At 33.8% G+C, this 60,814-nt stretch overlaps 8 protein-coding genes and 2 pseudogenes across 11 annotated transcripts; 2 read left to right on the top strand and 8 right to left on the bottom strand.

Moving 5' to 3' along the window:
• Positions 1 to 4,144: 4,144 nt before the first annotated feature.
• Positions 4,145 to 5,847, bottom strand: LOC21408662 (protein SLOW GREEN 1, chloroplastic). The gene is made up of 2 exons (XM_024167051.1): positions 5,839 to 5,847; positions 4,145 to 4,567 (listed from the first exon to the last, which is right to left on the bottom strand). The coding sequence occupies exons 1-2, from the start codon at positions 5,845 to 5,847 to the stop codon at positions 4,145 to 4,147; spliced, it is 432 nt and encodes a 143-aa protein (XP_024022819.1).
• On the top strand, positions 5,539 to 14,945 carry LOC21408661 (small RNA 2'-O-methyltransferase). Of its 2 annotated transcripts, XM_024167023.1 has the most exons (11): positions 5,539 to 5,662; positions 7,181 to 7,270; positions 7,486 to 7,782; positions 7,952 to 8,041; positions 8,848 to 9,302; positions 9,419 to 9,658; positions 10,194 to 11,128; positions 11,889 to 12,040; positions 12,133 to 12,249; positions 12,565 to 12,702; positions 14,206 to 14,945. In XM_024167023.1, exons 3-11 carry the CDS (start codon positions 7,510 to 7,512, stop codon positions 14,656 to 14,658), a joined length of 2,853 nt encoding a protein of 950 aa, XP_024022791.1. In that variant the 5' UTR covers positions 5,539 to 5,662; positions 7,181 to 7,270; positions 7,486 to 7,509; the 3' UTR covers positions 14,659 to 14,945. The 2 variants fall into 2 exon arrangements, with proteins under 2 accessions (XP_024022791.1, XP_010098546.1); XM_010100244.2 differs by lacking the exon at positions 7,181 to 7,270.
• Positions 14,946 to 17,708: 2,763 nt separating this feature from the next.
• On the top strand, positions 17,709 to 20,432 carry LOC21408660 (protein POLLENLESS 3). Its single transcript, XM_024167050.1, has 5 exons — positions 17,709 to 17,933; positions 18,081 to 18,293; positions 18,632 to 18,780; positions 18,917 to 18,985; positions 19,075 to 20,432. Exons 1-5 carry the CDS (start codon positions 17,709 to 17,711, stop codon positions 20,372 to 20,374), a joined length of 1,956 nt encoding a protein of 651 aa, XP_024022818.1. The 3' UTR covers positions 20,375 to 20,432.
• Positions 20,433 to 31,844: 11,412 nt separating this feature from the next.
• LOC21408659 (probable protein phosphatase 2C 28) lies at positions 31,845 to 35,229 on the bottom strand. Its single transcript, XM_010100242.2, has 7 exons — positions 35,155 to 35,229; positions 34,702 to 34,746; positions 33,490 to 33,546; positions 32,898 to 33,053; positions 32,516 to 32,789; positions 32,259 to 32,413; positions 31,845 to 31,982 (listed from the first exon to the last, which is right to left on the bottom strand). The coding sequence occupies exons 1-7, from the start codon at positions 35,227 to 35,229 to the stop codon at positions 31,845 to 31,847; spliced, it is 900 nt and encodes a 299-aa protein (XP_010098544.2).
• Positions 35,230 to 37,427: 2,198 nt separating this feature from the next.
• Positions 37,428 to 38,919, bottom strand: LOC21408658 (annotated as a pseudogene).
• A 629-nt stretch (positions 38,920 to 39,548) lies between these two features.
• Positions 39,549 to 41,138, bottom strand: LOC21411524 (putative germin-like protein 2-1). Its single transcript, XM_024167070.1, has 2 exons — positions 40,934 to 41,138; positions 39,549 to 40,321 (listed from the first exon to the last, which is right to left on the bottom strand). The coding sequence occupies exons 1-2, from the start codon at positions 41,052 to 41,054 to the stop codon at positions 39,786 to 39,788; spliced, it is 657 nt and encodes a 218-aa protein (XP_024022838.1). The 5' UTR covers positions 41,055 to 41,138; the 3' UTR covers positions 39,549 to 39,785.
• A 4,393-nt stretch (positions 41,139 to 45,531) lies between these two features.
• On the bottom strand, positions 45,532 to 46,720 carry LOC112092005 (putative germin-like protein 2-1). 2 transcript variants are annotated; one of them, XM_024167058.1, is made up of 2 exons: positions 46,599 to 46,720; positions 45,532 to 46,003 (listed from the first exon to the last, which is right to left on the bottom strand). In XM_024167058.1, exons 1-2 carry the CDS (start codon positions 46,718 to 46,720, stop codon positions 45,532 to 45,534), a joined length of 594 nt encoding a protein of 197 aa, XP_024022826.1. The 2 variants fall into 2 exon arrangements, with proteins under 2 accessions (XP_024022826.1, XP_024022825.1); XM_024167057.1 differs by having other exon boundaries at positions 45,532 to 46,067; positions 46,603 to 46,720.
• Positions 46,721 to 49,011: 2,291 nt separating this feature from the next.
• Positions 49,012 to 50,200, bottom strand: LOC112091997 (putative germin-like protein 2-1). Of its 2 annotated transcripts, none has more exons than XM_024167019.1 (2): positions 50,083 to 50,200; positions 49,012 to 49,547 (listed from the first exon to the last, which is right to left on the bottom strand). In XM_024167019.1, the coding sequence occupies exons 1-2, from the start codon at positions 50,198 to 50,200 to the stop codon at positions 49,012 to 49,014; spliced, it is 654 nt and encodes a 217-aa protein (XP_024022787.1). The 2 variants fall into 2 exon arrangements, with proteins under 2 accessions (XP_024022787.1, XP_024022788.1); XM_024167020.1 differs by having other exon boundaries at positions 49,012 to 49,503; positions 50,102 to 50,200.
• Positions 50,201 to 51,781: 1,581 nt separating this feature from the next.
• Positions 51,782 to 52,282, bottom strand: LOC112092003 (annotated as a pseudogene).
• A 1,102-nt stretch (positions 52,283 to 53,384) lies between these two features.
• LOC21411523 (putative germin-like protein 2-1) lies at positions 53,385 to 54,945 on the bottom strand. The gene is made up of 2 exons (XM_024167007.1): positions 54,831 to 54,945; positions 53,385 to 53,987 (listed from the first exon to the last, which is right to left on the bottom strand). The coding sequence occupies exons 1-2, from the start codon at positions 54,943 to 54,945 to the stop codon at positions 53,452 to 53,454; spliced, it is 651 nt and encodes a 216-aa protein (XP_024022775.1). The 3' UTR covers positions 53,385 to 53,451.
• Positions 54,946 to 60,814: the final 5,869 nt, after the last annotated feature.

The raw sequence follows: 60,814 nt of genomic DNA, 5'->3' as shown, positions 1-60,814 counted from the left end.
TGAAAATGGATGGGTTTTCTTCGTCTCGCTGCACTGAGTCCATAGGGACTGAAATCATCTCAATCGGAGGTCGGATGGCGGAGATATCACGACGGGAAGAAATGGGAATTTCGGAACTTCCGCCGGTGATTGCGGCTGATTCCGGCGGAGTTGGAGGGCGTGCCGCATGTCGTTGAACTCAGCTCGTCGAGATCTTTCTATTGACACCGGTGGTGTCAAAAATGGAGGTCGGAATCTTAACTTGAGTATTTGGCCATTGATGGTTTGTGTGAGAGAGAACGTGAGAGGAGAGAGAGAATGAGCGAGAATAAGAGAAAGAAAGTGCAAGAACCCTAAAAATTTCACTATATAAAGTATCTGATTAAGGCAAGATTACGTGCCTGATCTTATCCTCAATTATTTCCTCTAAACAGATTAAATTTATACTGATTAGAGGTAATTAGTTTAGCTCACGTAAGTTAATCTACTACTTACAGTCCAATATTAATTTCTGAATAATTCAATATTGTTTTATATTCTTACTCGCGTAATATTTCAAACTGTTTCAAGTCTTAAAATTAATTTTAGACTGAACAAATTCTAAATTTTAATTTTCTGTATTCTATCCCGAGAATGACGTTTCTGACAGTGTCAACTCCCGAGCTCATATTGTACTCATCTACTATAGGTATTTATCTTGCGACTTTAACCTAACTGTCTAGCAATTAAGGATTTTTTTCTTCTTTTAAAATGCCAGTGCGTTTTTTTTTTATACGCCGCTAACATCGTGCCGTGCTTAGAGATTCTTGAAATTAAGATTCTCAAACTATACTTGTACTGAAAATTATTCCGCCTTAAAATACGGCGAGAATTTATCGATCGAATTTACTTGATCGAAACATGAACTTAACATGAAATTTGCTATAGAATTTAGGAATACATATATTAATTCCATAAATCCTCCATTCACAATATAACATAATATTTTCTAAGAAAATCCTTGGCTTAAAAATACATGAATTGTATTATTTAAGGTCTGGAATTTTCTCAGTCATTACATTAAGAGCCAATTTTTCACAAGTTGCTGCATTAGCAGAAGATGTTGATGAGAAACATAATTTCAATCTCATAATGGACAATGAGAATTAATCTCTTGGTGCTAGATGATAAAGTATTGATAAGCCGTTCTTCGTTACTATGCCACCATCACCAATAATAAAAACACCTATACTTAATATAGGATTGTGAGAATAAAAGGACCGAACCCCTTAACATTTTCCAACAGTCCCTACTTGGAGTGACAACAGAATGGAGATATAAAGTATATGTTTGGTTGAGTGGAAATATGAGTAGAAAGAAATTAGAGGAGAGATTCAAGAGGAGAAAAGAATTTTGGGTTGTTTGGTAGAAATGAAGTTGAGAAGGAATATAGTTGTACATTAATAGGCTCCTCCGTTTTGTAATTCTTACAACTTCAGAAAGAAAATATGAGAGAAGGATTTGACGCAACAAAAGGTAAAAAATGATTATTTTTACCTTAATCACTTCTCATCTTTGTATTTAGGATTGATTTCAATTTTTCCCTCAAGAATTCTCGTTGTCTCATTTTACCCTTTTAAACTTTTGAATGTCACACTAATGACTCCCGAGTTTTACAAATGCGGTAATTTGGTGACAAAATCGTTAAAAAATAGACGAAAGAAGCATGTGAGATGCATGCGATTCTTTAATGAGGTAATTTGGTAAAATTAGTTCAGAATTATTTCAATTTTGACCCTCCAGTTATACTCTATGTCTCTTTTTGTTCCTAAACTTTTAAATGTTACACTAATAACCCCCGAGCTTTATAAATGTTACACTTTTGATCCTATATTTGAATGTTTAAAGGAAAGAAGTTGTATATCTATAAGATCCACCATTTTTTAATTCTTAAAACTTCGATAAGAAAAGAGTAAATAAAAATTTGACACAAGTGGTAAGTAAAATGACTGTTTTGACCTCAATCACTCTCGTCTTTTTATTTATACTAGTTAGTTAAGCGCAAATACACGTGTGTGACCTCAATTTAATGCTATTTAAATTGCAAGTTAGATTGCGTTGGAAAATTTTCTACTTTATGTTGAATTTTTGTTTCAACTGTTTTTTTCTTAACTTTTTTAGGGATTTGAGTTATATAGAAGCTGGGCAAAAGATGCTTGATGAGGTTTGTTTGTTATTCTAAATTCTGAAATTAGGTGGAATATAAAAGCTTTGTTTTGAATTGAAAATTGATGGGATTTGTTGGTTTTATTATCAGGCTATCAAGAATGTTCGAGAAAGGGACAAGACGTCTCTACTTCGCGCTGTAAGCATCCATTTTCTCCATTTGGTGTTTACTTTCTTCCACACTTTCTTCTAAACCAAAAGTTGAGAGAAAATTAACAAGAGAACGAATTTGATTGTTGTGAAATTATTTTTCTCTTCATTTGTTTTGTTTTAGAAGTTTCCATTAATGAATTATATGTATAATGTCAGCGTATTTTTTATAAAGTTTTAGTGCTAATCTCTTCACTTCATTTTCCTCTTCTTCCAAGTTAGCTTTTTTATGTGGCCAGTTATGAATTTTTAAACACAAATCCCTTCGCTTTCAGGTTCTACTTCACTCTCACAATCTCTCACACATTGACTCCGAGATTACTGCAGCTTCTTCATGCCCTGTTCATTTCACTGATTTGAGTTTAGAATTCGTGTTTTGTTACAGTAAAAAGCTCTAAAAAACAGTCACATCTAACTTTTTTACTACATTAAAAAACTATTATATAAAGTTACATATCAACTCGAATTAAAAACTCGAATAAGCGAACTAAATGAGCTTCAATTAAGTATTTCTATATATATATACATGTAAGTATTTTCTGTAACGACGCGTGAAACTTTTGACTAAAAGGACTCAGAAACATAATTGGAAAAGCAAAAAAAAAAAAAACAAGAATAAACATAGAAACGGAAACGAAACCCACAAAGAAAGCGTGTTAATGCTTTTATGTATAGGAATAAAGGCATACTTGTAGAGTACATTGTACGAGTATTAACAAAAAAAAAAATACATTATATGAGATATTTTCTTTTTTCCTTCTCTTCTACAAGACAAAATGTGAAAAAAACCCTTTCTATCATTTTATTTTCTTTACTTTCAGTATTTTGCTTTTCTCTTTTTTAGCATTGTGATCATGATAATATTAGGGCCTGTTTAGTAACGTCTTTAAAAGACTTTTATTTTCAATATAAAATTAAAAATGATATTATTTTAAAAATTATTCTGTGATTAATTTTAATTTTATTTTGAATATAATAAAATTGCGTTTGGTTAATATATTATAACATTGTTGATAAGTATTATAAAATGAAAATAAAAAAAGAAAAATAATTTTTAATCGTTTTCTAATTCGTTCACAAAAATCGTTATGACTATTTTCTATTTTCGTTTTTATTTTCAAACAATTTACTAAACAAACACAATTTACAAATTGTTTTTATTTTCGTGTCTCAAAAGAAGTGCATAAACATTTTTAAAAACATTCAAAAATCCATTCCAAACGTACTCTTAAGGGGTGCTTAGTATGTAGTAATCAATAGAAATTAAATACCTGAAAAAACGATGGTGGGTAATATGATTTCCTGAAAACTTACATTATCATGTTTGGTTATGCATAGAAATCTTTTGTCAGATTCCTAAAAATATTATTTTACGGTGTTTGGTTGTACACAGTAATGTAATGTAATTTTTCTTATAAAATTAAACATTTTAAATAATTTTAAACTATTTACGGTGATTATAATTTTGACAAATTAGATTTAAAAAATATAACAAACTAAAAAAAAAAAAAGAAAAACTATCTCTCTTTCCCCTTTCAATCTTCTATTCGAATTGTTGATAGATACTTGATACCAAAATGCCAAATTCAACAAAGGGATACTGATAATATCCACCTTACAAACTAAACACTAGAAAGAACTCTTATCTTCCTTATAATATAATCTCCTACGTACGACAATGTAAGTAAACAAAAGCACCACATAAACGAAAAACAAAGAAAGTTAAGAATTAAGGAAACAAAAAAGAAGCTCAACCTCAATGAAGAACCAGAAAATTCAAACGCCTCCTCGACTCTCCTCACCATGCCATTCATCGCCTCCCCTCGACTCTCCTCACCATGCCATTCAGTTTCTCTCCCGATTGCGAGGCCGCCATTACCAGGCCGTGGTAAGCTTCGACGCGGAGAGGATCTTTCTCAAGAATCGCCTCGAATTCGCTTTTTGTGAGCTCTAGTTCTCCGTTGTGGCTATGGATGTTGGCTTTCAGCAGCGGCCATTCGAGGTCCTCCGGTTCGAGCTCGATCAGCCGGTCCAGGACCTGGACCACCTCGTCAAGCTTGTTCGCCTTGATCTTCGCCTCCATGAGCGACCGGAGCGCTTCGGCGTCGTCGGGATCGCGGCTCACTTGCTCCTCGGAAGCTCTCTCCTGCTCGTCGTTCTCGGACGATTCCTCAATGCGCTCCTCCGTGGGCGGTGGCGGAGCGACTGGGGCGGCGATGGAGGTGCTCGGCAGCTACGACAGGGTGGTAAGCTGCGCACTGTCGAGTGATATTCAAATTACTTTGGCATCGTTCACTTTGCGGATTCGAATTTTCAATTTGAGTTGAGATGTGATATTTTTTGAGAGTTTTTCACTGTAACAGAAAAAGTTAAATGTGACATTTTCTGAAAATTTTTTACTGTAAAAACTTTAAAACTGAAAACTCGAATCGGTAAAATAAACGAGACTTTTAAAATAAAAAAAAATAAATTCCATAATAATCACTTTTTTAAGAATTTAAAAAATATAATTATTATACAAAATATGATAATATTACAAATTTTTATTTTTATCCGTAATATTACAACATACTAAACTTCTTCTTAAATTTTATTTATTTTACTTTTACGTGTTTACTTCAGTAATTTTAATTAATGAGTGAAAAGTTTATAAGATAAGAAATTTTTAAATTTAAATTATTTGTTAAATAAAAAATAATATAACAAAATCAAAATTAAAATATAAAAATCAAACGGGTCCTACACGCAGATTTTCTAACACCGAAGTCATCCTCTTGTTTTGTCTTTTTTATTTGTTATTTGTTATTTGTTATTTTTCTGTCCGTTTATTTTGTCGATTCGAGTTTATAATTTGAATTTTGTTGCAGTAAAAAGTTCTCAGAAACAGTCACATCTAACTTTTTTATTACAGTAAAAAATTCTCACATAAAATTATATCTCAACTTGAATTACAAACTCGAATCAGGAAAGTGAACCAGCTTTTTATCTTTTATAATGCCCGAGTGCTTCGCAAGCAAGTTTTTTTTTTTTTAGTAGCAAACAAATTGGTGGGGACTCTGACAAGAATAAAGACTTGGCAAAGGCCAAAACCATACAAAGGATGTGGAAATTTGCCTTTTTTTCTCTCTTATTTCTTTGTGCATGAAATTCCATAAGCCTTTTCCTTTCCCTCCTTTATTCCTTTCCCTTTAAATACTACCGCTTCCTCTGAAACTCCCCAAAACCCAAAATTCCCAAACCAAAAACACGCTTCATCAACCAAGAACCCCCATACCCACTTTCTCTCTCCTCCATTTCTCATTCAATCTGTTAATGTAGAGAGAGAGAGGTATGTTTCTCTTTTCTTCTTCTGATCATCTTTTTGCGCTTCTCTTCTTTCTGAAATTTTGGTTTTTGTTTGTTTTCCCTAAATCTTTGAATTTTTAGTTCTTCTTGTTTCGGAAAGCTTGGTTCATTTGTTGTTGTGATAAATTTCTTCTTTTAGTTTTAGAGCATTTTAATTACTTCGCCCATTGTTGAATTCTCATCTTCGTTTCGCTAAAAAGCTCGTAGTTTGCTCCTTGAAAGCCTTTTCCGTTGGGAATTTAGTGATAAAGCTTGTGACTTGGTATCGTCTGTTTGGTTGCAAAGAAACTTGAAAAGATTTGGAAAGAAGTCAAGAATGTATGAATTTCAATTTCTCAATCATTGAAAGACAATTATGCTAACTTTTTTTTTTTTTTGAGAATTTATATTTAAAGCTGAAAATTAGAGCCAATTACTGAATTTATTTTTAGATTTTCTGGACATTCCTTGTGTGCCGTGATATACTACTCCTTCACATCTAAGTTTTTTTTTTCAGTTAAAGAAGTTAAAAATTGCATTTATAACGTCTTGGTATACAATTTGAGATGAAATTAAGTCACGAAATTTTAATGGCTGTTTCTAGTGGGAAAATGCTATACAACCTAGTTGATAATGAGTTTTTGATATCTGTACTGTTGAGGAAAAGATCAGTATGTCATGGCATTATGAACTTAAAGTTGCGTATACCAAAATGATATAGCGAATCGGAGAAAACACTGTCATCTCTCTATGTCTAGCTAGCATCTAAATCAACAGATTTGGAAGGTGAAATTTGAAATCATGCTTAGTTTTTGGTTTCTCATCATTTCATTGGCGACGGAAGAAAAACCGATAAGCCAAGGAGACTTAGCTTCAGACTTGCTTTTTCATTCCTTGAATCAGTAAAAGAATAGCTATTTGACTTCACACGGAGTAAGCATCTTTGATCTCAATGGTGTAGGAATCGACAAAAGGTTGATGAAATTCCCCTATTACTTACAGGTTGCTGAAAGTCTGGTTCTGAAGTAGCATTTTGTTTTTTTTAATAGGAATGTCCGCTTAAGAATGAGGTTTCCTTCTCGAGTCTTTTTATCAAGATCATAGGTGCGTTCTTGGGCAATGGGCGTTTCTCTGCTATGTTTCTAACCTTGACAATTGATTTGGCCTCTGCTCTTCAAAGATAATCTTTGGGAGCATGACTATGGCTAATATGACTATTTATGATTAATGTACAATTGTTAAAAGAGTCATCTTGTTGAAACACGCTTTTCCTATTTTGGGAAATCCGTGTGCTGTAATTAGGGGATTTGGTAGTTTCCTGATTCTAGGGTGATTAATTTTGCGAGATTTCCTGTTTTATTTCTTTCCTAGTTAGTCTCTATGATTGTAAATAAGTACATGTAAACAGCCCTATTGTAATATAATTTCAGATCGACATTTTTTTCTAAGACATCTCAATTTATTTACTCTGCACTTGTGAAATTCAACCCTTTGTAGTTCTTCCTTGTTGGCATGTTTACAGATTTCAGCAAGGAATGCACTTTTTGTTGAGGTTGAACTACTAGAGCCTAAACAATAGTGCCTAAACTATAGAGCCTAGAAGAAGACTCGGGTGGTTGTTCAACTTGAGCTTTCAATACTTTTTCATGTTCACGAAAGCATCCATCTTGCTTTTATAAAGATTAGGTTCTACATTTTAATTTGTACTCACCAGTCGGTGAATTATCCCTCTGATGGACATTAGTTGAAATACTCGTTATTCCTAGGAAATTAAATGAGTGGTTTGCTGATTTATTTTGTTCAAATGATTTGTGATTCTGAAAACAGTCATCAGACATCTAGAGGTTACTGATGGAAACTGGAGGATCACCAGCTGTTGCAGTGCGAAATACTGTCCTCACACCAAAATCTATTGTATATCAAAAATTTGGTTCCAAGGCCAGCTATGAAATTGAGGAAATACAGGAATCTGCTCAAAATGAATGCCCGGGATTGGCTATCACACAAAAAGGTCCTTGCCTGTATCGCTGCTCTTTGCAGCTACCAGAAATTTATGTTGTCTCGGGAATCTTTAAAAAGAAGAAGGAAGCTGAGCAAAATGCTGCTGAATTGGCCTTGGAAAAGGTTTCTCTTATTCTACAACTCAGTACCCTGAATTTTAGTCCATTTTTGATTTTTAATTGTCCATGCGCTGTATTTGAAAATGAAGAGGACTTAAATTTACAATGTAAAGAAGATTTGGATTGTGATTTTCATTGTTGGATTAATTTGTTACGTAATCCTTTTGCTGCAGCTTGGCATCAATCCTACATCAAGTAACCCCACTCAGCAAGATCCATGGGATGCTTTAGTCGGTCGTGTCAAGTTTTTGTTCTCAGATGAGGTTGGTTCTAACTAAATAGGTTTTTGTAGGACAAACTATTTAAGAGCATCTACATTGTTTTTATACTAATTATTTTCATTGAAATGATTGGATAAGATGATAGGCATTACATGGCATTAACCTAATTTTTCTCTTATTCGTTGTTTTTGGCATTAAACTAATTTTCTTTTATCAGTTGTTTTTGTGTACTTGAACTTTCAATTGGAAGTGATTAGTATTGTTCTGTTTGTTTGGCTTTGTCTGCCTTTCAGTTTCATTTTGGTAAATTATATACTGTATATCTATTTGTCTTCCTTGTATGCCTTTATGCAATTAATTTTGCGCTTTCTGTATGCATATATTTCACATTTACCTTATTTATTTGAAATGACTTCGCTTGACTAATGTTATATGCTAGAAATTTTCTCTAAATTTCCAAATGTATCTATTTATGTCAATGTTGGACGTTAGTCTTAGCATCCGAAAACTTATTTTGTATTTTCTTATTTTGATATAAAGCTTGATGGACTTTTTAAAACTCGCATCAGTGCTTGGTGGCTGGGCATTGTTGGGAGCATTCATCGACTTTTATCTTCTATTTACGTTTCAATAAATAAGCTCTAGGCTTCCTGTTGGATAGAATGATCTTATGATTGCTTTTTATGTTGTTTTTCAAAAAAAATAAAAAATAAAAATCAAGTTCTATTTCCTTAATTTTGTTGTTTTCTATAAACAAGCTACTATCAAATCTTTTTGATATTAAAATCAAGTTGCCACACTACCTTATTTTTTATTTGTTTATTCTTACTTATTTGTTACTGTTACAGTTCCTTAGTTCTCTTCATCCACTAAGTGGTCACTTGAGAGCAGCCTTGCAGAGAGAAGGCGATCTCTATGGTTCAATCCCTGCTTCAGTCATTGCTGTACTTGATGCTAAAGTTTCCAGTCTAAGTAAAGTAATCGATTCTAAGGTGGAGTTAAATCCATACCTGGTTATACCTTATGTCATGAAGGCTGCGGCCCAATTATCAGGGATTGTCATTACTTCTGCGGAGCAACATTGGATTAGGAGGCAAAATCCTTACCCTCCTGAAATTATAGATTCAGCTATTGAAGAATCTGGTTCCCCAAGAAGCTTTTTGATAAAGGCCATATATATACCATGTTCAAATGAGAAGACCGTTGATGTCGTAAACCTTAATGTTTCTTCAACAGGGTATTATCTGGATGTTGTTGCAAACCAACTGGGTTTGGTGGAGGCTTCTAAGGTTCTGATTACGAGGTGGGTGGAAGAAATAATATGGATAATCTAAGAGGACAGTTGATTGATAGTGTACTGTGTGCTTTTATAAGTATGTATGCTTTATGCCTATCACTAATCATGGTTGTTGTCTACAGGCCCATTGGTAAAGCTTCTTCTGAAGGAAGGTTATACTTTCCTGCTTTGCAGGCATCTTTGTTGGAACCGTCTTCAGATATTGGCAAAAACCCTTGTCATTCGGAGGGATCTTGTAATGCAAGGGCAAGTTACTTGTCTGGTGAGCATATATATGGTGATGCAATTTTTGCATCCATTGGATATACGTGGAAGTCTAAAGATCTTTGGCATGAAGATTTAAGCATGCAATCATATTACAGGTCTCTTATGACTGATTACTAAATGAATATTCTTTCTTTCTCAGCCACTCCATTTTAGCCTTCTTCACAAGTGCTGAATTTTATTTTTTCATATATTTTTTTAAGTAAATTTTCCTTTTAAAATTTTTCCACTAATTCTTTGCGTCTGATTTTTCCACATGATATTCGTATACTTTTTTCCCCTTCTATTATGGTGTGCAACACTTAGCATGTAATCATAATAATAAGCTGACAACAAAAAATGCTTTTAGTAGGCAAGTCACTTCTTAGACTTTCCCTGTGCTGGTCCTCTACGTCCTTTCGGCTCAAACTTCAAAGTCTTGCAGATGAGTATTGTGTGAATCCTCTCGAGAGGTTAAATGTGTTTGCTGAAACCTGTTGGACGCGCTCTTAATTTTTATTTAATTATTAATTGCTCTTCTTGGGCTTTGAAGACAGTATGGTGCATTTTTGTTTGGAATCTGCAATTATTTTGATCATATTGATGTTTTATTTGCTTAGAAACTGCATTATATACTTAAGTCTGCAACTGCAGGATGCTTCTGGGCAAGGTACCTAGTGGAGTGTACAAGTTATCCAGGGGGGCAATACTTACGGCTGACTTACCTTTAGCATTTACTACTAGGGCAAACTGGAGGGGTTCCTTTCCAAGAGATATCCTCTGTGCATTCTGCCGTCAGCACCATCTTTCTGAACCTGTTTTGTCTCCTCTAAGTATCTCGGAAGCACTGTGTGAGCCATCAGGATCACACAAAAAGTTGAAGGTGATAGACTCGGCTGTCGAAGGGACACACTGTGTGAATGGATGTGCAGTTGCTGATGGTGCTAAGGAAGCAGCAGAATCAGGAGGCATGTTTAGGTGTGAAGTAAAGATAAACTCAAAGTCTCAGGATTTGATTATAGAATGTTCTCCAAAAGAATCTTATAAGAAGCAGAGTGATTCAATCCAGAATGCGTCTTTGAAAGTTCTTTTGTGGTTAGATGCATATTTCAAGAATCTAGATATGCCTGTAGAGAGATTAGAGAGCTATGCCCATGAACTTGACATTAAATTTTATCGTCAAAGTTTTTTCAAAGCATTTGTGCTTTGTCAATCTATTCGAATGTTCCAGCACAGTGATAGTAAAGAAGGCAGGTCACATGACTCAAATTCTATGCCAGGGCACGGGATAATTTCTCTAGACATAGTTGGCCCAGATTCTGGTGTCTCCCCGTCTAATGGGTCCTTATCATGTATAAGCTATTCGGCGACATTGGTGATCGAAAGTGAAAAGAAGAGAGAACTTCTGGAAAGCAGTGATGAGTTTGAGTTTGAGATTGGATCACGATCAGTGATTTCTCAAGTTGAAGCAGCTGTGACGCAAATGACTGTGGGACAGTCAGCTTTTTTATGTATGAACTTGCCCCCTCAAGACTTTGTTTTAGCTGCTGCTGATGATTCTGGAAATATGCTTCCATTGTTATCATCAAGTGAGTTGTTCTCTTCTCCATGCAACCTTATAAAGATAAGGGAGATTGTGGCCACAGCATGAAATTGTTCCTGGTTGTGTACTGGGTGCGATTCCTTGGAAAAAATGGGTTATAATTTATCATTTTTGTGCAATGAGTAAAGGGTGTTCTTTAGGGAAACGGGTGCGGGTGGAGGTTTGGCTGTTAATTTCCCTTCATAACTATGATTATGCGGAATGCAGAGATTTCGTTTGAATATTAAGGCTCCATTCATTTCACCGATTCGAGTTTAGAATTTGAGTTTTGTTACAATAAAAAACTCTCAGAAACAGTTACATCTAACTTTTTTACTGCAGTAAAAAGCTCTCACATAAAGTCACATCTCAACTCGAATTAAAAACTCGAATCAGCGAGCTAAACATGCCCTAAATACTTACAGTTTATAAGAGTTATATTTTTGTGACTAATCTAGTTATAACAGTTCCAATAATCATAATTCGGTAACAACAAGATCTACTATACGTTATCATAATTAGCAATGAAAAGATACAAGATCTTTTTCTCTTCTTGTTTGATTTGGATGCTAACGGTTTATGGACAGGTTTATCTGACATTGTAGGTGAAATTCCTTTGGTTATTTATCGTCATTCTAGGACTAAAGTTACTGGTTTTTTTTTGTTTTTTTTTTAGAAAAAAATTACCGCTATTGGCCTGCTTACTTCCTCTCCTAAGTAATCGGGTTTGATATCAGTGCGATAATTTATTTGTTTCTGTTATGCAGAAGACTGCAGGTTGCAGTACACAATAACTTTGATTCGAGTGACAGAACCTCTGGAAGACAGAATGGAGCAGGCTCTTTTCAGTCCTCCGCTTTCAAAACAGCGGGTTGAATATGCATTACAACACATTAAGCAATCTTGTGCTGCTAATTTGGTAATATAAAAAATTGGCCATATCATATGTTTTTGCTTTTTATTTTTCAATGCTTAATTGAACACAAATTTGACCCTCTCCTTACTGTGCAGGTTGATTTTGGATGTGGCTCTGGAAGTTTGTTGGATTCTTTGCTGAATTATCAGACTTCTCTAGAAAAAATTGTTGGTGTTGATATCTCACACAAGAGTCTAATACGTGCAGCAAAAGTATGTAATTTTATGCTTTTAGATTAGTTATTTCACATCTATAATCCGGGGTAGTTTCTGTTTTTATCAGATTTTTTATTTTTTATTTTTGAAAGGAAATATTTCCAGTTCAATGGTGTAACATCTTGCCATACTGGTGATCTTTTAAACGATCCTTTCAATTAATGTCTTGCATGTGTCCCTTATGCTCCTGATGAAAGGAGCATTTTTTGCCTTTTTTGTTTTAAGCGAGGTGCACCACTCTAACGTCTCATTTTCTTGCAATTAGCTACTTGACTTGGCCATATATCTCCAATTTTTCTGTTAATTCTGCAGACACTCCATTCAAAATTAAACACAAACTCAGATGCTGATGTCCCATCGAAGGGCATAACATCTGCAATTCTCTATGATGGTTCCATCACAGGTTTTGATTCTCGGCTGTGTGGATTTGACATTGGCACTTGTTTAGAGGTAATGCCTTCCCTTGTGAATTTTAAATTTCTTCTTGCATGACCTTTTTATCCTCAACCTACGGTTTATATTTCAATTTCGGTTAATTTATCGAAGTGATTATTTCTCTGACACGTTTTTAATATGCCCCTGATCTCAGAACTTGGATTTGATCATGCAATCTTGTATTTGTGTTTCTTTTAACTGAGATTCTTACAATGTTAGGATATGTTTTTTTTTTTCTTTTTCCAATGGTAAATGAACTAATTAAAGAGGAGGAAACTAATAATGAGAATATCTTATAGCTTGTGAGAAACAGTCAAGTGGTAGATTATTTTTATTTTTATTTTTATTTCCGTTGGGTGCAAATCAAATTCTATCCATGGTTAGATTCATTGATGTGATTAATTGCCTACTCTTTCATTCATTATGGGTTACGGTTATTAAGAGTAAACATGGGATGCATACAAATGGTTGGGACACGAATAAGATTTCTAGAGGGTCGTTTGGAAATCCATGGAGGTCTGACAGATTTTCTTCAAAACACTAAATGGGATGAGGGTTCACTTCAAGGAGTAGAATTCGTTCTTGGAAGGATGTGTGGTGTGGAAGCCAAGCTTTTGAGCTGGTGTTCCCTCGTTTGCTTCGGATTTTAGATAGTCAATATGTCCATATTGTGGATATGTATACTTTGTCCAGTAGCAATTCTGCGAATTGGAATTTCAAATTTCCAACACAATCTTCAGGTCCTGGAGTCTTACTCCAAGGTCTTTGGTTCTGGACAAAATAATTTGGTTGTGTGATTCCTTAGGCTTTTCCTGTAATTCGTTTTACCTTGACATCATTGACAAAAGAGTTGCTGATCCTTTTTGATTCTTTTAATTTCATTTGGCAATCTAGTGTTCCTCAGAGGGTTAAGGTTTTTATTTGGCTGGTTTTTAATGAAAATTAAATACTTGTGATATGGTTCAAAGAAGGAACCCCCATAGGTCTCTTTCTCCCAGGTGCTGTGTTCTATGTAAAAAATGCAGGGGAATATTAGATCATATTCTCTTGCACTGCTATGTGGCTAGGAAGCTTTGGCAAAGATTATTTCAGGTGGCAGGTTTTCTTTGGGGTTTTTCCGGCTCATTTTAAGTCTCTGATTGATGAAGAAATGTTTGATTTTGGTTCAAAGAAAAAGGCTAAAGTCCTTTGGATGTACATGTTGATCTCTATAATGAGGACCTTATGGTTGGACAGAAATGCTTGAGTTTTTAGAGATAAAGAGTTGGGGTGGAAGACTTTTTTGAGAAGGCTAAATTTTTAGTTTCGCTGTGGGCCACTGCAGATAAAGAATTCAAAGGCTTTCCTTTTACTTTAATTAAGTTGTTTTTGTTCCCATCTTTTTTGTTTTTGCTTCCTATCTTTAGTTTTTGTCCCTTTGAGGACCCCTTGTCCTCTTTCTTTGTATTTTCTTCATCAATATTAAGTTTTTCTTATTAAGGAAAAATATAAACTGCCTACTCTTTTTGGATATTACAGGTGATTGAGCATATGGAGGAAGATCAAGCATGGTTGTTTGGCCATGTTGTGTTGAGCTACTTTTGCCCAAAGGTTCTCATAGTTTCTACTCCGAACTACGAATACAATGTCATACTTCAGAGATCTAATCTGTCGAGCCAAGAAGAGGATCCAGATGACAAAACTCAGTCACAATCTAGTAAATTTCGAAACCACGACCATAAGTTTGAGTGGACTAGAGAGCAGTTCAATCACTGGGCAACAGACTTGGCCACGGAGCACAATTATAGCGTCGAATTCAGTGGAGTTGGTGGATCTGGTGACATCGAGCCGGGTTTTGCTTCCCAGATTGCCGTCTTCAGGAGGGAAACATCTCCTCTCGTAGACGATTCCCCAAAGGTTGCGGATTTGGAGCATCAATACAATGTTGTATGGGAATGGGATAGTAATAATAGATCGTGTTCTGCTTTCTGACAACCTAACCACACTGATGTTGCAGTTTTTGCGTGCATCAACCAGGAAATTTTGATGGATTTATTGACATGGTTTTACGCTTTAAGGTTGGTTGGTTGGTTTTGTTTTTTGGTTTTTTTTTTTTGGGTCGAAACAATTACATATGTTATCATTAGATGCAATTGTATGACGCTTAGGTGGATAGCTATGTCCATACACAAGTATATTGACTGTTAATAAACAAAATTTTCGGGTACATTTTCTACGTAGAAAAGTGTAACGCTCTTTTGTTTCCGATTAAGTATTAACTGAACTACTTTTGCCGAGTAATGAAAACTATTCACATAATAATTATTTTGCTTGCTAATACATTCATATCCTTAGTTGCGTGATTACTTCCCAATCATTTCTTTTGAAATTCAACTTTAAGCTACATTTGGTAAGGAGAAAAAAAAAAAGAAATGTTTAATAAGAATGAAAGAATGGGCAGGAAAAAAAAAAGGCATATTACCTTAGGAGAGGGATGTTTATTTTATTTTATTTAGTATGGATTCTTTCTTAAATGTTTGGTTCATGGATTAGAATCATGTGATTAGAACTATTTTTGATTTACGTGTATTTTTTGTGAGAGAAAATACCGTAGTAAATCATGAACTATAATTCAAATCATGGTTTTAATCTTCTAACCAAACGTTAATGTCATTATAAAATAATTATGTAGTACACGGAGTTTTTAAAAGGGGTTATTGCAACCCCTCAACTATGTGAAAGTGTCCAAAACATAATCTCTGTCAAAATTTGTTTAAATACTAATGAAAATGTTGACGTGAAGCGTTCATATTGGGTTACTGAAGGGTGATCAGATACAATTCTAAATTTACACCGAGTAGTTTTAACTTTTAAGTTCCTCTTTTAAAATCTAACTAGAGCTATAAAGATGAGAGTATTATTAGGTAAAATTCTCCATTTTCTTTTGAAAATCCTCCTTTAATTTACCTTTTTCGGTTTTCCTTTCTCTCTTTTAAGTTTTATCTTGATTCTACGTCTATTGGTGACAGTACTTTTTATATTAATTTAAAACATGAATCCAGTACTTGTATGTGAACAGAAATAGAATAATGCCTCTAATTAATAGAAAGTAAACCCTATAAGCTATAACATTCTTTTGATGAGACACATATTTTGTGGTGTTTATCATCAATAGTTTCACAAGTTTTTTTTTTTTAATAGATATACTATTTAAACTTATGAAAATAAATGACAAAAATTGTATCCATACCAAATTCTACAATTATATGAAAGATTTCCTCTGTAAATAACTTAAAATTAATTCCAAATTATACAATATCTTCGAAGCAGAAAATCAACAGACGTATGGAAATGAAATCAATAACAACAGCAAAACTTAACATGCTAATTAAGCAATTAATTAAGCCAACAAACGCAAGGCCTTTCTTGATCAACAACTTTAAGTGAGATGAGATAAACCTCCGCCACCGTCCCAAACTCCTCCAATCCCATGGCCTCCACCACCTCCTCCAAGTAGCCCTCTACGTCCCCCACGAGGTGTGAGACGAAGTGTGGTAGAATGTGTAAGTTAGGGCTCGTTTAGTTTGCTAATTCAAGTTGACATGTGACTTTATGTGAGAGTTTTTTACTGTAATAAAAAAAATTAAATATAATTATTTCTGAGAGTTTTCATTGTAGCAAAACTCGAATTTTAAACTCAAATCGGTGCAATGAACGTGACCATTATATTTAAAATTAAAGATAATTATGTGATGTGAATCATTGGCTTATTTGGTTGAAGTAAAAAATTGCAACTCATTCTCCCTTCTGTATAGGTTATAGATTATAGATTATAGATTATAGATTACAGATAGATAATAGTTTTGTTAAGAAAAATGGATATCTCTTATCTATTTAGAAGAAAGTGCAAAATTGCTTAATGCTTCTACACGGGTTTATCCCAAAACAATACGGTTTTAGATAAATAAATGGAGCCTAATTAACTTAAATGAGCGGCTCACTTCATTCAATTCAAGATTAATAACTTTAAAGAGTGCCCCCTCTTGCGAGTGTGTTTAAATAGGAAAAAGAAACCCGAATTTTATATTATTTAAAAACAACAATAAACACTAATTATAAAGACACTGGACAATAGACACTCTTAATAAGTTGACTTTTAAAATAAAAGTTTAAATTCTTAGAAAGTCTAAATTCCATCATTTGGCACTCTTCAAAAACTAACCAAAACCAATTAAAGTAAAAATTCATTTATGAAAAAAACCAAAACTCAGCTTTAAAAAAAAAAAAAAAAACTGGTTTCCTGTAGGTGGATTTCTTTTTATTATTATTATTGTTTTATTTTGAGAATTCAAGCGAGTAATTCTTAAATCTCTCTATTTTTTTTTTTTTGTTGAGAATAAGTAATGTTTTGTATAAGAGAATAACTATTTATTTTTTCTTTTTGGAAGTGGAGAATTAAGTAATATATTATTTCTTTTTAGGAAAAGGGTTGTGTGATTCTAATCTTGAATGGAATTAAAGAATAGATTCCATTCAAAAAAGAAAAAAGAAAAAAAGAAAAAGAAAAATAGATTCGTCACCTGAGTTTGAGTTCACTTTCTTTTGAGGCGGTCACAGTGTCACACGGATGAAAAACACGTGTGACAATCTCCTCAACCCCAACGGCTAGTAATTATATATAAACGGCTAGCTCTCTCTCTCTCCCTGCTTCCTTTCACCTTTCTCCGTTTTCTCCCTTTACTCTCTCTCATTATACACACTGTCGATCATCATCACGCTTTCTCACACTTTCCCAGAAAAAAACCCATTTTCGGGAAAACGAATTTTCTCTCAAGAGAGGAAGAAAAAGTGGTAATCTTTACCACTATATACAGCAACAAACCGATTCGCGTTCCTTCAAGAAACGCGTCGTATCCCGTCCAAAGCAAATTGAATTTGTTCAAGAGGGAAGTTCTCCAACTGCTTTCTTGGAGATTTAAGAAAAGGGTAACCGAGATTTTCCCGGGAAAGTGACGGGAATCGATCAGAGGAGAGAAAAAAAAATGTGGAACAACAACGATCACGAGATCACCGTCTTTCCACCTAATTGTAGGGGGTTCTTGACGCCTCCTCCGGCGTCGTCGAACAGTTTAAAGCCTTCGTATTCTTCAGTTACGTCAATGACGGAATGTAAGAGACGGTCTCCGGCGAAAAATGGCGATCGTTTTCACGCGGTTCACAAAATTCCTGCCGGTAATTCTCCCTATGTCAGAGCCAAACAAGTTCAGGTGAGAAAACTCTAACTTGTTCTTGTTGCCACTTCTTGAATTCTTTCTACTTCTATTCTTTTCTTTTCTTTTGTATAGAAATTTCTTCAGATTTTCACATTTTCGAGAGAACCCCATTATTGAAACTTGATTTTTCTCCTTATGTAGCTGATAGAGAAGAATCCAGGCAAGGCAATATCTCTGTTTTGGTCTGCAATAAATGCAGGGGATAGAGTTGACAGTGCGTTGAAGGACATGGCGATTGTGATGAAGCAATTGGATCGGTCCGACGAGGCGATCGAGGCGATTAAATCTTTTCGTCATCTCTGTCCCCTTGATTCTCAGGAATCTATTGACAATGTGCTTGTTGAATTGTACAAGGTACACGTTTCTCTTGCTCTTCTATAATAAGCAGCCTTTTGTTTTCGGTTTCGATTTTGAATTCGAGTTTAATTTTAATGCAAATAGAAGTTAGAAGATGAAATTGAAGTATGGAATTCTTTTGCCTTGCTTGGTGTAATGGTTTTGTAAAAACCAAAAGTTATTCTTTGAGAGCGAACTTCGTTATTTTTTGATTGATCTGAATATGAAAAAGAATGAAGATTGTTTTTGTTATGTTTTGACTGATTCTGAATATGAAAAAGAGTGAAAATTGGTAACAAAAACCATCAATTCTTCAGTTTTAAGTTTAATTTTTCTCTTTTATTCTTTCTGTGCAGAGGGCAGGAAGAAATAAAGAGGAGATTGAGATGCTCGAAAACAAACTGAAATGCATTGAGGAAGGCACAGCTTTTGGTGGAAGAAGGATAAAGACAGCAAGATCTCAGGGGAAGAAGGTTCATATAACTATTGAACAAGAAAAAGCAAGGTATATATATACATACACACATATATATAGATATATGTATATAATATTAATACATTACATTTGTCCTAGTCCTTAGTTCTTGTTTAAAATATATATTCCTTGAATATGCATAAACCTTTTTCTTGTATCAATGCAGGATATTGGGAAACTTAGCCTGGGCTTACTTGCAGCAAAATAATTATATAACTGCAGAAGAATATTACAGGTAGCTTTTGATTCTTATATAACGTTGCATTCATTTTCTTTTTGAGAAAACACAGAATTTGTTCTTAAATTTTGTAACATTTTCTTTAGGAAATCTCTACTGCTGGAGTCGGACAAGAATAAACAATGCAATTTAGCAATCTGCTTGATGCACATGAACAGAATACCAGAGGCAAAGTCTTTGCTTCAGGCTGTAAGAGCTTCGTCGGTTAAGAATGTGATGGATGAGACGTATGCCAAGTCATTGGAACGTGCTCATGAAATGCTCACTAAACTCGAGACAGGATCAGTTGGAGGCTGTGAAAATAGCTGCAAAGAAATGTCAACACTTTTATTCTCTCCCACAATACCAAGATGGTCGCAAGACGCTCGAAAACAGGATACATATCAATTTGAGAATAATGGTAATTTTGAGGCCAATTTCACAGCGAGTGACAACGATAAGAGTTTGCGTTTCATGTCACTCAGAGAAGGATGCAGTTTGAAATATACACAACAGGCTTGTCCAAATAAGGCAGGCATTAGTACAAGTAGAACAGAAGCAAGTTCTCTGAAGAAGACCTACTTTTCTCCAGCTCCAGAGAGGTTCAGTGTGCGAACTCCATTTACACAGCCACGAAGATGTTTGTGGGGTTTTAGTGATGGAGAAGAGAGGAGACCAGAACAGTGGAGAAAACATGTGGTTGGTAATTCAAATAAGCATCCATCAAATGAAGAGGATTGGAGAAGGAAGAATTCTTCGGAAAACAGTGATAAGAAGAAATCTACAAATGATGAGAGTAATTTAAGCAAAGATTTGACCACAACTTCACCAATTGCTCTTGGTAAACCTATGATTGAAAGTTCAAAGCCAACATTGGATTCCTCAGATTGCAATAGAAAGAAGAGCTGGGCAGATATGGTTGAAGAAGAAGAAGAAGAAACGTGTGAATATTATTATAATCGGTGGAACAGTGAAGAAGTATTTAGCGAGGAAAGTATGAAAATCAATGGAAGTCCTTGTCTACAGACTCAGATGAAAGCAGCAAGCAAAAAGCGCGAATGCGTTCAGAGATGGAATAGTGGAAATGAGTTCAATGATGAGAACATGAATTCAAACATAGTCTATGAAAGTCCTTACCTTCAGACTCAGATGAAAAATGTGACCCGAAAGCTCGAGTTCTGTAATCCGAGAGATGAGAACAGCACCCCTGGAAATTCTGTTTGGTCAAGGAATCCACCTGCGCGACGTAGTTTGTACTTTGGTCAGAACCAGAAGTGTGGAGATTCGACAGCTTACTCTGTAAAGTCGAAGTTAAGGGGTTGTATTTCTGGAAATGAAATCAAGCTTATGAGGAGAAACAGGTTGAAGGTTTTTCAGGACATCACTCGACACCCGGAAAGTCCCTGACCTTGAAGTTGAAAAGTTTCTGTCTTGGATTGATTATCCTCACATGTATAAAAAGAAGTGCAGCCTTTTGATTTTGTTGATCAATTATTCTAGCTAACTAGTTCTGGTTATCTAATTAAATACTTTGTAATGAAGGTAAAAGATTGTGAATAAGTTCAGGTTTTGTTTTGTGAAGCTAAAAGATTGTGAATAAGAATGTTCAGGTTTTGTTTTGAGAAATGTTGTTAAATACCAGAGTAATAAGCTTTTAATGAATAAATACAAAGGGTAAGTTCATCAATTTTTGTAATGGACAGCACTTAAAATTAGGCCTTAGAATATGGTCCTCAATAGAAATTGAAATTAGAAAGTACCAATTTAAATATTTTCCATTACCAGGTATCATTCCTAATTGACACCTACAAGCAAGCAACACCCAATATTATTAAGAAATAAATACGAAAATAAATTTAAAAAAACACAGGTCATTTTACAACCCAAAAGACTGACAAAGAAACAACTAAAATTGGAAATAATTTTTGAAAATGTCTAAAATCTCCTTGGAAAATTACAAGGAGAGGCCTTGTTAAAAATCTTTCGTAATGAAAACCAAATTTGATACTAAAAAGCTACTATTAAGGAGCAATATCCTTGAAAAGATCTATGTGGAACATGGAAATATTACATTAATCCTACCCCAGATGAAGGAATAGAATCAGTACTAAGTAGTAAACATATACAAAATGCAATATGAACCATTCATGCATAAATGGCGATAGGAAGGAACCTCCTTGCTTGTGGTTATGTTAAAATTCATTTAAGTCCTTATTATTATTATTTTTTAATCCATAGTTACACATGCACTTCAATTATGAGATATGCCAAATGAACGTCAAGACAACTTTTTTTAATGCTACCTTGAGGAGGACATTTATATGCAACAACTCGAGTGTTTCGTGATAAGGCCAAGTTTACCTCTCCTGCAAGTTCAAGTTCATTTATGGATTAAAATAAGATTCAGGAATTTAGAAGTTGTGTTTCGACTATGAAATGTATGCTACAGGGCCTGTTTCGCAGAGGTTTTTTTTCTTCTTTTTTTTCTTCTTTTTTTTTTTTAAGTCAATAGAACAAAAAAAAAAAAAAGTAAAATCCGTGACTTTTTAATAAGTGTGGGATGGCACATTTTTTTAAAGAGCTGGTAATTGGGTTTAATACAAAGTTTAAATTTTTTAATAAGCAAAAAAAATGATGTTTATAATGCTGTAATGAAAGTATAGTACAAATTTTAAAATCTATTCGGAAGTGTCTTTTCTCGAAACCGATCATTTTGTAGCTTTAATTGAAAGCTCTTAATAGATCATCCAAACATTTCCCTAATGGCTTTTGAACCATAAACTAAAAACAGCTTCTAATAAACTCTTGTCAAACAGACCCATCTCATTTACGCCATACCAACATTACTGAATATGAATGTTTGTAAACAAGTACTTAAGACATGGTGCCGGTTCACACACACACACACACACACACACACACACACATATATATATATATATATATATGCATCTTAAGTTAATTTTTTTCCCCACGAAACACAGTTTTAAATACAAAGTTATTTATAGTTTTTCAAAAGTTTGACGCACTAACTTATCTTATTGGAGTAATTGTTGACATGATTAGTCAATGTCATAACACTAGTTGTAAAAAAAATCCATCTGCACGTATCTGTCATCAAGGTAATTTATATATAGAATTGGCCGGGTACGTGATTTACATATATGATGACATGATTAGTCAATGAAAGACAAAGCGCAGTTCTAGACTGCTAGTTTCTTGGCCATTTTGCCCCACCACTAATTATCGAGTTCAACTTAATTATAATTAATAACAAGTAATATTCATTATTCAATATGGAAGGCTATTGATGAGAACCATGAAAACTTAATTTTATGACTTATGTATCCTCCACTAGTCATAAATCGACATTCTATACGGAGTCACTTTTATCCCTCGCAAGCCACGAACCGTCACTTGTGGTTCCACTCCTGTACAGTGATCGAAACATGCAGCGCTATACGAATGAGTTTTGAATGTAAGAGGTCCGTTTGTGTGTCACAAAAAGTGTTATAACACTAGTTCTAACATTGATGACAGATACGTGCAGATGGATTTTTTTTGACTCAGCATCAACAAATTATAAGTGCAGAAAGATCAACATAAACATAAAAGACACAAGAAATTGATATCACAGTTTGGTGCGCACACCTACATCTGCAGGGCTATGCCCAGACAGTGAACAACCCACTAAGATAAAGAGATTGCAAACACCAATCGGTCTCACACACTCAAAGACTCCCTCCTTGATGTTGTTGTCGTTGTGGAGAATCCTTTTAGTAGCCTTGTCCAGCGAGCACCACTCGTCTTTGAAAACTTTCCCCTGAAAGCAATACGTTCTTCTCTTGAAGAACCACCTTTTGTTTTTGTTTTTTTTTTTCACTCAAAGAGCATCAAAGCAGCATTTTACTGCAGAATATTTCATTCAAAAGCTCTACCACGTTCATGGCTGCAAACCAAATATATACACCTTAAATTGGTCTATAATCCCATCTATTCTTCTACCAAAATCACCCTAAATAAAGCAACTTCTCCTTCAAGGATTCTTCCCATACATAGAGCCCATCAATTAGCTACCAAAAGTCAACCAAATAAGCTCCATAAACTTATTTTCTTTTATTGAGGAAATCATCCCAAATCATCATCCCAAATCCGGTGCAAGTAGTCAAGAATAGAGTCTCTACAGTAGTCCATAATCTTGCTGATTTTGTTTTAGAATTTACAACTTTTTGTCAACAAATTTGTCAACTAATAGTCCTAACAGAATGGTTACATTTTCATAGTAATTATCTATCAAATATAGAAATTTGATCACGTGGCGTACGCTCGTTAAACAAAATTGCAAAATATTTTCTTGATTATAGGTGTGAGTATTGTTTCCACGTAAAGTTAAAGACAGTAGTTATGCGAAAACTAGTTAATTATATAGTCGATGTATGTTAATTAAACACTAATCGTGGACAATGTTGTTAGAGTTTACTTCTCTACTTCTTGAAAATAAAAAATTAAACATCGCATTTTATTAGAACTTAAAAGACATTTTACGAATCTTCAGTCTTGACCTCCAGTATATATTGAGCTCCACAATTGATCAGTCTTCACCTCAGCTTATAGAATTTTCAAAAACGAAAATATTTATTTTTTTATCAGCAGATCAAAGTATTAATTTGTCTTTCATTAGCTTGAATCCTACAAATTTGCATATGCTATGCATTCCCAAGTCCTGAGAGTTGACGTATTAAGAATACCAATGTAATCGTTTCTTTGTGGTGGTACATCATTTATCAGTTACTCCTCAACCGGTCCAATAAACAAATCACTATTGATAAATGGGGTGAATTCAAGTAAATGTTCTCTGAATTTTGCTGTTAATTTCACTTTAATTCTTAACTTTTAAAACGCCTCAAATTTAATACTCAATCTTTCAGATTGTTTCAGTTTTATTCCTTTTCACACTTAAGCCGGGATGTTAAAAACAAACAAAATAATATGAATAAGATCCATTCTCTTTTAGCTTATGATGAGTTGATGAAAAGGATTATAATTGAAACAAACTGATAAATTGTGGAATAGGTTAGGAACATTTTAAAAGTTATGGATTAAAGTGAGACTAATAACGAAATCAGGGTTTTTTTTTTTAAGTTAACCTTAATTAATTTACGCCTCTAAACTGGCCGTTTACCCACTCCATGCGACCCCTACGAATAATTAGTATCATGGGCATAGTATGCAAATAACCTCTATTTATAAATATAGAAGCACTTTGTGTTAGACTTAGGCCCCGTTCATTTCACCGATTCGAGTTTAGAATTCGAGTTTTGCTACAGTAAAAAGCTCTCAGAAACAATCACATCTAACTTTTTTGCTACAGTAAAAAACTCTCACATAAAGTCACATATCAATTCAAATTAAAAACTTAAATCAACGAACTAAACGGGACAACACTTAAAAAAAGAAAAAAGTAGTACTTAGAAATATCATTTACGGAAAATCACGAAACTCTCACACGTAATAGGGCTGATAATAACAAACGGTGCTATTCAACTGCGCCACCAGTTCAGCTACCGCTCATCAAGCCCTTCCTTGCTGCGAGGACCGCTGCGGAAATGTCACCATTCCGTATACCTTCGGCATTGGTGACAGCTGCTATTTAGACAAAAAGTTCAACATCACTTGCGACAATTCCACCGGAATTCCCACCCCATTTTTGGGCACCGGCAATGTTCAGATAAACGACATATCACTTCTCAACGGCGAGCTGCAAGTCCTCCAGTACGTAGCCAGAGACTCTTATGATCCAAGGGGGCTCCGAACAAACACCAGTAAAACCACCGCATGGCTCTCGCTGGCCACCACCAATTTCACTATCTCCGCCGGCAAGAACAAGTTCACTGCCGTCGGCTGCGACACTCACGCCGTTTTGATCAACAATTACCGAGGGGAGCGCAGATACAGCATCGGTCAGTTCCTCCCCCACTCGAATCTTGAAATTATAATTTTCGATTTTTTGAAATTTAAAACTATGTCCTAGTCTAAAATATATATATATATATATATATCTACTTTTTTTGTAGTTCCCCACTGATAAAATATTCTGGCTCCGTTATTGGCGCAGGTTGCGTATCTTATTGTGATCACCAAGTTGAGGACGTTAGTTTTGGGACTAATTGTTCAAATGGCGAGTGTTGCCAACTTAGTTCTATCCCGATTGGACTTCAAAACTACACTATAGTATTATCTAGTTACTATAATCATACCAAGGTGTGGGGTTTTAATCCTTGCAGTTATGCTCTACTATATATTAGCGGAATAAGAAGCCATGTTCAAGTTGTCAAACACGAGTTTTGTGGTGTATTTTCGGGACAAGGACAAGTTTCCTTTGGTTCTTGATTGGACAGTTGGTAATACTTCGTCGACATGTGAGGAAGCTCAGAGGATGGAGAATTATTCACTGTCGTTGAGAAAAGTCAAGTTTGTGTATTAATCATATTAGCAAAACGGTGTCAGTTTTGAAGTATAGTTATTTGCTCAAGTTATTTCATGTATAAATTTAACTCAATTCTTTTTTGTACTATATTCGATACCATCTCTAAAAGGGGTCTCTTCTAATATTTCACCCTAGAAAAATCATCCTTAACACGGCTTATTTATTAACCGTGCATGTCAAAAAATGTCAATTCGAAACATGAAATACATTTATTACTGAGGTTGACATAACTATAGTTCACATAACTCATCTAAATTAATATGTTCAATATATAATTGACACAAATATGGTGTTTATGACATGACATGTACTCATTCAATTCTTACAATGTATTGATCTTCTAACTTCAAGTGATATCCAATCCGATTAAGAGATTGAATTACTGTAGTATATTGGCCTTGGAGATAAAAAGGGAGAGTAGAAATGTTCTGGTGCTAATTTACACTTTCTGCTTTTCAACAATTTAAGCTTCATGTTGAAAAATATTTTGATCTTCCTATTAAGTCTGTTCAAAGTGATTGGAGTGGCGAGTATCGTTCTTTTTCTAATTTTCTTGCTCAACTTGGTATTGGTTTTCAACATCCTTGTCCTCATATTCATCAACATAATGGTCGATCGGGTTGAACGAAAGCATAGACATGTCACAGAACTAGGCCTCTCTTTTTATTAGCTCAAGCTCACATGCCCTTGTCTTTCTGGTGGGAAGCTTTTTCTACAGCCACTTATCTGATTAATAGGTTACCTACTCCAGTGTTATGTAATATTTCTCCTTTTCAAAAACTATTTGGTCATGTTCCAATTATGCTTTTCGCAGGGTGTTTGGGTGTGCCTGTTTTCCACATCTTCGTCCTTATAATTCTCATAAACTTCAGTTTCGTTCTTCCAAGTGTGTTTTCTTGGGTTATAGTGCTCATCATAAGGGTTACAAATGTTTACATCCCTTAGGTCGAATCTATATTTCTAGAAATGTCGTCTTTTGTTAAACTGAGTTTCTGTATGAAAGCTTGTTTGGACACATCCCTTCCTCTATTTCTGTTTCAAGACTGCCTACTGTTACTTTCACACCAAAAGGTCAAACTGCTGCTACTGGTTTACACACAGTTGAATCTCTTCCTTCTATCTCACGTGAGGTACAATCCTTTTCTTCTCCTCCTATTACTTCTTGTTCTCCTCATCATAATTTCTCCCCTATAGCTTCCTCATCTCCTTCTGTTGCGCCGAATGTATTACCTATTCCTCTTGCGTCTACACCTCTTCCTACTCCCATTTTATATGTTATCCAACTTGAGTCTACACCACCTTTTGTTTCACAACCTGCCCAAAAGTCACTTCCACACATCCCATGCCTAGCTCCGTTCATTTCGCCAATTCGAGTTTAGAATTCGAGTTTTGCTACAGTAAAAAGCTCTCAGAAACAGTCACATCTAAATTTTTTACTACAGTAAAAAACTCTCACACAAAATCACATCTCAACTCGAATTATAAACTCGAATCAGCAAAGTGAACGGGCCTTAGTCTCAAAAAGGTATTTTTAAACCAAAAGTATATTCTTCTATCAAAAATCCAATGTCTGTAGAGTCCGATCCTATTGAGCCTACTAGTGTGAAGATCGCACTTGCTGATGCTAATTGGAAAGCTGTTATGGAGGATGAATATTGTAGTTATTTTAGAAAAAGAAAAGAAAAAACAAAGCTTTCTTGTGTTTTAAAAATATTACTGCTGTGAAATCAAATGGAAATTTAGAGCAACGTATTTTGAAGTAAAAGACTGAATTGAATTAATTAACGTCAGAAACATTACAATTTATAACTTGATCAACAACAACCCACTAAAATCATGGTCCTTAACTTGTGCCATGATTACAAACATACATAACTGAAAATCAACAACTTTCTAAAAACTAGGTACGACTTGTTTGAACCATTCAAATTAAATAAATAAAAAACTCCAGCAACGTGGCAACACATCTAACAACCTCAGCAACGTGGCAGCAATCCTAAACACATGTCTAACAAATATCATGCTCTCATAAAGAATAATAACACGTGGGATTTAGTTCCTTACTCTGATTCTATGAATGCTGTGGGAAATAAATGGGTCTTTAAATTGAAGTTGAATCCTGATGGTACCATTTAATGCTACAAAGCACGTCTTGTGGCAAAAGGTTTTTTTGTAGACCCAGGGAGTTGATTTTTAAGAAACTTATAGTCCTGTTATTAAATCTGCTACTGTTCGTGTGGTCCTTACTTTGGCTGTGCATTTTAATTGGGATATCAAGCAACTTGATGTTAATAATGCGTTCCTTAATGGTACACTTCGAGAGACTGTGTTCAATGTTCATGCACCAACCCGAGGGGTTTGTCAGCTCTACTCATCTTACTTACTCATGTTGTGCCGATTACGTAAAGTTTTGTATGGTCTTAAGCAGGCTCCTCGTGCCTGGTTTGATCACCTTAAGTCCGCTTTGCTTCACTGGGGTTTCACTAATGCTAAGTTTGACACTTCTCTCTTTGTGTACAAGGATTCTTCAGTTTTATTGTTGCTACTTGTTTGTGTGGGTGATATTCTAATCACTGGTAATCAGCCTTCTCTTATTGCTAAGCTGATCGCGGTGGTCAAGCTTCTGGATCTCAAGTTAGAGGTCAAGGACGAGGTCGTAATTACTGTAATGGAGGCCGTAGTTATTCTTCAGGCAATTCTAAGCCAATATGTCAGACCTTTGGCAAACAAGGCCATATAGCTGTTTCTTGCTGGCATCGAATGGATGAGAATTATCAAGGAGTTCAAGCTAGTTTACACAACTTGAACAAAGCTAAAGCATACTTTGCTACACCAGAAACTGTGATGGATCCAAGCTGGTACGCGGATAGTGGGGCAAAAATCATGTCACAGCGGATCTTGAGAATCTGACTCTCTTGATTTGATTAAAGACTTTTGCCCTTTAATGCCCCTATGGATTTGACGATCGATTTGTTTTTCATGATCTCTAATAAATAACTTGGTCCCACACACAAAGATCATATGTTCAAGACACGATAACAACTATGAATTAATAAGAACTACAACGGCTACAACATCAAAATCGACAGTATTTTATAGAACACATAGAATGATAGAAACAAAAATGGCCGAAGGCTGACATATCAATATGAAAACAACAATGACCTTAAAAACGACATCAACCAAAAAACCGACAAAATCCAAAATACGGGTGGGTCTGGTTTCCACTTAGCCTTACGTCTAATCTGTCTCAACGTTGGATCTCAATTTCATAGCCACAAGCCAACACCCAAAACGACCATTGGATAAACACTTGTTGCAGGTAGTACTTCTCTTGATTAATTTATATAATTTTAATTTGTCCCGTTTTCGTGAAGAAGAAAGAGTTGTTACTCACTGATCATGAAATTAATAAAGATATATTATCATGAGGCTAGTGGTTTTATTAGCAGCTATTCTCACTTTGGTTACCATAATTCATCTCTCTACTCCTTTTCATGCGACTGTAAGAATGGAAACTTATTGGTAATTCTCCTCTAATAATAATAATAATAATAATAATAATAACAATAATAATAATAATAATATTATTATTATTATTATTATCTCAACACAGCCTGCTCATTATGACAAGATAGCCGGTACTGTTGATCCGCAAATAGTAAGATATTAATAGATCAATTACAACAATAACAACAAGAATATTTGGCAAAATAACCTTGAGTAGCAACCTTGATAAAATAATGAGCTGAGAGAACATTATAATAATATTATTTGGCTACAATACACTTTTTAAGGCACTGCTTTAGACATCTATCAAGGGCAAATTCAGCTTCTTTGGCAAAGAATGGGAGCTGCCGGTTTTGTGCTGTATAACTGAGTTCTGCCAAATGACAATGAGCAAGAGCAAGGGCAATGACACAATGGTGATCTATTTTATACCACCTAGGACGTGGAAATTCCATAGATTTGTCATGGGAATTAGGAGAAGAAATGAACAAATTAGGATATTGGGGTTTAATTGCAAGAACTGGTGGTGCATTTGCAAAGAATTCAAGAGCTTGTACAACAACTATTTGCAGGATATTAATGCAGATGATGATCATGATAATTATCAGCAACAATTTGGTTTAAAATTCTTCACCGTTGTTTTATCAATATTAATCTAGCTTACGTATATCACAAGTGGATTTGAGGATCCAGGGGTTTATATATATAATAGCGGCCTTTTGCTAACAATTATATTTAATAACCTTAATATTTTTTTTTCTTGTTTTATTTTAGAAAATGAACATTTAACTCTTGAGAATTTACAGATTATATACTTTTTTTTTTTTTTAATGAGATTCTCCTCCAAAAACAGGAGGGAATTCATGTAAAGAATATTGAAAGCAAAAAATAAAAGATAGGGAGAATGTGTATATTCTTCCTTCCAGAAAGACAAATTAATCAATATTTTCCAGCCAGAGAAACATCCTTTCGCCCTAGTGGAATAAGACTGTTTTTATGCAAAAATTAGGTACCAATAGATAGGTTGATTTTTTTTCCTTTTTATTTTTTAAAGGGAAACTTGTACAAATTCATCAAGCAACGTCGTTTAATACATGCGATCAGATACAAGTACGGATTGCTTCCACCAATAACAATATTCTTTTCAACAGTTGTGATTCATTCCTTACATATCTGTTTAGATTGCAAATTCCTTCAAATTCTTTACCTTCTTAGAAATTCTTTTTAAATGCTCATATTACATGAAATAGAAACAGATCAACAAAATAACAGATTTCCACCAACACCCAATTACCACACCACCAAACAGACCCTTTCGTTTTTCAACCCTAATTTTTTTTATTTTAATTATAATGGTATTTAGATATTAGTTGTTAAATATTTTATTTTTTATGGTTGTGCGATTCCATCTAAAACAAAAATGTGTTTCAAAATTGTGTGGGTAAACCTAAAGATATATTATAGATCAAGGCACAACGTGTGTATGTTTCAAAGTCCGTGTTGCATGTAGTGGCATAGCTGGCGAGTTCATCAAATTTGTTTGTGTTAAGACATGATTGATCATATCTGATAATATAAAATTCTTTAAAAAAAATACTTTCTTCATGATACTAACTATTAGATTGAAGATAAAAATAAACACAATAGCCAATAAGAATCAACTATAAAATTTAATATAAATATTACTAAATAAAATTTATTTTTTAACAGTCGACGCGTTTAACTGACGTGAAAGTATTTCTAAATCGATTGACCGACGTGAAAGCATTTTCATGTCGGTTAACGTTTTAACACCAGTTAACTGTTAACTGGCATTGAAAGCTTGTATTTTTTGTCTCTCTTCCGTGTTAGTCAAAATGTTCCTAAATGTGAAAAGTTGTATTTTCTAATTCAAACATTCAAAATCTGGTTGAATAAACATGTGTCCCTTTTTCTTAAAGTTGCAATTTATACACCCTCTCCCGCGTTTCACACTTTCACAGTTTCAATTTCCTCGTTCTCCCACTCTCTCCCTGTTCTTTCAACTCGCTACCTCTCTCTTCAAGTCGTCAAAGGTGAAAGTAGACAAAGAAAAAAGAGTAATTTTAATACCTATAGCGAAACCTGCTTTTAATACTTTATATTTTTTTTTAACAATATTAAAAAAAAAATCTTATTAATACTTGAAGCTGATATTTATGCACCTAGTATCTTGTATTTTAATAATATTAAAAAAACATCTTGTTAATAGCTGAGATTTAAGACGTCCTTCTATTTAATTAAGTGGTGGAACAGATCAATAGTTGAGGTTAAATTATGCTCCTATTGCAAGGTCATTTAAGTCAACATTAGAGCTTGTATTTCTGTACTTTAAAATACAATTTACATTTCGAAAAAATAACATTAACATTAAAATTTAGTATTGCATAAAATGAATACTGCGCTATTATAATGATACACCCCTAAACATTAGTTTATTTTTAGAATTTGTTAATTAGTGGTGATAAAAGAAATAGTTAGTTAGTTTTTTGCGCCTATAAATATATAAGCTATCCTTGGCAAAAGGGAGATATGAATGAAATGAATTAGTTTTTCCTTTCCTTCTCTATTCTCACTAGCCCTTCCTCTATTTCTCATTTCTTGGAGTTTATGCTCACTCGAAGAGCGATTATCCGATCCGGCCACCGGAATCCATTCCGAGGGTCGTATCATATTTTGACACCAACATTAAAAAAAAAAAGGAAATACCAAAAAAAGAAAAAAGAAAAAAGAAACAAGACAAGAGACTCAGGTAACTATCATTCGATTGCTAGATCAGCCCAAACGTGAAAGATCTTAAAATTAAGTTTAAACTTTACATTACGTGCGACAGATCTATAGATTAGGCAAAAAAGCTGGAGATCAGTGGAACATAACAACTATGCAGGATATGTCACCGTAGCTTTTTCTGGAGAGCGCTTCCCTAATTAACGTCTCAGCTGCTTCTTGAGCGTCTTCCATGTCTTCAATTGAATTGTAGGCCTCCTGGTTTGACATCACCTGCACACAAAGAGACATCATTTGCACTTTTCTGTCTTTTAATTTCTTGGCAATTCTTCACCAAATTAACTCAATAAAAAATAGAGTTCTATAATATTTAAAAATCTTTAGTCGTGACATTTTATACTGACGTTTATGTATTCGGTTCCGAGTGTTACGTAACAACTATAGTTTGGAATGCATTTTAATTTTCTTTTTAGTTCTACAAGGATTAAAGTTAATATCAATGCAACCGAGGAGTTTTGACAAGGACTTGATACTGCAATTGATTCTTACTTTCCAAAAGCCGTCACTAGCCAAAATGATGAATTCGGTATCATCGTCGATATTTTCGACCTTAATATCCGGTTCAGATGTAATATGCTCCTTCAGTTTTGCATCGCCAAATGCCCTTGTCATCGCTAGCTGCCCATCCACGCGTGGAACGCTTCCTAAACATGTTCAATATATGCCAACAAAAATTTAAGAAATTAAGCCTACTGCTGAGAAAATTCTTACAAAATAATAGATTTGAAATGGACTGATGAACTCACCGGGCATTTCAGTCACAAATCCGCCTTTGCTCTCAACGAGTTCTTTTTCCTTTGTTGGTTCATGATCCACGCTGATCTGCTTTGCCTTGCCATTCCTGCACAAGACTGCTCGAGAATCGCCGGCGTTTGCTACGATTAGCTCTCTTTGATCAATTAGTATTGCGGTTACTGCAGTGGAACCTCCTCGCGAACCAACCACCTTTTTCAATATCTCATCGTCCGTAGCTTCATACGCTTTCCTCACTGCCTTCTTTGGGCTTGTCCAGAAGTCCGGCTGTTTTTTTACCAAAGTTTTAGAACTAGCTCCAAGTCTTCATAGCTTAAAAATTTGAAAAGAATGAATAAACAAACAGACCAACCAAAACACCAATGTCTTTTATACCTCACTTAGAATGTTGTCAAACAGACGACCTTGCAAGTATTCTGCAACGTCACGGCCAGAGTGGCCGTCGAAAATTGCATACAACCCCAACTCATAGCCGTCGATTTTCCTGTTTTCCGCCGCTATGTAATCTTCCATTCCATGGCCCATTTTTCCCTCTTGGAAACCAGATTTTCAAGTTCCTTATCATCATCCTCTTCATCCTGTGATCTCCATGGGGGCCGCCCTTGTTTCTCCCCAAAAAAAAACATGAGACTGCAGACTTCAGTCCTCAAAAATCTAATAGAAAGTCTCGTGTACTACTATACATAGAATAAGGACATGATTATTTTATCTTAGTTCTAAATAATAATAACTTACACGTGCAAAGAATTAACAATTAGAATATCTGTATTGAAACATTTCATCAAACATAGTGTACTCTCATGTAAATAAGAAGAGTGATGTTTTTGTGTTTTGTTTCTGCAGGGTATTGCAAGTGACAGTTGGAGATTTTATATATACAATGAAAAAATATATAAAAATTGAATGTTTAACTCAAAGCTTATACATGTTCAACTTATGGAGAGTAATTTACACCTTTCTTATATACCTTTATTTCATCGGAGTGGACATCATATCCAGATCTCTGTTTGCTCAGTTTGTTCATCTACACAACATATATCTTAAATAGTGAGGAAATGTCAAAGTTGTTACAAAGGAAGAGCTTTAAAATATCACACTATAGGTATTTAATTAAAGAAATTAGTAACAGGGGTTGGTAAATCCTCATTATGGGAAACTGGAAAACAACCCCATAGGTGTTAAATCCTCATTATGGAGATCAGTTTTGCAACGTCCACATTGAAGGGAGGATTTATTGGTTTCATTGGTTTCTTTCAATCATAACTATTAAAGTTGTGGAGTCTAATTATAGCCATAAACCCTAGTTTCTCTTATATATATAAAGTGGAGCGCCGATTTTAAGAAAAATGATAGAAGTTAGAGAAAAATAAGGAGAATTAAGAGGTACATGATTTTCACCAGAAATTATTTGCGGCGGCCGAAAATAATTAGCCCTGACATAGTAATATAGAGTTGTTTGATTTTATGAACTGCCTATAAATTTTATATATTGTTGTTTGATTTTCTTCAACGATTTTATTGCTCTTAGAAATACAAAATTAATGCGTGTAACACTCAACTATAGTTATTGAACTTGAATTTTATTTTTACTGTCAAATAATGGACTAGTCTTGCTAAAATGATCTAATTAAGCAATGATTTGATTGGACTACATTCCTAAACTCCTCTGCAGATTCCTAAAGTATACAGAATAATCAACCAATTTTAGTGTCTCGACTATGACTCAAAGTAGTTTTCGTACTAGTGAAAAGTAGTAAGAGTTTCCACAGAAAAAAGAAAAGCCACATTATATAGCACCACAAGTATTACGATTTATTGGGAGTTTCTCCGAGTCTTACATTAGATCGGATCTGAGTTTCTAGCGAAAAAAGAAGAGCCACATTATATAGCACCACAAGTATTACAGAATTTCTCTGATAGGAGAGTCTTATAAATAACTGTTAAATCTGATTAAAATTAAATTTGATTAAAAAAAATGCCGAATCTAATGACTGAAACTAGAAAATTATTGGTATTTTATCTCTTCTGATTCTACTAAAGAAGAATCCCAGATTTATTTGATCGACCATCATACATATACATATGCTCAATATATACCACGTCGCTAAATCGACACAAACAAGGAATATCATTTCCAACCATGTAATCAAGAATGATGAAAGAGAGATTATATATATACCTTTAGCTCCTTCGATATCTCTTCAGAAGAATGTCTTGTGGTACTCTGCAGTAGCAACATCAAACTTCAGACGACTAAATATAAAATTTACTATATATTACAATGTAAATGACATTATAGTTTCCCAAATTCAAAGTTATTACGCACAAATGAAACTAACCACCTATTACCGATAGAGGCTTCTTTTCTTTTTCTTCTCTTTTCCAATTATCATTGGGTTGATTATAGCACTCGAAAGAGTAATAACATACCTCCACTTCAGTGATTTAATCTGTTAACTTCTATTCAAATTAGTCAAATAAGGAAACAATGACACCAAATAACATGTATATAGAAGATAAAAAGCATTAAACAAAAAGGAGCAGAAAACAAAAGCGGTTGTGTTATATATTCCACGAACACGGTGTAAGATCATGCAAAAGACACGTGACATATGATCAGAAAAAAAAATACCTGCTCTGCACCATGCACCGCTTGAGAGTTGATTACAAGTGGCAACTTGTTTTGTAGCCACCGATCCGCTTTCATGTCTGAGATTGTTACAAGAGATTTCCAACAAAGATCATTCTCTGTTATCTACAATTTGTCAGTCTACTGGTTTAATATCCTTACAAGGACTATTAGGTTTTGGATTGCTTTTACAATTCTTAAAAGTATTTTGCACAAAAATTTATGTAACTCTAGTATTTTGTGCAAATCTATGTAACTATGGTGTCTAGTTAAAAGATTGAAAAACACTTGCACAAACATCAATACACTTTTTAAGTTACTTGAAGAATTTGAAATTTGCAGCTTTAAAATTTTGTTTTTGCTTCTAACTTTTATTTAAAGTAAAAATAATAATTCTCTTAAAAGCACTCCAATTCGAAACTCACCCATGATCCGGTGATTTGAGTGGTGTAAATGTAAAATTTATACATTTGTGATTTGAGTGTCATGAATATAGAGATGACATCTTCAAGTGGTGTTTCTATATTTTTCACTCTATTCTTTTAGGCTTAATCTTTTTAGAAAGGCTCCACAATGTTCTTAGTTAAAGTTCCGCAAAAAAAAAAAGTTCTTAAAGTCAAGAACATTCCAGGAAGTTCTACTATCTAGAACATTCTATTGAGTCCTAAAGATTTTAGAAGCATCAAGATCTGATCTAGTTCATTTTAAGTCTTTTGGAATCTCTAAAATCCTCTACAGTGATCTCTATAAGCTATGCGAATGCTCTGGAATGTTCTAAAAGATTAGAGACATGAACTACTAGCAGAATTTCCTAGTTCACGTACATTTGTTAGATAACATACTAGAAGGTTAGTTTACTACAACGACTACCCCACCAAATGAGATTAACAAATTAAAATTATTTATTTTTTTCACAAACCACCATCATAATTTTCACAATTTTCTTTTCTTGAATTTGGGACTGAAGAGATCACAACTAATCTACAACTTAAACCATCTTATCTTCACACTTGAAGCACAAATCATGCCCGACGGGACTTATATTGCATAGTATATTTTATAAATGAACGGAAATTTTCACAAGTAATTTACTATATATAATGTATCAAACACTCCTAGATTACATTTTCATGGCAATACATCAAACATTGCTACATTTTTCTATACATTTATTCAAACAATTTTCTAGCTCGATGTTGATTTCTTTGCCTCCAGATCGCTGAGAATCGTAGAGGTGATCCTGTGGTGTGAGCAAATGACAAGCGACGTAAGCAATAAGCCTAGGACATTCATGATCTACAAGCGACGAGCAGTACTTAAACACAAAAGAACTACTCCAACGAACTCTAACTGTGCCTTCACTCTATTACTGGAAGACCTAACAACTCTAAGAACAAAGAACAGACTAGAAAGAAAAGCAAAGCTCCGAAAATTTGCTGCACTGAAATGGTTGAAGAGAGCCTCTTTATATAGGCTGCGGGAAAAGGGTGTTACACAAACATGCCATTAATCTGAATACATTCTGGAATAATGAGGATTTAACCAAATTAATTCCTTTGGTTATAACCATAGGAATTCTGAGTTAAATTGCCCCTTTTGCAGTTTCTCCAAATCCGAATTTAAAAAAAAGTTTGCAGAAAATAGCATGTCAACAAAAAAATGAAGAAAATAGCAATCTATGTCCTCCCAATCTCTCTTCCTCTCCTCCCCACGTCTCTCTTTCTCTCCTCTCGATCTCTCTCTATCTCTCTCTCTCACGTGATCACAGGAGATACAAATCTTGTCAACCACATTGACTCCGGTGATGGGAACATATTTTGAGAGGTAAGGTAGATAAAAAAAAATCATTTAAAACATAACATAATACGTATGAGAAAATGTAGCTGAGAATGTCATAAGAAAAAAAAAAGATTATTTAAGTACGTAGGGACTCATGAAGAAGGAAAAAAAAAACTACTTCAACACGGACAAATTAGAGAATAGGTGTTTTTGGGAAATTAGAAATTATCAGTACGCTACTTTTCGAACCACATAACCTTTTAGCATATCTTCTCAATTTCTGCAAAACACGGTACTCTTGTCATTCGCTTTTACGTGCCATTATTATGACAGAAACATGTCAAAAATTAAACATTATGCAAACATAACAGACTTAAATAAACTCAAACGGTGCAGAAGCATTCTCTACTCCGTCGAGAGTTTTCTTTTTCTTTTATATTCTTTTTGTCCACGTAACCGAATTCTGATTTATAGAAATTTGCAGGCTTGGTCTAGCGCTAGAATTTGGATCGCAAGAAATTTATAACGCCGTTGTCCACTTGAAATGACTTGACAAGAATGTCGCTAGAAATATCCGGCGCAGACCCAAACACTGCTTTTGCAATGCTAATAACTCCCGGATTTCGGCTACTGAAGGCCGCAATGGCAGCGGCGTTGGGAGAGCCAACATTTCTTTGGTAATGGATGAGCCCGGCCGTGAAAACAAACGCGTCACCCTTCTGTAGAATTTTGGTAATCTGCCGGTTTTCCGGGTTGGCCGTCACAAATCCGACCTCCAGGGTTCCTTCCAAAACCGTAAGTATCTCCGATGCGTGTGAGGGTGGTTGATCCCGCATGGCGCGTAGTCGATTCGAGCAAGTGAGATGCCGAGAGAGTTGAGATCCGGAATCTGAGATGATGTTACGGGTTTTATTTTTGATCCAAGAGGGTTTGTGATCTAGAAGAAGTCTTCTGGCTCGACTAGACTTGGATCCTTGTATGCCAAACCGTCCCACTAGAGCTGCGTTAATGTTGTGCCGTGGTAAGAGAGTAAGTGTTATTAGATCAAATGAAATAAGGACATAATGAGAAATCTTCATTATTTTTTTTTTAAAATTTTTTTAGGGGGAAATCTTCATGATTTTAGCATCCAATATTATCGTTGATTAATTAGCGAAATAGTTAAATAAAAAAGCTAAAAATATTCAAACAAATATTCCAACCAAACAAATACTTCAATTATATTTTGAGAGTTTTTTATTCTTTAAGATTGTTAAATGATATAAAACGAGCTGTACTATATATTGTTGTCTTTTAATTCTTAAAGGAAAAAAAAAAGGAGTACCTGGGTAGGAAATGGAAAAATGAATTATGATAGATCTTTGTCTTACCGTCGTCGGATGTGTATCAAAAATTAATTGTTTTACATATTCTTTTTCATTGTGATATAATTTTAATCAGATTCAACGGTCAGAAATGTACACTACTACCGGTATAAGGCCTTACTGTATATGTACCCCTAAAAATATATATATATATATATATATATATATATATCACACTTTTCAATGAGTCCAAAAATGTGTGAATATCAAATTGTCTATAACTCTATGTTGTGGTATGCATTAGGCAGGGCACATATATGATATATGACTACGTATATATCATTGCTGTATATCGTTTCTCCGGCACTCTTATGTGATTAATGAAACTGTTGGAACTGATTTAGGTTCTACAAAATTAATCCTACCAGCAGTCCCACACATGGAAATAGCATGCTCAAATAATTGACAACCCCTGTGATTGCATTGATATCTAAACTTTTACGAAGACCTAAAGTGTACAATTGACATTCCAAGTAAAACACCAATGAAAGTGATAGAAATGATGCTGTATAAGATAAGTACAGAATTTTGCTTGAGACAAAAGCTTCTTTGTACCTTGAAAGGCAACAGACAAGAGTACTAGTACTTTAATCCCCAACAAGAACATTAATATAGTGGGGGCCATTTGGGGTAATGAAGGTTATGATCATTTTCTGAAGTAGATCAAAGGAAACAATGGAAATTACTATAGAAGGTTAGAAAAGAGAACATGCGCATCTTATACCTTTTATAGGCACAAGTTTTAAAAATTTGGGAGGCTTAGAGGAGCAAAAATGGCATCATAAGATATCTAAAATGGTCATGTTTTTTATATCTATAGGATGTCAAAGACCGCGTGAGGTTACAGTTCTATTACAGTTTGCTCATGCAAACAGGCATATTATGATTGTTTAATATCTTTCTAGTATGTGTTCTTCATATATGTCGTGAATTCTTCTTCAAAATACCTCTTTTTGCCACTTATATTGGTTCAATACGCATTTTTTTTCTTCTTTTTAATAGAAAAATGTTGTTCCTTTCATGATCTATTATCTCCAAGAACTTGATCATGATGATATTAACCTAATTGGCTAATTAACTTTTACCATAACTGAGATAATTTAATAGTTTTTTGTTCATTCATTCAAAGGAGGCAATCTAGTCCAAATGGAAAACTACAACTATGCATAATTGGAAAATACAAATTAAATCCTGTACCATGAGGAAGCCTTGACAGAGCTATATATATAATATTTAGAGCAATCACCAATTGTGTTACAATAACAATCTTCTATATGAAAGACAAAAAAAAGAAAATAATGAAAATTTCCTGTAGACACAATTACAATATTTCACCTCTAAGCCAATTATAATAATTATTCACTTTTAATCTAATCACATACATACTATACTAGTACATAAATGATTAAACCAAAAGCTAGTATTTCAGCAATCATTGTAACCCTTTTCACTTCTTTTGTTTGCTAACAATATTATCATGCTCTGCATTCTCTAAAACTTGGACTTAAGGTAACCAACAACACCCTTGTCAAGTTGGAAAGATCTCACCAAAACATCATCATCCATTTCCGGAACAGATCCAAACACAGCTCCAGCAATAATAACAACACCAGGATTTTGGCTACTAAGAGCTGCAATGGCCACGGCATTGCCAGGTCCCACATTCTTCTGGTAATGGACTAGACCAATGGGAAACACAAACACATCGCCCTTGTGCAAAACTTTTGTGATCCGACGGTTCTCGGGGCTTGATGTGACAAACCCGACTTCAAGGCTTCCATCAAGGACCGTCAAGATCTCCGATGCCCGGGGATGAGTGTGGGGAGGGTTGACTCCTCCTCGGCCGTAGTCAACGCGAACGAGTGAAATCCCAAGAGTGTTTAGTCCAGGAATTTCGGATACAGCCACTGGGGTTATGGCTGACCCAAGCGGGTTGGATGTGTTCCCTGATTGATTAAAACCGCTGAAGGAAAAATCGTCGGCTTGAACTGCCTTTGGATCCTTACAAGGTAGACCATTCATTAGCACTGCCAATCCAATTCACAAGTCAATATGGTTTAAGCAATATTTTGGTTTCAATTTTTCGTGTGACTTGAATTTTTATCTTAGTCTTTGTTCCAATGGTACATATGTCCTGGTCAATTATTTAGTACACATATATAGTGTCTTTGTTCCACTAATGGAGCTAAAATTTTTAATAAATATAAAAGAACCTCCTTTTTATAGTAATAAAATTATCCTTTCAGACAATCGATCCTTCTATATTTCTTCTTATTTGTCATTTTTTTAGTTGGCTACTTAATCTTATAAAATTAGGAAAAAGAAAAAAAATTTATCTTTTACCAATTATAATCTATTTCCACAAAGCCATCCCTAATCCCAATTTTGACTGCATTTAACATCAGCATGTAAAACAGATTTTTCTTTTTCTTTTTTTTTTTGGCATAACACTGTTGCTTTTATAATTCTTGATAAGGTAAGGTTGGTCATTTCATGTCACGATTAATTTAAAGGAAGCTTTTGTAAGTGTATCCTATTAAACTCCGGATGCAAGCTTTGTGCATAAGTTTTACTATGTATAGGAGAAAGAGAAAACGTATAAAGAGGAAGCTAAACATCAGAAAGGATAGAGAATATACCTTGAACTGTTGGGTCTGCAACGCAGAAATCTTGCAGTGGATTTTGGTCAGAAGCTAAACCTAGGACTGATAAAGATATAGCCACAAGCACAAAAACGACGTCGTAATATGGAGTTCCCATTTCTATAAGTTTTTCAACAACTCAAAGAGGTTGCTCCAAAGGTGTGGAAGATCAAAATTTATAGCTTGTTTATATATATATATATGTGTGTATAATTATAATACAAAGACAAAGCGACAAATTGGAGAAGCTATATATGTATAGAGCAATTACTATGGCGTTAATAGAATAAAAAAGTAGGGTTCTTCAAACCAACCCCACTTTCATGGTCTCTCGCAGACAGCAATTCCCTTGACCGCGTGCTTGGACAACAATATAATGAACACGTTTTTGCTCATGGAAACGTGCATAGTGGTTTTGGGTCTTCAAAGTGGCCAATGCTAATATCTTTGTCCATGACCAACATGTTAAGATATAGGGGAACACACTACTTATGGTTTTTCTCCACGCCGACTTGGAGAAGTTTTGATCTATTGCTGAAATTAAAAAAAACAAACAAACAAAAGTTCTAATGCATTTAGTTTAAATGTAATAAGTTAATAGGATACTAGTTTAATTAATAGGATAGAGGATTAGGAATTTTCTAGTGGACGTGAATTAAACCAAAATTTTGAACTAGAACTTAATGAGTGCGTTTGGAATTGGTTTTAAAATGATTTTGTTTTCAATAAAAAGTAAAAGTGAGATTGTTTTGAGAATTATTCTGCAACTAATTATGAAATTAAGTTTGGTTGGTTTTTTAAAAGATTGTTTTGAGTATAATAAAAAAGTAAAATCGTGTTTATTAATTAATATATTATAATATTGTTGATAAGCACTAAAAAATGAAAACAGAAAAGTGAAAACAACTTTCAACTGTTTTCTAATTCCTTCACAAAAATTATTCTCACTATTTTCGTTTTTAAAACATTTGCTAAACAATCGTCCTTTCGTTTTTATTTTCATTTTTACTTCTCGAAATATGTGAAAACCGTTTTAAAAAACGGTTCCAAACCAGCACAATATTTCAACCATCTCTTTTAAAGTGTTTTTATACTACTTTTACTTAATTTTAATGTAATTATTTCCAGTTCACTTTTTAAAGTTTACAATCCCTAGCTAAAGTAGTGAACTTATATAATAATGTCATTGGCTTTAGTGCTATAGGGCTTTTCATCTCAGTAGCTTGGAAGTATCAATAGGTTGTATGTCTAACAATCCATACGTGTGCTCAATATATGGTGCACCTATTGGGTTTTCGTTATTGGAACTTGTTACGTAAATCTCTCTCCTTTTTGTGTTCATTCAGAATTAATGGTAGATTTGATATCTTTGTTTAGAGTTGAGTCTACTCGTGTGTTGGCATCATTCACGTCAATATTAGTATTTTTATATTTTTTATTTCTTATTATTTTTTTCATTAAAAAAAAAAAAGAATATGTAAGCCAATACAAGTATGGGGTTGGACCCACGGGTAACCAAGATCCATCCTTATATAAATGTCGAGTCAGATCGAAACTACCCTATATTGTGTAAGGCACCCAGAACAAAACATTTTAATAAATAATAATTCGAGCTTTGTTACAGTAAAAAGCTTTAGAAACAATCATATCTAACTTTTTTACTACAATAAAAAGTTTTCACATAAAGTCACATCTCAACTCGAATTAAAAACTCGAATCAGCGAACTAAACGGGCCCTAAAATTCTCACAAACAAGCCCGAAACTTTTTTGTTTACTAAATTCTCGCGGGATATATTTGTTTATTTACATAGTTACAACCGTACAAATTACAATTAGGTTACTAATTTTCAGAATTACTGCTACAAGTGTTTCATAGTTATAAAAATATAAATGCAACTATGCCCCCATTTGTTTTATAAGTTTGAATTATTATATTAATTTTTTTATTATAATATTTTTTCTCATAAAATTTAAATTTATGTTCAAATCTATGAACCGTATATGACAATTTTTTTTTTTTTGCTATGTGCTTGTAGGTGCATGTGGTGTAGTTAATGTGATGATTTGGTTGTGTTTATTTGTTGTTCTTCTCAATGATGGCATTATGTAAATTTAATAATATTCTAATTCTCAGGTTAGTAATTCCCATTTCTTATTTATTATTTTATTTGAGAACAGCTTTGCAAAAAGTTAAGGAGAATATGAAGAAATGATGAAGCGTTGGCGCTACTGTTAAAGTCATTTTAGCGTAACCAGAAAGTAATCAGAAAATACATTAGTAAACTGGCTGAAACTTGTGTGAATGCTAGCTAGAATTTAAAAAGACAAACCAAAATATTAAATCAAAGAACACATATTAGGAAAGATATAAATCTATACTTGCTTTATTTAGCATATGAAAGTAAGTTGAGCAAAGACAAGAGTAAATTAACTAAAAATCAAAAGCATATATACTTACATAATATTTAATAATAATTATTAATAGAAACGTAATTATTAAAAATTCGTCGTGCTCCACATTTTTTATTACTAAAGGCCCGTTCACTTCACTGATTCGAGTTTATAATTTGAGTTGAGATGTGATTTTGTGTGAGAGCTTTTTACTGTAGTAAAAAAGTTAGATGTGACTATTTTTGAGAGCTTTTTACTGTAACAAAATTCAAATTTTAAACTCGAATCGGCGAAATAAACGGGGCTAATATTGAAGGTCTTTTGGTGGACAACTAATGAATGCAACGCCGTGGCCCTAGATTCAAAATGACCAATCATTCTGTCCAACGATGATTGCCTATATTTGCTACGAGAAAGTACTTATATTTTATCAAGCATAGCAATTTTTTTTTCCTTTTAGAAATTATGATTCATTTCGAACAAGAGGCAATCTGTGAGTTGATCACATCCTCCTATATGGCTGCGTCAAATACATAAAAAGAATGGAGGACGGCCATACTGTGTATTGGAGGTCCAAGAGAACATCTAATGATAGTTTTTTCCTTTTTTATTGTTATTACGACGTCCCTAAAAGTGCATGATCAAAAGTTAATGCTCTGATTTACGTGAAATAAAATCCATGAGATAAAATTATAATTATGAAAATATTATCGAATATCTACTATATCTTAAAGGATTAAATGAATTTAGTGATTTGATATCGGTAAGTAATAAGAAATATACTTTCTAGTTTTTGTGCATGCTTCTTTATGACAATTGTGGTTATAAATAATTAAAGAGTTTAGTACAAATGAGAGATACAAAATACGTTAAATTTCTGTCAGATTTTTTCTCTCTCTGTACTATTCTTTTGTTGAGTTCTTGAGTCATGAATTTTCGTGATTGTTCAAGTATTATTCTGAAAAAACCACACACATCGTGAACACTCAAGAACAAAACTATAATTGTGTTCATGAATTGTGGTTCATAGAGTGCAAATGATGTTTTTAGGTATGGAATATCGTGAGGCTAACTATCATGTGACGAATCCTATATATGCTTTTAAGTTTTTCTATCCCTCTATGTTCAATTGGTATATATTATTGTTAGGTCCGTTTTTATCGTTGGTGTCACAGAGAGTGTTATAACACTTTACTGTAACACTGTTTTAACAAAAAATTTGAAACTAAACCAGCAAAACAGCAATGCAGGAAAATAATGCAGAAACATAAAGGACACCGAAAAATGATATCGCAGTTCGGTGCGCACACCTACTCTGCGGGGCCACACCCAGACAGTGATCAATCCACTAAGTTCAGAAGATTACAAAGGACCGAACGGTCTTACACACTCAACAACTCCCTCATTGACAATGTCGCCATTGCCTAGAATCTCCTTAGGAAGCTTGATCAGCAAGCACCACTCGACTTGACGATTTCCTCCTGAAACCAAAGAAATCTTCTCCCGAAGAGCCAACTCAAAAGTGTTCGAACAATTCGTCCCAACACCTCAAACGACGCTTAACATGACAATCTCATTCTGACATGAACGCAAGCAACTTTTCTGTTTTCAGCACTCTCTCTGCACAACACGTTCTGCCATTCTCTTTTTGCATTACACCGGCCTCAAGCCTCAAGATCACCAACAATCAATTCTCCAAAATTCCACTCTTGATTTTCAGCAATCAAGTCCTTTGATTTGCAGCCAATAAACATGACAGCAAGACTTTACTTAAGAGGGCCACCAATTTATAATGCCAACTAATCTTACAACTAATTTACCAAAAATAAGCCAACACAAAATATACTAACAATTATAAAAGAAATTAATAATTATAATGATAACAACAACAACGAGAGCAACAGAACGATAATAATAAGAAAGTGTCCAAAGCATTTAGAAAACTCAACTACACGATGCATCCAAACAACACTCACATTTCTTAATATCCTAAGAAATTTCAAACCAATTACACTGACAAATGACAAGTGACTAAATTGTAACCGGATAAAGAATGCAACCTAAAACGTTTACCATGTTCTTTTTCTCAAGCAATATGGAAACAAACAAATAACCTAGACCAACCAAAACAAACATTAGGGAAATAAATCTTGGCCACACTTCCATCTTTGCCACAACTTAAAAATATGGACATCAAAGCCCTCTAAAATTTTGACTGCAAATTTAACACCGCGTTCTTATCCACTTGGAAAGCTTTTGCAAGAATATTGGGAGAGATGTCGGGATTAGATCCAAACACCGCATTCGCGACGGTAATGACCCCCGGATTTTGGCTGCTCAAAGCTGCAATGGCAGCGGCATTTCCATAACCGATGTTTCTCTGGAAGTGAACAAGACCAATTGGGAACACAAACACATCACCCTTATAAACAACTTTTTTAATGAGACGGTTTTCCGGGTTGGAGGTGACAAAACCCACTTCGAGAGTGCCTTCAAGAACTGTCAATATTTCAGTTGCGCGAGGATGCGTGTGTGGTGGGTTAATGCCCCACGGTGCATAGTCAACTCGGGCAAGGGAGATTCCAAGAGTGTTTAGGCCTGGAATTTCGGCCACGTTCACAGCAGTAACACGTGATCCAACTGCGTTTGATGTGTTTCCTGCTATGTGAAGCCCACTGAAGAAGAAGTTTTGGGCCTCAACCATCTTAGAGTCTTTGCAGCTGAGCCCGTTCACTAGTACTGTCCCAATGAAGCAAAGTAAATAAAAGTGTCAATTTAGGTTACCATTTTGATGTCTAGTGTATATTCATTCATGCTAAAATTTAACTTATGAATTAAGTTTTAATTATTTCCCATTAGAGTAATAAATTTAATTACCAACTCTGTCAAAGTGGTTTTTTAAAATTCCTCTAAATCAGACAAACTGCTAATAAAGTCCAGTTATTAATTAACTCGTATCAGTTTTATGTCTAAATTAAACATGAATATCTTCATCACAAAAATGGTATTCAAAAATATTCCTATAATTCACACGAAACTTAGAAAGATTTTAAAAAATGAAACCTGCATAATTTATAGTTACTCGTGTTGCGGTAAGAAGAAAAACTAGATAATGAAATTTGTTTCACGAATCGTACATATGTAATTTTCCCGCAATATATAGCATAAAGAACTTTTGAATTTCGTTAACAGTACTATTAAAATTCATATTGATCACATTCTTGATTATTGCAAGTTGTAAATATTTAAGGACGACTTTGTTATTGTAACGTACCTGGACCATTAGAATCTGCGACACAGAAATCTTGAAGAGGACTAGGCTCAGATGCGAAGGTAATTGAACAAATCATAGCAAATAATCCTAGCATAAGTAATCCACGAGAAGACTCCATTGTGACGTTACAAGTTATTATTGATAACTGGAAATACCTAAAATAAATAAAGAGACTTTTGCGTAGAACTTTGTAAGAAAGGAAGTTCTCTCTTGAACTGTGAAATGAGAACCAAATAGACCTGCTTTTATAGGAGGAGAAGACGCGGGATTTCAACTTTGAATTGAAGAAGTCTGGTCTTCATCAAAGATAAGATTAAACCGTTTAGCATTCGCATACAACAAAACAAGGATATATATATATATATATATATATATATTGCAATTTTTAATTTGCTAAATAGTTTGTCATGAATAATTTCTTTATATATATAATGCTCGCCGGCGCCCATGCATATGAAAAATATCAGGCCTAGCCAAACTGGAGAATTCACACTTCCTTCTATGGACTTGGTAGTTTGGCAAGCTGATCAAAAAAATTTTATTTAAATTTATTTTCTTTTTTTTACAGGAATATTAATTGTCTATTGATATAAATGATACAGCTTGTTGAAACAATATATATTATGAGTACAGTTTCAATATTTGAACGCTTAACTCAATTACCAGCAAAATAAGAGACGTGTAATGTTATGGAAGTGCATTATTGCAAGGCGGCAGCCAAGCTCTTTATAACGACTCTGGGATTGAAAACATAAGAGCTAATTGTATTTAATTATTATTTATTGCGATATATATTCGATTGAAAAGAAAATATCATGCACAAATGTCTAAAAAATTTTCGTGTATTAAGCATTTTGTTTCACTTTCTTGTCATATATATTGCATCTAGTTAGCAAAAACAACGCACTATAGAAACATATATGGATGAACTGTTAAATAGCTAACGCACACAACAAGCTAAGAGCTGTTGGCAGAAATAAATAAATAAACGAACAGAAAAAGGAGCTAATTATCAGCTTACTGTGTTCTTTATCTTAGTATAGCTTATGGATTATATTCGTACCATTTTTAGCATGTTAATATGGGATATTCAGATATATCATACCGCATTATCTTATGATAAGCACATAAAAAATTAGTCAATAAGCAATTTAAATTTCTTTCTCGATGTGGCATGATATGATTGGTTAAACACACATTGTGACACATAATTAAACAAAAGATCTGAATCTGTTAATATGACTATTTTGGCAAATGTTAATTATATCTTATGTATTTTTAAATAAAGGGGATATATGTGTGTGTAGATACACGCACGCATTATATGTGCACATACTTTTGCCTATGATGTTATGGCAGCATGCTCAACAATAAAAATGACATACCATATCACCATTTTTTATGTTAAATATACAATTGACATTAGTATTTATTACAAATAATCTTATGTCGTCTACATATGTCATCTATAGAAAGAAAACAAAAATTACTCAAAATTTTTTTAATTGCTTTCTTAAAAGTAGTACCCTGCTAAATTTAAACAATTTATTACTTGTTTTGTAAGCTTGTTTACATTACCTGGTTCGGCTATGCCAACCCTACTTTTAACATGATACCGTCTACGGCCTAGCCCTTTTCTTTATGGGTCCGTTTGAAATGTATACTTAAACTATGATTTTTGATTCTGACGTTTGAAATTTAAATTTTTTGTAAGAGAAAAATATTGTAACAAAATTAATCATTTGAGTTTAAATATATGAAACAAATGGACCCTATATGTTCTTTAAAAAAAAAAAAAAAAAAAAGAACCATCCACAATAGTACGTACTTGACTATTTTCCCAACTTGAATCCCGTTTGCTTCTAACTTGAAGAGCATGAGCTTCTTTACAAGATGATTATTGATGATAGAACTAATAAATAATAATAAGAATAAAAATCTCAACTGAGTAACGACCCACATTTAGACCCCATTCATTTCGTTAGTTCGAATCACAACTCAAGTATAGGCTACAGTATTTTCTCTCATAAAAATTCATAGTCAGCTTTTTCTGCTATAGTGTTTTCAACACAAGAATTGAATTTTTTAACTCAAGTTCTCAACTTAAACAACGAAACAAATGAGGACCATTTGCATATTACACAAACAAAAGCGGGTTTAGTAATTAAAAATCTTAGCACCATACATGAATTACAAAATTGAACCAATCCAAAGTGCTTATAATTTAAGAATCACTGAAAAGAAATAACTTCCACTGTCCATATGTGTTACAAATACGACTCAAATGAAAACAATCAAATCGACCAACACATGACGAGTCCAATTACATGAAGCAAATAATAGTAGACACCATCAATAATATTCCAAATGAAATAATTGCCTTGACATCATCACGCAAGTTTTGACTACTCAAAACTTGGATTGCACACCTAGAACTACGTTTTTATCCACTTGGAAAGCTTTTGCAAGAATATCGGGAGAGATGTCGGGATTAGATCCGAACACCGCATTCGCGACGGTAATGACCCCCGGATTTTGGCTGCTCAAAGCTGCAATGGCAACGGCATTACCATAACCAATGTTTCTCTGGAAGTGAACAAGACCAATTGGGAACACAAACACATCACCCTTATAAACAACTTTTTTAATGAGACGGTTTTCCGGGTTGGAGGTGACAAAACCCACTTCGAGAGTGCCTTCAAGAACTGTCAATATTTCAGTTGCGCGAGGATGCGTGTGTGGTGGGTTAATGCCCCACGGTGCATAGTCAACTCGGGCAAGGGAGATTCCAAGAGTGTTTAGGCCTGGAATTTCGGCCACGTTCACAGCAGTCACACGTGATCCAACTGCGTTTGATGTGTTTCCTGCTATGTGAAGCCCACTGAAGAAGAAGTCTTGGGCCTCAACCATCTTGGAGTCTTTGCAGCTGAGCCCGTTCACTAGTACTGTCCCAATGAAGCAAAGTAAATAAAAGTGTCAATTTAGGTTACCATTTTGATGTCTAGTGCATATTCATTCATGCTAAAATTTAACTTATGAATTAAGTTTTAATTATTTCCCATTAGAGTGATAAATTTAATTACCAACTCTGTCAAAGTGGTTTTTTAAAATTCCTCTAAATCAGACAAACTGCTAATAAAGTCCAGTTATTAATTAACTCGTATCAGTTTTATGTCTAAATTAAACATGAATATCTTCATCACAAAAATGGTATTCAAAAATATTCCTATAATTCACACGAAACTTAGAAAGATTTTAAAAAATGAAACCTGCATAATTTATAGTTACTCGTGCTACGGCAAGAAGAAAAACTAGATAATGAAATTTGTTTCACGAATTGTACATATGTAATTTTCCCGCAAGATATAGCATAAAGAACTTTTGAAGTTCGTTAACAGTACTATTAAAATTCATATTGATCACATACTTGATTATTGCAAGTTATAAATATTTAAGGGCGACTTTGTTATTGTAACGTACCTGGACCATTAGAATCTGCGACACAGAAATCTTGAAGAGGACTAGGATCAGAAGCGAAGGCAATTGAACAAATCATAGCAAATAACCCTAACATAAGTAATCCATGAGAAGACTCCATTGTGACGTTACAAGTTATTATTGATAATTGGAAATACCTAAAATAAATAGAGAGAACTTTGCGTAGAACTTTGTAAGAAAGAAAGTTTTCTCTTGAACTGTGAAATGAGAACCAAATAGACCTGCTTTTATAGGAGGAGAAGACGCGGGATTTCTACTTTGAATTGAAGAAGTCTGGTCTTCATCAAAGATAACATTAAACCGTTTGGCATTTGCATACAACAAAACAAGGATATATATATATATATATATATATATTGCAATTTTTAATTTGCTAAATAGTTTGTCATGAATAATTTCTTTATATATATAATGCTCGCCGGCGCCCATGCATATGAAAAATATCAGGCCTAGCCAACTGGAGAATTCACACTTCCTACTATATATGGACTTGGTAGTTTCGCAAGCTGATCAAAGATTTTTTTATTTAAATTTATTTTCTTTTTTTTTTTTTGATATGAATGTTAATTGTCTATTGATATAAATGATACAGCTTGTTGAAACAATATATATTATGAGTACAGTTTCAAAATTTGAACGCTTAGCTCAATTACCAGCAAAATAAGAGACGTGTAATGTTATGGAAGTGCATTATTGCAAGGCGGCAGCCAAGCTTTTTATAACGACTCTGGGATTGAAAACATAAGAGCTAATTGTATTTAATTATTATTACTTGCTTTCTCAAAAGTAACCCCGCTAAATTTACACAATTTATTACTTGTTTTGTAAGCTTGTTTAAATTACCTGGTTTGGCTAGGCTGAACCCACTTTTAGCCGGGATACCGCCTATGGCCTAGCCCTTTTTTATGGGCCATTTAGAGGGAATACTTAAATTATGATTTTTAATTTTAACGTTTAAAATTTTAAACTTTTTGTGAGAAGAAAATATTATAATAAAATTAATTATTTAAATTTGAGTATATGAAATAAACGGACCTTATATGTTATTTAAAAAAAAAAAAAAAGGACCATGCACAAGATTACGTGCACTTGGCTGTTTTTTCAACTTGAATCCCTTTTGCTTTTAACTTGAAGAGCATGAGCTGTTTTTTACGATATGATAATTGATGATAGAACTGGTAAATAATAATAATAAAAACCTCATTTGAGTGACGACTCACATTTAGATTTCGTTCATTTTACTAGTTCGAATCACAACTCAAAGTTCTGTAACTGTTACAGTATTTTCTCTCACAAAAATTCAAATTCAACATTCTCTTCTATAGTGTTTTCAACACATGAGTTCACTTTTTTAACTCAAATTCTCAACTTGAACAAGCGAAACGAGTGAGAACCATTTGCGTATCACACAAACAAAAGCGGGTTTAGTAATTAAAAATCTTAGCACCGTACAAGAATTACAGAATGGAACCAATCCAAAGTGCTTACAATTTGCGAATCACTGAAAAGAAATAACTTCCACTATCCATATGTGTTACAAATACGACTCAAATGAAAACAATCAAACCGACCAACACATGACGAATCAAATTACATGAAGTAAATACTAATAGACACCATCAAAAATATTCCAAACGAAATAATTGATAACCCTTGACATCATCACGCAAGTTTTGACTACTCAAAACTTGGATTGCACGCCTAGAACTGCGTTTTTATCCACTTGGAAAGCTTTTGCAAGAATATCTGCAGAGATGTCGGGATTTGATCCGAACACCGCATTGGCAATGGTGACAACCCCCGGATTTTGGCTGCTCAAAAGCTGCAATGGCAACTGCTTTGCCGTATCCAATATTTCTCTGGAAGTGCACAAGGCCAACTGGGAAAACAAAAACGTCTCCTTTTTGGAGAACGTTCTTAATGAGACGGTTTTCTGGGTTGGAGGTGGCAAAACCCACTTCGAGAGTGCCTTCGAGAAGAGTCAATATTTCAGTTGCGCGAGGATGAGGGAGATTCCAAGAGTATTGAGGCCTGGATTGGGCCCACATTCACTGCAGTCACGCGTGACCCAACTGGGTATTTGAAGCCCACTCATGAAGAAGTCGTTGGGCTGGACAAGGTTGGAGTCCTTACAACCAAACCCATTCACAAACACTGTAATTATATTATGATAATGTTTCATCGCTACAAGGATTAGATTATAAACTAAAAGAGATAAATATGGATTAGTTGAATAAGTTGTAAGAAATTATGGCCTCATTCATTTCATTGATTCAAGTTTTGTTACAGTAAAAAGTTCTCAAAAACAATCACATTTAACTCTTTTATTACAATAAACAATCACAGTAAAAAGTTCTCAAAAACAATCACATTTTCCTTTGTTTTTAATTAGCTTCTTAGAGGAAGACATTTTGTCCTTTGATAATTATATGGTTTTTGTCTTCGTCTTTTTCTCTTAGTTTTTGTAGAATAAATGCCATTTTATTTTATTTTATGAAGTAGTAGTATTTTACCTAATTATTAATTAGTTGATAATGTGCATTATTTTATTAAATTTTTTAATGGAAGAAGACACAAAGGTGATAATCGTCGATATTGAAAGAGTTTAGGAATTATTTTGCTAAGATTAAAAAAATGAATGATTAAATTGTCACTTACTAAATAGTTTATAAACCACATGTGCCAATTGCTCTAATCATTAACAGGTTTTAATGATAACAAATAGGAAATTTTACATTTAATGTAACTCTTTTTCTAAAATTTTAAATTATCATGCAATCGATATATGATTATTTCTGTCAAACTTTTTGAAATTGTGTTATCAATTTTCATGTTAGGGAACAAAAACTGTCAACAAAGCAAAAGCTTAAAGACTAATATGCCAAAATTAAAGAACACTTATAGGATAAATCCCTAGAGAAACACATAGGTGTGCTCTAAGAGAAAACAGAGTAAAAACCAAACCAAATAGTGCAGAAGAAAAAAAAAATAGTTTCACATTTTTTTGGAGGCAAAAAGAAAAGGGAACAAAAAAAGCAAATAAGAAAAGTGCATTAGTGTTTGTGAATCACAAAGCAATGTCCACATTTATTCCGTACGAAATTACAAAATAAGCATAAATAAGAACGAATCTGCTTTCACACAATATAATTTCCTGCCAACCGAAAACTAAGCGTGCGTTTGGAAGGAGGATTCGCTTTATAATTCGTGACTTTTTCTCTCACAAAAAATACACGTAAAACGAGAATAATTCTGAATTCATGAACCAATTATTTGATAAGTGAATAGAAATGAAATAAAAAAATACCTATGACAGTTGCATAGCCCTATGACGTACACGATTAAACGTGTCTAAAACTTAGACTGGATATTTAAGACAACATTCTTATCGACTTGAAAAGCCTTGGCAAGAATATCAGCGGAGATGTCAGGCACAGATCCGAACACAACATTTGCAACCGTATTGATCCCTGGATTTTGGCTGCTCAAGGCAGAAAACGCAAGCGCATTACCATGACCAATGTTTCTCTGGAAGTGAACGAGACCTTTTGGGAAGACGAACACGTCGCCCTTCTGGAGAACCTTGGTAATCAAGCGGTTTTCTGGATTAGAAGTGACAAAACCCACTTGGAGAGTGCCTCGTACAAGGGTTAACACCTCGGTGGCTCGGGGATGTAAGTGTGGTGGGTTTAGGCCCCATGGATCGTAGTCGACGCGGGCCAGGGAAACGCCCAAAGTGTTGAGCCCTGGAATTAGGTCCACGTTTATAAGAGTCACACGAGATCCGACGGGGTTTGATGTGTTTCCTCGAATGTTGAGACCGCTGTAGAAGAAGTCATTCGCCTCTACGAGCTTGGGGTCCTTGCAGGCAAATCCATTCACTAGCACTGCATTAATTATACAATAAACAAGTTAATTAGGTAGGTTCTACTTTCTAAAAAAACTATTAAGGCCCGTTTAGTTCGTTGATTCGAGTTTTTAATTCGAGTTAAGATATGACTTTATGTTAGAGCTTTTTACTCTAACAAAAAAAGTTAAATGTGACTATTTCTGAAAACTTTTTACTGTAACAAAACTCAAATTCTAAACTCAAATCAGTTAAATGAACGGGGTCTTAATTTTAACTCTAAGAGTCTTTTATAAGTAACTAATAATAAATGGTACATATCTATTAGTTATTTACTTCTAACATTAGCATTACCTCTACTATAAAAAGGGGGGTTTTTTTTTGCCATGAATATTGTGAAAATTATCTACACAACCAAATTGGAGATATGTGGTTATTACGCAGTATTTTCTAAGACATGAAATCCCTTTGGGAACAAATTGTACTAAGTTAACGATTAATTCTAATCAAATTTTTGATATAGTTAAAATTAACCTCTCTCATGAAAGTTTATAGCTTCGTCACTGGTGAGGTGCGAAAATCTAAATTCATAAACTTTAACAGTAAGTTCAACGATTTTCTCTTTTTTCTCTTTTTTTTTTTAATGGAAGTTATAAATAATGTTAAAATAGCAAACCAATGATCATGGGATTAGTTTGCTATTCTAACAAATAAGAAGGTAAAATTTACTGAAAACTTCAATGATGAGCATATCATATATACAATTAATGAAGTTAGATTCTTATCATGTCACGTCATTGAATTTTTTATATTTAATGAGTAATCAGAATGGGACGTAATCATTGAAAACTCATATAGCTAATATACAGCACGACATACATACCCGAACTGTCGGGATCTTTGACGCAGAAATCTTGGAGTGGACTAGGATCATATGCAAAGACAATGGAACAAGTTATTAAAGCAAACAATCCTAACATCAGGAAAGGAGAAGCCATAATCGTCGATTACGAGAGAGCAAGGTCTTTTTGCTTTAAACTTATCAGCAACGAGGAGATAATATTCTTACTTGAATTGCCAAAGAACACAGATGAAACTCCTTTTTATAAAGAGGGAGGACATGAATACGGTACGTAAAATTGTTATCTTGCGTTGAAAGGGTCTAGTCTAGTCATGGTCCATAATAGACCTAGTAACGAGTATATAGTAATAATAATATCATGTAAGTTACAAAAACATGAATACAACCCGCCCACTAAAAACAAAAAAAAAAAAACAAAAACAAAAAAAATCAATCTTAGAAACGTTGCAATTCGACTTCGTCGTATGTTGAGCAATTCATAGGTATGTACGTATGTGTGTGTGTATACAGCCGGCAATTCTTGCGCTTCCACATCGCAATGTTTCCCTTTGCTTGGTCAAAAGGGATAAGGGAAAAATGATAGATACACTGGTAATTGCTTTTGTTTGACCCTTCCATACAACGTATATATGTATATTTTATATCGTATCTGTTTGCTGGGAAGAATATATATATGTACATATATATATATATATATATATATATATATATTTATACGCGCTCATACCTGTTCGAGAATAACTTTTTGTCATTATATTACCGACTTTTTATTATTCTTACCTGTTCTTATACTGGTCGTAAGTGCTATGACATGGTCTTATAATGGTACGTGAACCAAAGAACGTTTACTAATTAAAGCACACCACGCATGGCTAGCCAATGACTTGGTCTTTTCTTTTTTTTTTTTCTTTAAAGGTATGGATATGAATGTTAAAATTAATTGTCGGAGTGTAAATATAAGACACGGCTACCTAAAATATGGAAAGGGACGCATAATTTTGTGTAATATTAATGCTAACTCGTGTAATATGCTAACTTCGTATCTACTAATTTTTATTTATCAACAATTATTGTTGCGACTTTGTCGCTATGTTGCTATAAAATAGTGGCGGCCTAGCTCCATAAGAGAAAAAAAAAATGGAAACAAAATAAAATTAGCGGAAATAGGTTAAAAATTAGGACTAGTTATTATATATTAAAGTATAAAACTATTGTTGGCCCACTTCCTAATAGTTTAAGTTTTGGGGATGTATTGGTAAATTAACATGGTATCAGAGCGAGAGATCATGAGTTCAAACCCCCATAATTGCACTCTTCATCCCCATTTAAATTGTCATCACGCGTTGGGTCTTCAATATATCTCGGGCTTAAATATTCACTTGTTGGGCTTTTCAATTAATTTACCCACACGATTGCCCACTCTTCATCTCCATTTAAATTGTCATCACGTATTCGGTCTTTAATATATCTCGGGCTTAAATATTCACATGTGGGGCTTTTTAATTAATTTACTCACACGATTACTCATTGTTCAGCCCACACGTGAGGGAGAGTGTTAAAGTATAAAAATATTGTTGGCCCACCTTCTAATAGCTTAAGCTTTTAGGATGTATTGGTAAACTAACATTATATGCTTTTGAAAAACATAGGTTAAGAAAAGAGAACGAGTCTATTTATTTCGACCTTTTTTTTTTTCTAGTGAATCTTCCTACTTTATAAGTATTACTTGTTGCAATTTTTTTAAGCGTCGGGAGAATTAAGAAGTGTTATTTAACACTATCCACTCATCTAGTGAGAATTCTCCCCTTGCCTAATGAGTCAAGAGTGGTTAAAAATAGAGTTATGAATGTAAATTAATTCAGCGATGATCAGAAAACTCGAGAGAAAGGCCTCTAGCTAGGGTTGCACAAAACAAGCGCAATTTACTCCAACTGTTTTTTTTTTTTTTTTTAACCATTTTAACAGCTCGTTTAACCGTCTGTGTTTTAAACTTCTCTTGGTGTATATATGTTATTAGTATTATGTCTTTTGATAGGTAACTATTTTATAAGAGTGTGAGGTCAGACTATTATGTCAACTTTTTCTCCATGTATTTGTTGGTATTATAAATTTTGGACTGGGAAGGCAGGCCTTGGCACTGTTGTGGGAGTGCTTGCGTTTGCACTCGGGGTTCAAGGTTTGAATCCCGGAAACGGCCTCTCCTTCGGAGGGGTAAGATCGCGTACATATGGGATTGAGTTATCCTCCGAGCCTGTCATAGTACGGGAGCCTTTTTGACACTGGGGTCTGCCTTTTTTTTTTATAAATTTTGGACTGGAATGCCAAGTTTTTGGTCGACACATTTTTGTGGAATTACAGTTTTGGACTATTATGTTAATTGTTTCTGTATAATTTATTGCAATTGTTAGTTTTCAATTATTATGTTTGAATTATATATCATATATAATTATTTTATAGGATTACAACATTAGACTAACAAGTTAGTTATCAAGTTTAAATAATTTACATGCTTAATACAAAGTTTCAAATTATACAGGTAAGTAATAAAAAACCAGGTATTGTTAGTGGAGATGAAAGTATCCTTCGGTCAGAGATGGAGGATAATAATTGGGGACATGGACAGGAATAGGGATGGAGACAAAATCGTTTTCCCAAACTATGGCGGGGCGTTGACGAGGAAGAAATCCTCACACTAAACGTCTGTCATGATATATGTATATATATTACAGAAAAATAGAAATGTAAATTAAATTTTTAAACATAATCATTCCTTTTATGGCTTTATTATTTAGATTTGATTTTTTAAGTGCTTAGAATCTCGTTTGTTTGTGAAATGGTTGATTTTAGTTTAAATTTATAGTGTATTTATATTTTGTTTTTGTTTTAAATTGCGATAATTTTAAGATACACATAATGATATTACATCAGAAATTTAACGGAGAAGGTAAAGACACCCCAAATGGGGAACCCTGATCATAATCCCATCTTGTCATGCTCTATTGTCGTCTCTATATTGGTCAGTTTTGGTAAGATACTTTTTAAGAAAATAGACAAATACCCTTTTTAAAGTGTATGAGTATAAATTTTTACCATTTATTTTTAATTAATATCAGTTTAGTCAAATAAATAAATCTAACAAGAATTCTTCAGTAACCTTGGCCCTATCTGTGGGGAGGTAAAGGGAAGAAGTGAAAGCGAAGGAAGAAAGATTTGAAAAAAAGCCTCTTCCGATCTTAGACTATAGTTCTAACCAAAGATACATGAGAATCGCGGAATGAAAAAATATATAAAGGCCCGGCCCTTCTTTATTCTAGTCTAGTTGGAGAGGGAAAAGTCTCTATATTAGTAAAAAAAAAAAAAAAAAAGTAATAATTAAGAGTAAGAGATAAAAATTAAAATTTGGATAAATTAAGGTCTCGTTCACTTCACGGATTCGAGTTTTCAATTCGAGCTGAAATGTGACATTTTCTGAGAGCTTTTCACTGTAGCAAAAAAACTTAGATGTGACATTTTCTGAAAACTTTTTACTGTAGAAACTTAAAATTAAAAACTCGAATCGGTGAAATAAACGAGGCGTAAATAATTCTCTCGACATCATTTTTCCAATCGCTAAAATCGCCCAAAAATTATCTAAAACGACTTGGATGCACCCCTTATAGCATAGTAGGACAAGTGAGAAGTCTTTTCAATGGCCTTTAAAAGGCCTACATGTATGGATAATCCGGATTCGTCGTTAACGAAAACATACAAAACACAAAATGGATTTGGAATAGCTTTGGGAGCTACTGCAATATGTCCTTATATTAGGAAGGCATTTTAACTCACCCACTAAAACGGCCAAATATTCCTTTTTTTTTTTTTTTTTTTTTTTTTCCTAATGAAAACGTCCAAATAATTAATATCCTTCGATCTCCCTTATCCATTTGATGTTCCAGCTCAGCGACAAGACGACACTGGCACAATACACTAACCTTCCTAACCCCAAAGATGCCAAATATCCATTTTGTACCCCAAATTTTGAAACCACCGATGAATTTGATATCATTTAATTCGCAAATTTAAGTTTTTAATTTGAGGTGAGATGTAATTTTATGTGAGACTTTTCACTGTAGTAGAAAAATTAGATGTGACTTTTTGTGAGAGCTTTTAACTGTAATAAAACTGAAATTAAAAATTTAAATTGGTGAAATGAACGAGGACTTCAAGACAAGTAAGGTTATGTTAGATTGCTAGTGATCTTTAATAGATTGTTTTTAGCTCACTTATTATATACACTTCCATAGAGACAATTTTATCGTAAGATAAGTTATTCTAGTGATTTTTAACAGACTGTTTTTAGCTCACTTAGAGCCCATTTAATTTGTTTATTCGAATTCTCAGTCAATTAAATTCTTAATTCGAGTTGAGATGTGATTTTATATAAGAGCTTTTTACTATAGTAAAAAAGTTAAATATGACTATTTCTGAGAGTTTTTTACTGTAGCGAAACTCGAATCAGTGAAATGAACGTCTTACTATATATACTTCCATACAAATGAGACAATTTTATTGTAGGATTAGAAAAAAGGTATTTTCAAGATTAAAGGTTACTTCTTTCTATTTGTGTACTTTTTAGTTCCCTCTTATGTCGCATAAGCACACACAGTTAATAAAAATAAATAATAAACAAAACAATTTTTTTTTTCCTTTTGAACGCAAAGTTCTTTCAATTAGAGAGAATAAATCCAAATGTACAAAGGTACCAATAAATCTAGGGCAACAATCTAGCCAAATAATGTCAGATAAACTAGAAAAAGCATAATCCGTTAGCATGGAATCATCATAAATATTTTTCGGGATTTTTTCACTTACAAATACCTTAGTATACCAAAAAATTACAAAAAAAAAATCACTTCAAATTAAAAAAAACTTCAAAAAATTTGTCTCCATGGTTGCCGAGATTGCGTTGGTTGTGCATGCGGTGCATATGTGTTGATTCGATGGCATGTTGACGGTGCTTTTTCCTCCATTCAATGTCCGACCTTTTCCTGTTGTTTCAAAATTCAAGTCCCCTCCCAATTTATTTGTCCTTACTTGGTTTTTGGTTGTATTTTATGTCTATTAGTTTGTTTCTTTATGGTTTTTTGTATGACCTAGATGCTATGGATTTTTCGATATCAACTAATCGAATATTTCTATCATTTTAAAGAATCTCTTAAAGAGATGCGTGAACTTAAATCTCATTTATTTTACCAATTTAAGTTTTCAATTTTAGGTTTCTACAGTTAAAAGTTCTCAGAAAGTGTCACATTCAACTTTTTCTGTTACAGTTAAAAGCTTCAGAAAATGTCACACTCAGCTCGAATTGAAAATTCGAATCCGCGAAACAAACGAGACCTTAATTTTTGGTGTACCTTGTGGTGTCTGTTTGTGGAGCCTGATACACACCAATTTAAGCATGTCATTTGAGTTCATTGGTGAATTGAATTTGTTTTGCTAGTACCATGTTTCCTATAAGAAGAGGCTATAAAGTAATGAATTGGTGTTTATATTACCTTTTCATGATGAGAAATATTTCTCACTTTCAAACACAAAGCCGAAATCACCATTATTTTTTATCCCCTCTGAAATCTGAATGCACTCGTAATATAATCCAAGTGCTGCTCAAGCTTGACAAAGGGTAATTTTGACATTTCAATTGAGGTTTTTTTTTTTTTTTTTTTTTTTTTGGGTTTTTTTTTTTTTTTTTTTTTTTTTTTTGCTAACTGACATTTCAATTGAGATACCCAAATAGTGTTGCCTGGGGAGAGATTTGCTAGGAAAACGAATTATATGATATCAAATTACATTTTTCTAAATAAAAAAATTTGTTCATGAAAATGCTTAAAAAATAGATATTTTTTTGTAGTTCTGTTATGAGGTGGTAATGACGAGCTGACAACCACATGCCAGCCAGTGTTCAAATAACATAAGTATGTTGATTAGCAAAAATAAAAATAAAAAAGTAAAAAATAAAAATAAAAAAA

The sequence above is a fragment of the Morus notabilis genome, unplaced genomic scaffold, assembly GCF_000414095.1.
Source record: "Morus notabilis unplaced genomic scaffold, ASM41409v2 Scaffold276, whole genome shotgun sequence".
NCBI lineage: Eukaryota > Viridiplantae > Streptophyta > Magnoliopsida > Rosales > Moraceae > Morus > Morus notabilis.
The sequence above is the reverse complement of the archived record's forward strand: the minus strand, read 5'-3'. Positions and strand labels throughout refer to the sequence as shown.

Excerpts from the sequence above, each read along its gene's own strand:
- LOC21408661 (XM_010100244.2), top strand. The coding sequence starts at position 7,510 with ATGGAAACTGGAGGATCACCAGCTGTTGCAGTGCGAAATACTGTCCTC. Across the intron at positions 7,783-7,951 it reads CTGAATTGGCCTTGGAAAAG|CTTGGCATCAATCCTACATC; the intron begins GTTTCTCTTATT and ends CTTTTGCTGCAG. Across the intron at positions 12,041-12,132 it reads AATCTTGTGCTGCTAATTTG|GTTGATTTTGGATGTGGCTC; the intron begins GTAATATAAAAA and ends CTTACTGTGCAG.
- LOC21408660 (XM_024167050.1), top strand. The coding sequence starts at position 17,709 with ATGTGGAACAACAACGATCACGAGATCACCGTCTTTCCACCTAATTGT. Across the intron at positions 17,934-18,080 it reads TCAGAGCCAAACAAGTTCAG|CTGATAGAGAAGAATCCAGG; the intron begins GTGAGAAAACTC and ends CTCCTTATGTAG. Across the intron at positions 18,781-18,916 it reads ATTGAACAAGAAAAAGCAAG|GATATTGGGAAACTTAGCCT; the intron begins GTATATATATAC and ends GTATCAATGCAG.
- LOC21408659 (XM_010100242.2), bottom strand. The coding sequence starts at position 35,229 with ATGAAAGCGGATCGGTGGCTACAAAACAAGTTGCCACTTGTAATCAAC. Across the intron at positions 32,414-32,515 it reads ATTTGTGACTGAAATGCCCG|GAAGCGTTCCACGCGTGGAT; the intron begins GTGAGTTCATCA and ends GAACATGTTTAG. Across the intron at positions 31,983-32,258 it reads CTAGTGACGGCTTTTGGAAA|GTGATGTCAAACCAGGAGGC; the intron begins GTAAGAATCAAT and ends CTTTGTGTGCAG.
- LOC21411524 (XM_024167070.1), bottom strand. The coding sequence starts at position 41,054 with ATGGGAACTCCATATTACGACGTCGTTTTTGTGCTTGTGGCTATATCT. Across the intron at positions 40,322-40,933 it reads TGCAGACCCAACAGTTCAAG|TGCTAATGAATGGTCTACCT; the intron begins GTATATTCTCTA and ends TTGGATTGGCAG.
- LOC112092005 (XM_024167057.1), bottom strand. The coding sequence starts at position 46,720 with ATGGAGTCTTCTCGTGGATTACTTATGCTAGGATTATTTGCTATGATT. Across the intron at positions 46,068-46,602 it reads CGCAGATTCTAATGGTCCAG|TACTAGTGAACGGGCTCAGC; the intron begins GTACGTTACAAT and ends TCATTGGGACAG.
- LOC112091997 (XM_024167019.1), bottom strand. The coding sequence starts at position 50,200 with ATGGAGTCTTCTCATGGATTACTTATGTTAGGGTTATTTGCTATGATT. Across the intron at positions 49,548-50,082 it reads CGCAGATTCTAATGGTCCAG|TACTAGTGAACGGGCTCAGC; the intron begins GTACGTTACAAT and ends TCATTGGGACAG.
- LOC21411523 (XM_024167007.1), bottom strand. The coding sequence starts at position 54,945 with ATGGCTTCTCCTTTCCTGATGTTAGGATTGTTTGCTTTAATAACTTGT. Across the intron at positions 53,988-54,830 it reads CAAAGATCCCGACAGTTCGG|TGCTAGTGAATGGATTTGCC; the intron begins GTATGTATGTCG and ends TAATTAATGCAG.